The 72,089-nt window shown below is 41.7% G+C and overlaps 2 protein-coding genes across 2 annotated transcripts; both read right to left on the bottom strand.

The window, feature by feature from the left end:
• Positions 1–1,200: 1,200 nt before the first annotated feature.
• SKP1 (S-phase kinase associated protein 1) lies at positions 1,201–15,088 on the bottom strand. The gene is made up of 6 exons (XM_055429326.2): positions 14,930–15,088; positions 11,872–11,968; positions 7,714–7,787; positions 3,762–3,905; positions 2,681–2,821; positions 1,201–2,072 (listed from the first exon to the last, which is right to left on the bottom strand). The coding sequence occupies exons 2-6, from the start codon at positions 11,966–11,968 to the stop codon at positions 2,037–2,039; spliced, it is 492 nt and encodes a 163-aa protein (XP_055285301.1). The 5' UTR covers positions 14,930–15,088; the 3' UTR covers positions 1,201–2,036.
• A 30,192-nt stretch (positions 15,089–45,280) lies between these two features.
• Positions 45,281–69,556, bottom strand: PPP2CA (protein phosphatase 2 catalytic subunit alpha). The gene is made up of 7 exons (XM_055429556.2): positions 69,143–69,556; positions 54,796–55,005; positions 49,839–50,012; positions 49,234–49,323; positions 48,566–48,727; positions 46,988–47,106; positions 45,281–46,035 (listed from the first exon to the last, which is right to left on the bottom strand). Exons 1-7 carry the CDS (start codon positions 69,242–69,244, stop codon positions 45,963–45,965), a joined length of 930 nt encoding a protein of 309 aa, XP_055285531.1. The 5' UTR covers positions 69,245–69,556; the 3' UTR covers positions 45,281–45,962.
• Between the last annotated feature and the right edge of the window lie 2,533 nt (positions 69,557–72,089).

The following is a 72,089-nucleotide window of genomic DNA, read 5'->3' as shown; positions in this document are numbered from 1 at the left end:
GGCAGGGCTCCAGCCTCACAGCTTGACTTCATACTAGAGTATTAGCTCAGAATAACTCGGAAATGAGAAGGCAAACAGGTTGACAGGTTTGCTGTTATGCTGTGGGAAAGGGCCCCTCACTTTCTTTGGATAAAAATAACAGGCTAGAAATCTGTTAGACACATTCAAGAAATAATGAGTATATAGCAGAAAGGGAAAAGGTTAGGAAAAGTGCTGCCGCCAGTTTGAAGGGCCTCTTAATAAGAGTCCATAAATTGCCTGTTTTCTTAGATGAGCTGTCAGATCTCTATTAAACATGATTTAAAGACTATGGCCAAGGTCTACAGAAAGTCAGGAAGGGAACAATTATACTGTCTGTCCACTCAATCTTACATATTCAGAAAGACCCTTCTCTTCTGGGAAATAGAAATGAGACACTCTAGCTAGGGCTGAATGCTGCTACCTTCCCCACTAAAGCCAGCACAAATGGAAAAATAGCTTACTTCCTGAGTAAAGGGAATCAGGGATCCAGAAGTAGTCAAAGGGCTGTCATTCTTTTTCTGTGAAGGGCCACAGAGTAAATATTTTAGGCTTTTTGGTCAGGTATTGTCTTTGGTTTGTCAATTATTCCTCTGGAGAAGGAAATGGCACCCCATTGCAGTATTCTTGCCTGGAGAATCCCACGGACAAAGGAGTCTGGCAGGCTATAGAGTCACAAAGAGTCAGATATGACTGAGCACACACACACTACTGTAGAAGTAGAAATGAGACAAATAAGAGATGAAATAAAGGCAAACTACTGTCCAGTAATGATCTGAACCACAAGAGCTACACGAAGGGAACACATTAAAACTACATGTGAATACAGATAATTCTAAAGTAAAGAAAAACAGGGAGTACAAGGAGGAAAGAAAATTAAAAATTTGTGAGCTATCTCAAACTACCAAGAAAAACTTAATTCAACTGTAGGTGAGAGGCTGGAAACCAGAGCAGAGCAGTTTGGAGTACACCAGTAAAAAACTGAGCCAGTGGCTCCCCTGAATGGTATCAATGACAATTAGAAGAGGCAGAAGTCTATCAGAACCTTAGTTATGTAAGCAGCCTCCAGAGAACTAGGACAAGAACTGCCTCCAAGTCTTTTCCAACTAAACAACCACACACAAATTTAACCTTTTCAATATCAAGTAAAGAGCAACATTTAAGTAAACAAAAAGCAAACCATTTACTACCTACTAGGTGACTTTATTGAAAGTATCTTGCACTCATGACGGATGCTTTCTGGGTTATGCCACACATTTAACATTAAAGGTTTAATTATTTTCTACATGCAAGTAATGTGAATAGTTTTCCCCACATGGGATCACTGATTATAAAAAGATGACACACCATATAGGCTATCTTTTTTAACTGAAAGGCTAGCAAACTAATTATTATATCTCCTCCCAAACCACAAACTGAGTAGTAACTGAGCCTTCAAAGCTGAGAGGATTAAAAATGCAAAAATAAGCCCTCAGATCCAATTAAGGAAGCCCTGCTACATACAGGCTAATGAATACCAGGGGTACTTACTCCTCCAGGAAGATTTAAGACACTCTGATAACCCCACTCAAAGCATTTATCTCAAGTAGCCTTTATCCAGTTTCCAGTTGAATAAAGATAATACGTTGTTAAAATCTATTTCAGAAGATTTTTTTCAAGTTGCTTTATTTACAATGCCAACTTTAAAAATCACTGAACTAAAATTAACTGGACAATAAACTAGGCAGAAATTGCTTTACAAAAAGGGAAAGCCCAAAATGCCACTTTCTATAGGGAACCCACAGTTCAATTTTATTCAGAGCAAAGAAAAGAAACTTTCAATCATACTAGAAGAAACTGGGCCTTAAGTTTGGGAACTGTACTGAAACTACACATGCAATGAGGACAACATTCTGCTAATACAATTGACTTGCTGCTGCATTTGTTGACTGTTTTTCTAATATTAACAATTATAAACAAAGCAGTGCAACTAGTATTTGGAATAATCCTTACAGTGTTACAGCGTCAGACACGAAATTTCACTTCTCCTCACACCACTGGTTCTCTTTGCGTACCTGAAGAGACAGATACAAGGAAGCACCTTAACAGCCTTTACTAAAACCACTACCTAATGATTCATCAATAGCCCGCGAGGTAGGTTAGAAAAAAGACTTGAAAACTGGGGGAAAAAAACAGGTTAAGAGTATACTTTCAGGTTGCCATTCTTTCCTTCCTGACTTTTTTTATTGTGCCCTGCTGAAATTATCAAAAAAAGCAAAGACAATTGGCATTTACAGCTTTAGTCATGACCTGTATCAACAAAATCATTCTGATCTATTCATTCTTCTCAGTACACTAAGTAACCTGGCATACAATCCATAGGGCCTGCTCTTCTGAAGTAAAATACTGATAGTTTACATGTAAGGTCCCAAGTCCAAAACTAGTAACTGCTAAGGAACAAACCTCAAACTGCACTATAGGAACTAATTGTTCTTATGCTTATAAAAGATCAGTATCATCTGAGTGCTTAGACTAAGACCAGTATATTTTGAGCATACCAAAGGGACCTGTTTTCTCTCAAGGAAGGTAGACTCCTTGATAGAAACACCTCTATTCCTAGCATGCTATGGGTTTTCAGTTTCTTTAAAACCATTTGATCAAGAACAAGCTGTTAGCTACCTACCTGGGCTTCCTCTTCTTCAGTAAAATCATTTTTGATATTGAATGTCTTTCGAATCTCCTCAGGAGTTTTCCCCTTGATCATATTAGCAACAGTCTTGCAGGTAACATCAAGCAAACCTTTGATGTCTAAGTAGTTTGCTGCCTGTAAAGTAATTGTTGTTTTCATTATATACTTGATGCTTTAAATCAAATCCAAAGTTAGTGACTAACAATGAACATCTAATTTAGCTTAAAATGCTAGTCAATTTTAAGAAATTAAAGACTTTGTTAAATCTTAAAGCCCCAAACAGGTCTATCTTGGAAGTATACACTATTCTGCTGTCGTTAGTCTTCTATATCCTTATGGATTCTGTCTACTTGTTTCACCAAACAGAGACAGATGTTGACATCTCAGGTGAGATTACAATTATGATTGTGGATTTACATACTTATCCTTCTATTGCTTTTGTTTCACTTTCTGGAAATTCTGCTTTTAGGTAGAAAAACATTAAGGATTCCTATGTCCTCTTAATAATGAACAGATCCTTTATCATTATACAGTGAACCTCTTTAATCCTTTCATTCTTTGCCCTGAAATCTAATATAGTCACTCCAATTTTCTTTTGGTTATTACTGTTAGTATATTTTTTCCACCCTTTATAAACTTAATTGTATCTTTATATTCAAAGTGAGTTTTCCTGGTAAAAATAGCTAAGTCTTATTTTTCTATCCAGTTACTTGTGGTGACCATTTACATCTTTTTATTCTGGTAAAAAGTCACATAATATAAAACATACTCCTTTAACCGTATTTAACTGCACAGTTAAATGGCACTAACTACATTCACCCTGCTGTGCAACTCTCACCATCTTCTATTTCCTGAATTTTTCACTTTCCTAAACGGAAACTCCATCCTCATTAAACATTTAATTCTCCATTCTCCCTCCCCATAGATCACTTACATTTAATGTGGCTATTGATACACAGATTTAAATATAGCACTGCACAAGTTTAAAGTTAAAATTCATTATCAATGAATGTAACAAATGAAAAGTGCTAAAGATTATGCCAAAAATATCCTATACTATGCATTAAAAACATACCAATATAAGCTCAAAGAGTGTCCCCTGGTCAACTTTCAGGAATTCTTGATCCCAAACAGGTATATCATCTGTTCGTTTTTCTTTGTTCTCATCATCCTCAGGAGGAGGAGGATCATCCTTGTGGTGGGTGCACCACTGAATGACCTACAACATAAAAAGTTTATTCCTATGTGGCATATTATAACAAGGTACTTCCACTGCTGGGGCAAGTTCATTCCTACACAGGGACTAGCTATTAAGTCAGCTTGAATAAAGTTAGCAGCCAAGCTTGACAATCACAACCCTAGAGGATGGAAGATCTTATATAACAGCGAACCAGTAAAGACCTAACAGAAGCAGAAGAGATTAAGAAGAGGTGGTAAGAACACACAGAAGAACTGTACAAAAAAGGTCTTAATTACCCAGATAACCACAGTGGTGTGGTTATAGAGTTAGACATCCTGGAGTATGAAAGTCAAGTGGGCCTTAGAAACCATTACTATGAACAAAGCTAGTGGGGGTGATGGAATTCCAGCTGAGCTATTTCAAATCCTAAAAGATGTTGTTAAACTGCTGCACTCAACCAGCAAATAAATCTATAAAATTCAGCAATGCCCACAGGACCAGAAAAGGTCAATTTTCATTCCAATCTCAAAGAAAGTCAATGCCAAAGCAATGTTCAAACTACTGTACAACTGCATTCATTTCACAGGCTAGCAAGGCTCAAAATCCTTCAGGTTAGGCTTTGGCAGTACAACTTCCAGAAGTACAAGTTGAATTTAGAAAAGGCAGAAGAACCAGACCAAACTGCCAACATTCGCTGGCTCATGGAGAAAGCAAGAGAATTCCAGAAAAACATCTACTTCTGCTTCAATGACTACACTAAAGCCTTTGAGTATATGGACTGTAACAAACTGGAAAATTCTTAGAGCGATGGGAGTACCCGATCCCCTCACCTGTCTCCTGAGAAACCTGTATGCAGGTCAAGAAGCAACAGTTAGAACCAGATACGGAACAACTGGTTCAAAAATGGAAAAGGAGTAGAACAAGGCTGAATATTTGTCACCTTGCTTATTTAACTTATATGCAAAGTACATCATGTGAAATGCCGGGCTGGATGAATCACAATTTGGAGTAAAGATTGCTGGGAGAAATATCAACAACCTCAGATATGCAAATGATACCACTCCAATGACACTCTCTTGATGAGGGTGAAAGAGGAGAGTGAAGCTGGCTTGAAACTCAATATTCAAAAAACTAAGATCATGGCATCTGGTCCCATCAGTTCAGTTCAGTCACTCAGTCATGTCCGACTCTCCGCAACCCCATCAATCACAGCACGCCAGGCCTCCCTGTCCATCACCAACTCCCGGAGTTCACTCAAACTCATGTCCATCGAGTCAGTAATGCCATCCAGCCATCTCATTCTCTGTCGTCCCCTTCTCCTCCCGCCCCCAACCTTTCCCAGCATCAGAGTCTTTTCCAGTGAGTCAACTCATTACATGAGGTGGCCAAAGTACTGGAGTTTCAGCTTCAGCATCAGTCCTTCCAATGAACACCCAGGATTGATCTCCTTTAGAATGGATTGGTTGGATCTCCTTGCAGTCCAAGGGACTCTCAAGAGTCTTCTCCAACACCACAGTTCAAAAGCATCAATTCTTCGGCGATCAGCTTTCTTCACAGTCCAACACTCACATCCATACATGACCACTGGAAAAACCATAGCCTTGACCAGATGGACCTTTGTTGGCAAAGTAATGTCTCTGCTTTTTAATATACTATCAAGGTTGGTCATAACTTTCCTTCCAAGGAGTAAGCGTCTTTTAATTTCCTGGCTGCAATCAGCATCTGCAGTGATTTTGGAGCCCAAAAAAATAACGTCTGACACTGTTTCCACTGTTTTTCCATCTATTTCCCATGAAGTGATGGGACCAGATGCCATGATCTTTGTTTTCTGAATGTTGAGCTTCAAGCCAACCTTTTCACTCTCCTCTTTCACTTTCATCAAGAGGCTTTTGAGTTCCTTTTCACTTTCTGCCATAAGGGTAGTGTCATCTGCATATCTCAGGTTATTGATATTTCTCCCAGCAATCTTGATTCCAGCTTGTGCTTCTTCCAGCCCAGCGTTCCTCATGATGTAACTCTGCATATAAGTTAAATAAGCAAGGTGACAATATACAGCCTTGACGTACTCCTTTTCCTATTTGGAACCAGTCTGTTGTTCCATGTACAGTTCTGACTGTTGCTTCCTGACCTGCATACAGGTTTCTCAAGAGGCAGGTCACATGGTCTGGTATTCCCATCTCTTTCAGAATTTTCCACAGTTTATCGTGATCCACACAGTCAAAGTCCCATCACTTCATGGCAAATAGATGGGAAAACGTGGAAGCAGTCAGTGACAGATTTTATTTTCTCAGGCTCCAAAATCATTGCGCCCATGAAATTAAAAGATGCTTGCTCCTTGGAAGAAAAGCTTCGGCAAACCCAGACAGCGTATTAAAAAACAGAGACATCACTTTGCCAACAAAACTGCTGCTTTTGACTGTGGTGATGGAGAAGACTCTTGAGAGAAGATCAAACCAGTCAATCCTAAAGGAAATCCACCCTGAATATTCATTAGCTAAAGAAAATCAATCCTGAATACTCATTAGAAGGACTGATGCTGAAACTGAAGCTCCAATACTATGGCCACCTGATGCAGAAGAGCTGACTCACTGGAAAAGACCCTGATGCTGGGAAAGATTAAAAAGGCAAAAAAAGGAGGATGGGGCGGCAGAGGATGAGATGGTTAGATAGTATCACTGACTCATGAATTTGAGCAAACTCCAGGAGAGATAGTGGGCTTCCCTGATGTCTCAGTAAAGAATCTGCTTGCAGTGAAGGAGATTTGGGTTCAATTCCTGGGTCGGGAAGGTCTCTGGAGAAGGGAATGGCAACCCATTTCAGTATTCTTGCCTGGAAAATTCCATGGACAGAAGAGCCTGGCAGGCTACAGTTCAGAGTTGTAAAGAGTAAGACATGACTGAGCAACTAACTTTCTCTTTCTAAGAGACGGTGTAGGACAGAGCAGCCTGTAGGCTCCAAGAGGTTGCAATGAGTAGACACAACTTTGTGACTGAACAAAAAGCAACATGGTAAAAAAATTCATGAAGAACTCCTATAAAGTCTATTAGACTATAAAACGCATTAACCTGGAAAACATTATGCTAAGTGAAATAAGCCAGACACAAAGAATATTCTATGATCTCATTTTTAAAAGATACCCAGTACAGTCAAATTCATACACAGAACACAGAATAGTGATTATAAGACACTTTACCTACACTAGGGATATTAAAAAGACTGTTAACAGCCAATCACGGTGAGAATGTGGAAAAATATGCAGTACAGCTGCATTTCATGCCAAGCTCAAGAGAACACATAAAATCCAACTGTGTATGGTTAATGACTCTGAAAACTCCTTAAGAAGGGACCAACTGGAACCAACCATTCCCATCTCTAAGCCTAGCCAGTTTTCCCCCTAGTGTGGAAACTGGATGCCTTTTCTTCAGAAGAGCATTCAATTACACAGCAGGCTCTATTAAGAAGCCACATTCCCTGAAACACTAATATGTAGATGTCTGTTAATGCACAGGATAAGGTGATCAACTGAGAAAAAAACAAACCAAAAAAAGCAAGTATCATGTTCTCAAATTCCTTTTGAGGCACACCCACTCAGCAGGCAAGCAATCAAAAATATTTTCCTTTTTGCTAACCTTATACTACCATATGTCAGTAATTCAAATTTGCTAATGAAAAAGACAAGACATCTTAAATATTCACAGGGTTTGGTTAACAAACACCTTAGTCATAATCTTACTATAAATTTTTTTAAAGGAAGCTATATATATATATCTCTATAAAAAGATCACCAAGATACTGCTAAATAAAAAAAGGATACATATGTATTTATGCGTATAGTTTGCTCCCTTACCTTTTTTAATATTGCTGCATTAACATTTGGCAAGGGGACTGGATCATCATCTCCTTCATCATCCATTCCCAAATCTAAGAAAACAAGAGGGGAGTTGCCATTATTATCTAACTCCATTATATCAGGCTCTTTCAAACAAGTAATTTGCAAGACAAGTTTATCTGAAAGACTCAAAAAAGTATTTTACTTATAAAATAGGTTCACCCAAAACTATATAAAAACGGGTGAGTAACAAATACAGGAATATTATATAAATGGAGTTCTTAATTAGGAAAAGTGATTTAATAAGTGGGATAACTGGCAAACACTTGGGAAAAAATAAAAGCCAGACTCCTACCCTTACTCTTGATACCAAACTCTCTAGATGGACATCATTTAGGAAAATAAAACAATGTGAATTATTGTTTTATTTCCCAAAATGTCTGTTAAAACTTGAAGCCCAAATATGTATATACACACACAAAAGATTATGCAGCCACTGACAAAAACAATGAAGGCAGCTCCACACTTACTGGTATGATTCAATATTAAAAGTAATATACAAGTTTCTCTAACAAAAAGTCTATCATGAATGGTTTCTGTAAGGCAAAAATTTTAAAAAAGATATGGTTTTTCTGGAATGACTCAGGAAGTGAATGATTTTCCCAAATTATGTTATTCCTATTCCCAAGCTTTAAAGCATTCTTTTGTGGCATCTTATATCAGAATTATCTCAGTATGAAACTTTATTCCAGAGAATAGCAGTGTCTCAGTTTCTTGGCAGAATAGTTGTTTGGCATTTCTTTGGATGATAAGTTTCTCTGAACGTGTCAGCTGAACATAATATGGACTTTGTGGACACAGGCTTCCAGATGTCAACATAACTTTCAGATTACCAAAGTGGTTGCTGAGCTCCAAAGAAAAAACTTAAAATCTGTATGTTACTCAGATTCTAAGAAAGAATGTTTTTCAAACCAAATGGGTCTGTCTTCCAGAGTTGCCAAAGAAACGTGTTACAGTGCCAAGATTAGAAGTCAAAAGTTACTGCATTGCTATACTGGTTGTTTCACAGCATCAGTTATGCTGACATGACTCAAACTTCTGAGTCCCTAATTTACAGCTATCCTAGGCAGTGAAGAATTAGCTATGAATATCCAAAGAAATCAGAACTGTAGGTGGGAATTGATGCATAAATCATTCTTAACACTATGAGACTAGCTGAGGTAACCAAGGAATGAACGAGTATTAATGTGGCGAAGAGGTACAATGATTAAGCAAATCCTGGGGAACTGAAGGCTTTAAAAATGGGGAGACAGGATGTGAGCGAGCTAAGTTAGAAGTATGCTGAATGCCAAATCTAGAAGGGACTGATCAAATGTCAGAAGCTCTCAGCAAGTATAGATGAGAACTGAAATGATGCACTTGACAACAAGGAGATCAATGAGCTTTCTCCAATCAAGTGGTAAAGATGAGAGTAGATTCAAAAAGTATCCTATTTTCCTGTATGCATGCATTCACTCATCTCCCCTCTGCTCTCCACCAATGCCTTTCCCTGATCCCATCTCTGAGAGTAAAACTACAAAAAGACAATATTTCCATTTGGATCAAACCACTTACACTTTTCTTGAACTAGTATGAAATATTTTTAAATCAGAGGGGAGAGAAAGAAGTTCTACTATGTAATATACATGTGGTTTGGGGCATGAACATATTAGAGGAAATGCAGAAGACCAGCTTGTTTAGAAGATACAAACGTTATTTGGAAGCCTTCCGTTCCGTTCCGTCGCTCAGTCGTGTCCGACTCTTTGCGACCCCGTGGACTGTAGCCTACCAGGCTTCTCCGTCCATGGGATTCTCCAGGCAAGAATACTGGAGTGGGTTACCATCTCCTTCTCCAGGGGATCTTCCCGACCCAGGGATCGAACCCGGGTCTCCCGCATTGGAGGCAGACGCTTTAACCTCTGAGCCACCAGGGAAGCCCTTGGAAGCCTTAACTCATGTTAAAAATAAGGGCCGTATAGTTGTAAATGATCCATTTCTCTAGCATTTAAACCAAGAATTTGCAATGTTTTTTTGCTAACTCAAGGCTCTCAAATACCAATAGTCATTCCTTTAAGCTATTTAGTTTCAACAATGTCTGAAAAACACGTGTATCCTGATACCACAACCCGGACCTGAAGAAATCAGTCAATTCATGTGTACACATGCCACTTTCACTTCTGACTTTACAGTGATTAGATTTCATTTCAATACACTCCAGTCCTCAAGAGGCTAGATTTCTATATAAACCACTGGTACTTCAGATAAAGCCATTCACCTCCGAAGCCCAAAGGCTATGGGAAGAAATGAACTGTTGCTGTCTACTATTCACTCGCTTCAGTGATCAAAGTTGACATGGAAAACCCAAGAAGTCCTATGTTCGTTTATTGGCAAATGCTTCTTTGAAGCAGCAAAGGACCGATTAGGGTGCCAGGCACCAACTAAGATGAAGTAAAGAACACTTTCATTGCCAAAGTCAAGTATATAGGCAATAATTTTGGTATCAGTTTCTACATCTTCTAGATAAAGCCTTACTCACCTGCCTTTAGGGATACTTGATTAGCTTTCACACTCCTATGTGACCATACCACAGTTCTTCATTCAACACGTACTTGATGAACAGTGATTGTGGGATGTATCAAGGGGTTTACAACTTAATTGAAGTAATCCATGTAAGTTAACCAGTATACAGGACTGTAAGTGCCACATAATTGCTGTCAATTACCAAACTAAAAAACTGAAAAATCTGAAAGTATGTTCAGATTTTATTCTTTTAAAAAAAAACAGAAGACAACCTTCTGCCTCTCAGCTTCCATCTCTACCACACCTTGTATCTGACTTGTTAGGAGTCTAAATTATCCCTGAAATCCTAACTGATCAGTCTTCAATCTGATAATCCTCCCTTTCCCTTGGTTTTCACAAATCCTACTCCAGATTCTCCACTTCTGACTTTTCCCCTCCTAACACCCCACTCTGCCTCAATATGGCCACTTGACAATCTCATTTACTTACACACACCATACAAAGTCAGTCTATCTCCAGCGATCTATAATTCAGGGACCAAGAGTCAGTTGACCAGTAGGTTACTACAAAGATCTTTTGAGGGAATCTTACACAGTATGTTCAAGCTCAAAGTCATTTACTTTCCATTCCCCTCAAACCTGTTACTCAGCTCTATCAACTACAGCATCACAATCACAATCCCAACTAAAAACCTCAAATTTTAAACATATCCTGTCTCAGTTTACCTCAGACTGCTCTCCCAAACATCTTTTCTAGTTTGAAGTATCACCTCACTAGGACTACACACTACACTCTCTCCACAAGCCTAAAGAATAACAGCAGCCAAGATGTTTCCATAGCACCGCTTCGACTAATGTATTAATTATACCATGTGACCATTGAGTATCCATAAATTTTGGTATTCACAGAGGGTCCTGAAACCAATCCCTTGCAGCTATGGAGACAACTGTACTCAAGAACATTCTAACCACTCTAAGTATTTTTCTCCACCAGTTCTAGAAACTGATTTGTGTATCTTCATATATTATCGATGTCTACCAACCCTCTGATATTAGTAAGAAGAGATCCATGTTAATAGTAAAAGTTTTAAAATGCTTCAGGATTTGTTTTTCTTGCCTTCTTTATGTAGTGTTCATGCTCTGCAGTTTCAAAGGAATGACAAAATAAAAGGCAAAACTTGGTTTAAAAAAAACACCTCGGTTTTTTTTTACTTGGTTTACAATCTACTCGGCTTACTCCCTCTGTTGAACAAGGTGTTCTATTTAACTACCATATATAAGATATCTCTTTACAAAGGCTTTAGTTTTTGCCATTAGAAATGTGAATGCAAATTTACTTGTAAGAGAAATGGGCCATAATCTGAGTCTTAGAAATCATTTCCATATTATTAAAATCCTACGATATTATCTACTTAATAAGAGAAAAAACTAACTCAGAAAATGCTGAAAAAATGACCTCTATCAGACAGATGTAGGTAATACTTTAAAGAAAAAATTTTACCTCTTCATACCCTTGAGCAATTTTGACAGAATGTTACTTCCAGACTATGTTTACAGGTTATATCAAGCTACATATTTCTTCCCCTTTCCCCTGGCCCAGGTTTTCTAATAAACTTACCTTCCAACATAGTCTTGATGGTCACAGACTGTTTTGCAATTTCAACATCAACTTCGAATATCTCTCCATCAGAACTCTGCAACTTAATTGAAGGCATCTAAAAAAAGGTATTATACCGAATTTGAAATTTAAGAAATAGTACTTCTATATGGCATTTCATCAGCTGTAGCCTGTTAGAGCCCTTCCAACTCATTAAGCACAAAATCCTAAGGACCTATACTACAGAACACTATAAACACTGATTATTCATAGGCTGGCACACAAAGGTAGAAACCTTTTTCCTAAGTAGAACTCCTAGGTGCAGAAGCTTTTAACACCTGCTCTCACTGGTTTAAGGTTCAGAATAAATAGTTTATAATTCTGATGCAAAATGGACTTACTGACTCTGCCTTTCTGCTCTCATTGACTACCCCTATTTGAATAGTTAAGTGCCACTATTAACCACCTGCAAACCTGAGAAAGGTCAGTACAAAATAAACAAAGCTACCAAATAAGATAGTAATTTTCCCAGCAGTGAGACGTACCAGTGAAAAATGAGTTCAGATCCAAAGAGTAGATCTGGATATACTTATGTTTGGATCAATGCAAGACCATATACAAGTGAATATAATATTTAATAAGATGTTGTCCTAATGACTTAAACATAATAACTTTAATTTCCTTTTTATCTTTCATTACTGACTGTCCAGGTATCCCCAGTTTGAGATCTTCCAAAATTCTCAGAGTAATAACCTATTACTTGCTCCAAAAAAAATTTATTAACTCACATTAATTATGAGTCATTAGGAAAAGGACACCTCTTACATAAAATTAAACAATTCAAAACAGCTGAATTCTGACCAAAAAAATTTTTTTAAAAAAAACCTCTTTAAAATTGAAATGTTCTAAGCTTCTAGGCCAGCAATTTATTACCATCTTCAGATTTTTGGGAGAGTGGTTCAGGGAAGGGGGTAATGGCAGCAATATCTGACCCTAAAAATTCAAGACCTCTTTAAATTTCAAGTATAGGTTTTTCAATCCTGTGATGTCATTACAACTTAAAAACAGAATTTGACACTGAAAACACTGACCAAACCTTTGTTAAGGTCCCAAGACTTAAAACCCATTAAAACAGTTAAAATATTCATTCTGCTTTCTCCAGATAATTATCCCCATTTCCCAAACAGACAAATTAGCACAAGGAAGCAAAAAGGTAAAGCTGTTTTAAAACCAGTCATTGAAAATACCCAGCTCTCCCTCATCCATGGTTGGAGAGAATCAGATTTCATTTTTCATTTCACAAATATGTCTGTTTTCTCTGTGTTGCTCAGTACCTGCCAGTAATGCAGTTGTCAAAGCTCCATGGGTACCCAGAGTAGAGGACCTTCTCTGTAACAAGGCGATAACAAAAGGTATTCCCAAAAGGAGTATTTTAATGTGAGTTCAATTTCTAATTATGAAACATTATTTATTGTTGTTATTTTTTTTACTTTCCATGTACTGGAGTAAACATTATTAGAGAACCCCAAGTCTGGCAAAACAGCTGATAAAATTACGTTTAAGCATATTTCAAATAACTTTCGATAAACAGCAAGATCTGCTTACTCATAGTCAAATTCATGTATTAGGTTACTTTTAAAGGAGTTGAGATCTTAACAACAGCAAGGAAGCAATCGGTTAATCTGTAATTCCACGCCCTTTGTAACACTAAACTTGATACTCAAAGAATTTTAGTGTTAAACATCTGGAATTCAGAGCAAAATCTAATAATAATGGATGAAATTTTGTTTGAAATGCTCTCAAGACTATTCCTTCAATTCCTTATGCTCCGGTATTTGTAAATTAAATCACCCTCTATGAGGTGGGTTTTATCATCATAAAGGAAAAAGCCTGTTTTAAGTGACCAGAAACTCTAACACCTTTTAGAGGGTAGAGTGAAACCTGCATTGCTCTATAACACAGAAACCTTCTATTATAAGGCTCTGATGAAAAAAATTCATGACCCCAAATCTAAGCCTGAAGTCTCCATTAAAAAGTGAACCAAAGCAGGGAATGAATATCCCTTCAAAAAAAACAAAAAGCCAGACACCTCGAGTTAAAGCACCTAAAAACCACACCACTATGACGATGCTGCTGCTGCTGCTAAGTCACTTCAGTTGTGTCCGACTCTGTGTGACCCCATAGACGGAAGCCCACCAGGCTCCCCCGTCCCTGGGATTCTCCAGGCAAGAACACTGGAGTGGGTTGCCATTTCCTTCTCCAATGTGTGAAAGTAAAAAGTCAAATTGAAGTTGCTCAGTCGTGTCCGACTCTTAAGCGACCCCACGGACTGCAGCCCACCAGGCTCCTCCATCCATGGGATTTTCTAGGCAAGAGTACTGGAGTGGCTTGCCATTGATGGCATCTGCTATTACAAGAAGCGTTTCAGCAATCTCTAGCTGTGGGAAAACAGAAATATTCTGAAGGAGCAGGTAAGGCGGCTCTCTGCCAAGATTCGGTCCCAGCAGTTAGGTAGGACCGGTGACTAGTGACGCCAGATACACGGGCGAGAAAGGATGTGAACCAAGAATCCAGCGTTCCCGGACTACCACTGCCACGCTCGCTCCGGACACCAAAACAATAAACATGGACACACGCCCACACTCAGTACAGCCCCAGGAACTCCATTAAAAGCCCCGCCGCCACCCTCGCCCTTGGTCCTGGGGCCGGCAGGCTGACGGCCAAGGGAGACCCCCGGCCCCAGACTGGGCCTGCAGCCCAACACCGCGGCGGCTGATGGTCGCCCCGTGCAGAGGAGGCCCAATCCCGGGCTCGACTCGCACCTTCTCCCTCCCGCCCGGCGGACACTCACTGGGGCGCCGTGAAGACGCGAGACTAGAGGAGGCCTCCTCGAGTCGACCCAAGGGGTGGGAGAACGGGGCCCGCTGGCACCTCCCGGAGAATGCGGTCGACAACTGTTCCACCAGGCCTGAGGTGAGGCCAGGCCCAGGTGCCTCCCGCCTTCAGCTGGGCCAAAACCCCAGCGGTGTGACCACCAGCTCGCAACCCGCCCCTTCCAGCCTCGTCGGCGTCCACTTACGGTGTTAGGTCTCAAGGAGATGGCGGGCCGGACGCAGAAGTGAGCAGGGCGACGCCAACAAACAGCAAAACCGAAAAGGGGAGAACAAGGCCAATACAGCGCAGAGGCGCCGCGGTGTCTGCCTTTATAGGAGCGGGCGCAGGCGCCGAGGACCCTGGGGCCCGTGACGTCACAGAACCGGCGGGGCTGGCCCGCGAGATCGCCTGACGGCAGGCGGAGGCCAGCAGGGCGGGCAAGGTGGAGACGCGGCTGGACGAGGTCCGGCGGGCCTTGATTCTCACCCACGTCCTCGAAGGCTCGGCTCGCTCTCCTCAAAGCAGGAACGGCGGACTGGCTGCGGTAAATCACGGTCTGCAGGGGTCCTTCAGGCGGGGGTGTCCTAAACTGAATTAAAGACCCAGGTCTTGAAAAGCGTAAAAGCCACGGGCGTAGGGGAAGGAGGGGAAGGGTGGGGATAGAGGTGGGGAGGGGGCTTGAGGGAGGGAGAGGTTTCTTGGGTGGGTGATGTTTGGGAGGCGCTGTGGCTCCCTTTCAGGGTGGGGAAACTGAGACTCAGAACGGAGCTGGCGTTTCCAGTCAGCGTAGTGAGATTCTGCTTAGGGCCTCAGTGCCCTCCCCTGAACCTAACATGAGTTACCTCACTCTTCACAATAATCCATATGGTGAAATATCGTTATTCCCTTTTTTATTTGTGAGGGAATAGGTTCAGAACGAGGCAGTGCAAGGAGTTTTTGATACTCTTAACCCGTATTTCCTACCAAGGACTTCTGAAGAGGCCTCTAGTCCAAAATAACCAGCGAGAGCCCAAGTCTAGAGTGGAGGTCTCTACCGGTGAACGTCCGATCTGCATAAGTGTATTGAGCCTGGGGCGGGAGTTGGGGGGTGGGGGTGAGGACTGGAATGGGGAAGAGCTCTGCAGCAAACTGGGCAGCCAGAGTCCAACCCGCTCAGAACGCTTGTGTGGAATGCTCCCTGATAATTTTCCTTTGGACGAACCCAACCCTTAAGGGAAAGCGATTAGTCTGAAAATTCCCACCCCCACCCTCGCCAGTCAGGGACTTTGACCAGCTCTACCCTGCTCTACCTAGGGAACAACAGCCACCCCACCCCAGGGGACAAGGCGCCAGTTCACCTAACCAACAGGCATGTGACTGGTATTCCTGACGCCAAAGAGACAAAAGACACTTCCACCCAGGGGCCCCTAAAGAAAGCAGAGGCCTACAGCTCTTCTGGGATGGGCCTGGGCAGGGAGGCCAAGCACCTCCTTGGGTTACCAGGTCTTTGTCTGCAAGCTGTGGTATCCAGTGTCTGCCAGGTGCCACAGCTGATGACAGGAAGATGAAAGGATCATACTTTTTTTGTCACAGCACAACCCTGCCCTCAGTAGCTCCAGTTTCTGGTCTCCTAGTCAAGGCCCACTGGAGTCCCTTTGCTCCCCTGCTTACGCCATACCAGGTGGCACCATCTAGTCTTGTTGAGCATACTAATCAGTGCCAGTCACATATCTAGTCTGAAGATCTTGCCCAGGGCCTGGCATAAAGTAAGAGTATGCTTTTTCCAAGTATGTCTGTGGTCCCTCAGCATTAGAATCACCAAGAGAATCTTTTTTTTTTAATATAATTTTTTGTGATGTACACCATTGTTTAAGTCTTTATTGAATTTGTTACAGTATTGCTTCTATTTTGGTTTTTTGGCCAGAGACATGTGGGATCTTAGCTCCCAGACCAAGGATCCAACCTGTGCCCTTTGCATTGGAAGGTGAAGTCTTAACCAGGGAACTCCCTGAAAGTCTTGTTTTTAAAATGCAGATCTTATTTACTCTTACAGCTATCATATGCATAGATTATCTCAGGAAAGATAAACAAGTAGTTTTTTGCCTCGGGAGGGGAACTAGGTGACCAGAGAAGAGGGTTGGGGTCATTTTTCACTTTATACCCTTTCTACCTTTTGGATTTTGATCCATATAAATGTATTACATATTCAAAAATATCTTTACTTCAAAGAAATTGGCACCAGGTCAAGAAAAATGAGGATTCCTGTGTCCACTCTTGATCTAATGAATCAGACTCCCTGGGGGCAGGTTTTTCTGCCTTTGAACAAGTTCTCCCAGGTAATTCTTAAAGGGTAAGTTGAGAAACCACTATGGTGGAAACTCAGTGATAAAGCACTGCTAAGGGGCCAGCAGTGTCTGTCAAAGGTGACTCATTTAGCTTCACATTTTCTGAATCAACCTTACCCTCCACTCAGAAGAGAGAAGACAGTTGCAGGACTGTGAGTTGCAGGCTGGGGAACACAAGTTTCCACTCATTTATACATAATCACTGGAGAAGGAAACGGCAGTCCACTCCAGTATTCTTGCCTGGAGAATCCCTTGGACAGAGGAGCCTGATGAGCTACAGTCCATAGGGTCGCATACGGTCGGACACGACTAAAGCGGCTTAGCACATATACATAATCACTAGCCCGGATCAGAAAGGACTGGCCCCCACAGAGTCCCCTTGGAACATGGGGGTGTGAGGGGGGGTTCTGCTGATTCCAGAGTGGCACCGAGAAGGCTGAGGTCTCATGCTTACTTCAATTACTCCACACACCATGTGATCAAAACTCTTTGTGCTATATAGGAAGAAAATAAAACCAAAGAGAAAGGACTTTTCCAGTGTGACAAAGCCACAGCGGAGCAGGGCTGAGGTTCCAGCACCAGCCATGCTTCTGTAACCACAACCCAGATATTGAATATTAGCCCCATCCTCAAATGCCAGGAATATTATCTGATTAACCATTCCCAGCATATTACCTCCAGGGAAGCTAAAGCCCTGGGATTCAAGCAGTCCAGGTGGGAAAATGAATTTTTATGGTGAATTCATTTCTAGAGATGATGCTGCTGCTGCTAAATTGCGTCAGTCATGCGACCCCAGAGATGGCAGCCCACCAGGCTCCCCCGTCCCTGGGATTCTCCAGGCAAGAACACTGGAGTGGGTTGCCATTTCCTTCTCCAGTGCATGAAAGTGAGAAGTGAAAGTGAAGTCGCTCAGTCGTGTCCGACCCTTAGCGACCCCATGGACTACAGCCCATCAGGCTCCTCCATCCATGGGATTTTCCAGGCAAGAGTACTGGAGTGGGGTGCCATTGCCTTCATGATATCCCTTTGTAAATAGAGTTTCATTGCTGAAAAGGGTTGACAGGAGCATTCCTATGAAGACCTGCCCTCTCAGTGGATCTAAAATCAGATTTTCCTGCCCAGAATTCAATCATATACCCTTTCTCAGACACCTACCTGTAGCCCATAGGACAGCATGTAAGCCAGTCTTCATGGTCAGAGATCCACTGGCTGTACTGTCCTGCTGTGTCAACTTTCTCAGTCTTGCTCTCCTGATAGAGTGGTGAGCACAGCCACTGTTGACTGTTATATAACCTTGGGCAAGTTATTTCACCTTTCTGAGCCTCACATTCCTCTGCTTAGCCCCTCCTTCTTCTCTGTTGTCAGACTCTTAAGTCTTCCATCTAAAATCATCTAAAATAAGACTTCCTTATTACTCCTGTGGAGAGAATGCCGAATGCAAAGGAAAAAAGAGTGAAATTCTTGGATCTTGATTTGCAAAATGGACTCTTGAAACCCAAAGCTGTGTAGAGCAATAAAACTTTTTTGGAACAGTGAAAGCCCAAGAGGCTGAAGGACTCATATCTTATATTTTACATCAGCAACAGCAGAGTCAGGAAGAAGCTATGATAATACCAGAGTCAGTTTTCCAAAAGAATGGTGGTGGGGGAAAAATTATATCAAAGAGAGCATTACAGTTGGCTACTGGGGTGGGTCTCCATAAGTTGCTCAAAGAGGGCCTAGATAGGCAGACAATGGGTTGTGGGATGTAATAAACAGAACCAAATGAACCTAGAAGAATCTGGACAATCTAAGCCAGAGACCATGGACAAACATAGACATCTGTGGGCACAGCAGAAATCAAGGAAGACAGTTCACAACTAGCAGGGGTCAAGTCTACCTGCCTCGATGAGCAGTTGAGGAAGATGGATGTTGACCAAGGACCAGACGATCTCCAGCCCCCTCAACGCCCACTCTGTGGCATGATTACATAAGCTCAGGATATAGCTGTGGCCCCGGATAGAAAAGGGACAAAACCCTCCACTTGACTGAGCACACCCCTGAAACGACTGAGTGATCATACAACCATTTGAAATGAACAGGTTATATTTTTGCTGTCAAATGGAAGTAGTACTGTAGAAAGTAATGAGAGCCATCAGGCTTCCCTGGTGGCTCAGTGGCAAAGAATTCTCCTGCCAATGCAGGAGACATGGGTTCAATCCCTGGTGCAGGAAGATCCCACATGCTGCAGAACAAAAAAGCCCACGCATCACAACTATTAAGCCTGTGCTGTAGAGCCCGAGAGCCGCAACTACTGAGCTCATTAGCCACAATTACTGAAGCCAGAGTGGCCTAGAGCCATGCTCTGCAAAAAGTCACTTCAATGAGGAACCCGCACACTAAAACTAGAGAGTAGCTCCCACTCGCCACAGCTAGAGAAAATCCAGAGCAGCAACAAAGACCCAACGCAGTCAAAAATAAATAAAATTATGTATAAAAAAGAGACCTATCATTTTGGCACACCCAAATTTTCTGACAAAATTTCATACAGCCATGGTGCACAGGAATCATACAGATCTGCTGCTGCCCACTTGCTCTTCACATCCTGTGTGATCTGGTTGGGCTATGTGGCTTCCCCTCTCTAGCCTCAGTCTCGATGTCTGTAGAATGTGGCTTTTGGCAATACCTATCTCACAGCATTTTTATGAAACTTATTTCAATCACTAGAATGGCTAAGCATGAGTGATAATACCAAGTATTACCAAGGATGTGGAACAAATGGAACTCTCACACATTGCTGGTGGGAGTACCAATTGGTATATTTCAGAAAATTGACAACATCTACTAAAACTAAACATGCATATACCCAGTGGCTCAGTAATCCCAATTCTGGACTAATCTCCAACATGAGTAAGTCCTCATGTCCATCAAAAGATATGTTTAGGAATGTTCCCAGTAACTTTTAAGAGGAAAAAAAATAAAAATAATAAATCCAGCAACTGTGAAATGAAAATAAATTGTATCTTCATACAATGGAATACTAAACAGCAATGAAAAAGAAACCACTTATATAACCATGGATGTATCTCACAATGTTGACCAAAAGAAGGTAGACACAGGAGTACTTATTTTATGAGTCCATTGAAATTAAGACCAAAAACAGGCAAAAACTAATGTTGGTGATAGAAGATAGAATAATAGTTCCCTTTGCCAGGAAAAGCAGGTACTGATGAGGGAAGCTCTGGGATGCTGGCAGTTACCTATCTTGATTCAGGTGGTAATTTCACAGGTGTATGCACATATAAAAATTTATTGAGCTATAAAACCATATTTGTGTGTTGTACACAAGTCATAACAATTTAAAAGGGGGGGGGGTGTATGTAAATGGATGTTGCATGCTTAGCATGGGTCCAGAGTCAAGTACAGATGGAACTTCAAGCCGCTGTAGCCACCCCTTCGGGGCTTCCCAGATGGCTCAAGCAGTAAAAAAATCTGCATAAAGAATGCAGGAGACTCAGAAGATGTGGGTTCCACCCCTGGGTCAGGAAGATTGCCTGGAGGAGGAAGTGGCAACCCATTCCAGTATTCCTGCCTGAAAAATTCCATGGACAGAGGAGCCTAGTGGGCTACGGTCCATGAGTCAAAAAGAGTTGGACATGACTGAGTGACTGAGCTCACATGCACACAGCCTGTCCTTCACATGGTTACCCAACCTTCCACAACCCAGTCTGCAGAAGTACTGAAAGACATTGGGAGGGAAGGTGAGAGAGTTTTGCAAGGCCCCTGTGTCTCATCTGCCCAAGGTGGAAGTATCTAACTGAGGCCTTAGACAACACTACGGAAATGGCCACTAGTCAGCTTCCTTGATTCTATTACAGCCAGCCGGTGCCCTGGCTCTCCCCTGGAGGGCTATGGACCCACCAGCTGGAAGTTGCCATGGAAGCTCTCAGTAGAAGGGCATCCAACATAAACGGTACAGGAGAAAATATCCTGATCCATATTTGTATCAGGCACCATCACAGAGCTGTGGGCACAGGCTTGACTGGAGAACTGTCAAGCCAGAGTGGGCCTGCCCATGAGACAGAGATGGATTGTGAAAATTGTCCCAGCCACACAGTGACAAGTGGGGAGGTGAGATTTGAACGTAGGTCTGGCTGACTCACTGCAGAAAAATCAAGGTTTTCCAGAAAAACACAGATTCTTCTCTGTTCCACTCTCTCTCCTGGAAGGAAAGTTTATGGGAACATGTAGGTGCCCCTATGGGCTCAGAGTGGGCAGACTGTACCCCGTGAATGCAGGGACCAGGTATAGGGTTGCCCTACAGACTGGTCTTGCATTTCATGCAAAGATGGGTACAATAAAGGACAGAAAAGGTATGGACCTAACAGAAGCAGAAAATATTAAGAAGAGGTGGCAAGAATATACAGAAGAACTATATAAGAAAGATCTTAATGACCCAAATAACCATGGTGGTGTGATCACTCACCTAGAGCCAGACATCCTGGAGTGAGAAGTCAAGTGGTCCTTGGGAAGCATCACTACAAACAAAGCTAGGGGAGGTGATGGAATTCCAACTGATCTATTTCAAATCCTAAAAGATGATGCTGTGAAAGTGCTGCACTCAGTATACCAGCAAATTCGGAAAACTCAGCAGTGGCCATAGGACTAGAAAGGTCAGTTTTCATTCCAATCCCAAAGAAAGGCAATGCCAAAATATGTTCAGACTATCGCACAATTGCACTCATCTCACACTCTAGCAAAGTAATGCTCAAAATTCTCCAACCTAGGCTTCAACAGTACGTGAACAGAGAACTTCCAGATGTTCAAGCTGGATTCGGAAAAGGTCAAGGAATCAGAAATCAAATTGTCAACGTCCATTGGATCATAGAAAAAGCAAGAGAATTCCAGAAAAGTAGAAGTAGGTTGCTTCTATTTCATTGACTATGCTAAAGTCTTTGACTGTGTTCAGTTCAGTTCAGTTGCTCAGTCGTGTCCGACTCTTTGCAACACCATGAATCACAGCACGCCAGGCCTCCCTGTCCATCACCAACTCCCGGAGTTCACTCAAACTCACCTCCATTGAGTCGGTGATGCCATCCAGCCATCTCATTCTCTGTCGTCCCCTTCTCCTCCCGCCCCCAATCCCTCCCTGCATCAGAGTCTTTTCCAGTGAGTCAACTCGTAGCATGAGGTGGCCAAAGTATTGGAGTTTCAGCTTCAGCATCAGTCCTTTCAATGAACACCCAGGATTGATCTCCTTTAGAATGGACTGGTTGGATCTCCTTGCAGTCCAAGGGACTCTCAAGAGTCTTCTCCAGCACCACAGTTCAAAAGCATCAATTCTTCGGTGATCAGCTTTCTTCACAGTCCAACTCTCACATCCATACATGACTTTGACTGTGTGGATCACAACAAACTGGAAAATTCTTAAAGAGATGGGAATACCAGACCACCTACCTGCCTCTTGAGAAATCTGTATGCAGGTCAAGAAGCAACAGTTAGAACCAGACATGGAACTACAGGTTGGTTCCAAATTGGGAAAGGAGTACATCAAGGCTGTATATTGTCACCCTGCTTATTTAACTTATATGCAAAGTACATCATGCGAAATGCTGGGCTGAATGAAGCACAAGCTGGAATCAAGATTGCTGGGAGAAATATCAATAACCTCAGATATGCAGATGACACCACCCTTATGACAGAAATTGAAGAGGAAGTAAAGAGCCTCTTGATGAAAGTGAAAGAGGAGAGTGAAAAAGCTGGCTTAAAACCCAACATTCAGAAAACTAAGATCATGGCATCCGGTCCCATCCCTTCGTAGCAAATAGTGGGAAGACAATGGAAACAGTGCCTGACTTTATTTTCTTGGGCTCCAAAATCACTGAGATGGTGACTACAGCCTTGAAATTAAAAGACGCTTGCTCCTTGAAAAACTTTGATAGCATATTAAAAAGCAGAGACGTTATTTTGCCAACAAAGGCCCATATAGTCAAAGCTATGATTTTTCCAGTTTTTATGTGTGGATGTGAGAGTTGGACCATAAAGATGGCTGAGCACCGGAGAATTGATGTATTCGAACTGTGGTGCTGGAGAAGACTCTTGAGAGTTCCTTGGACAGCAAGGAGATCAAACCAGTCAGTCCTAAAGGAAATCAATCCTGAATATTCATTGGAAGGACAGATGCTGAAGCTGAAGCTCCAATACTTTGACCACCTGATGCAAAGAGCTGATATTTTAGAAAAGACCCTGATGCTGGGAAAGATTGAAGGCAGGAGAAGAAGTGGACACCAGAGGACAAAATGGATGGATGTCATTAGCGACTCAATGGACATGAGTTTGAGCAAGCTCTGGGAGATGGCAAAGGACAGGGAAGCCTGGCGTGCTGCAGTCCATGGGGTCGCAGAGAGCCGGACGCAACTGAGCAACGGAACAACAAAGCAGCAGGCTAGTCTTGGCCAGTCCCCAAGAACTACCAGCACTGACTAGTTTGAGGCAGCAGGTAGCGCCTGAGGGCCCAGATGGCTGTTCATGGGGCGCATCCTTACTGAGCCGTTTCCCTCCCAGTTTTGTCCCCTTTGCCCTGCATTCTCTGCCCTCTGGACCCAGAATCCTGTCCAGATCCCTGGTCTGACCACTAGAGCATGAATGCTGGGGCAGCTTTTTCACACACACTGTGGTCATTCCAGTCCTGTGAACCACAGTGTCATTCTGTGAAATCGAATTCACACACAGCAAGTCCTGGCAGCAGGAGTCAACTAGGCTCAGTCAGGAGCAGGGCAGTGGAGGGCATCAAAGTTTCTTCTGCAGATGACAAAACTATGACAGGCATGACCTACAATGTCCAGTTGTGTCTTCCCACTGTTTGCCTATGTGGGGGATCAGAAGACTCCAGTACCAATGTAGCATCTGGAGCCAGCTCTCTGGGACAGAGACTACCAGACAGAGCAATCTGTTTCAAAGGCTTGCAGCCTAGCCTGCTAGCTGTTGACCTGTGGAGCTCCAGCCCAGGCCCTGAGATGCTGAGCATTCTAGGAGCCAGACTCAGGAAGACATTAGTGAAGTGAAGGCAAGTGTGGTTTGATTAGGTCCAACAAGGCAGGTGTCAGTTTGTGACTACTGAATGCCCAGGCAGAAAGGCCACTCAGCCAAGAGGCCACTGAGTGTCAAGGATTTCCCCAGGAGAATCTGTGACTAGTGACCCACTAACTGGCCCAGAAAACTTCCAGTGTATGGACTGTGTCAGTTCTTCAATGAGTATTTATCTCACACTCTCTAGCTTCCGCTGCACCCCACCATGTTAGAGGCAGTGGTAAATAAGAAAAAGACTTCTGACACCAGGGAGTTTATCTTTTAATGTGACAAGCACAAATAAGGGACTGTTAATTAGAAAAGTATTGTGAAGAAAATAAGAGCTGAAGTAGGGGAGAGGGGGCAGAATTGATGCTTTAGAACTGTGGTGTGGGAGGACTTGAGAGTCCCTTGGACTGCAAGGAGATCAAACCAGTTCATCCTAAAGGAAATCAGTCCTGAATATTCATTGGAAGGACTGACGTTGAAGCTGAAACTCCAATACTTTGGCCACCTGATGCTAACTCATTTGAAAAGACCCGGATGCTGGGAAAGATTGAAGGTGGATGAGATGGTTGGATGGCATCACCGACTCAACGGACGTGAGTTTGAGTAAACTCTGGAAGTTGGTGATGAACAGGGAGGCCTGGTGTTCTGCAGTCCATGGGGTTGCAAAGAGTAGGACAGGACTGAGCGACTGAACTGAACTGAGTAAAGTGAAAGTGAAGTGAAGTTGCTCAGTCATGGCTGATTCTTTTCGACCCCATGGGCTGTAGCCCATTAGGCTCCTCCATCCATGGGATTTTCCAGGCAAGAGTACTAGAGTGGGTTGCCATGTCCTTCTCCAACTGAGTAAAGGTAGAATAATAAATTATTTCCAAGAAACTGTTTAAATCAATTGCTTCAACTGCAAGAAACTGGAACTTAATATTCAGAAAAATATCTGCTGTTCTTAGCAGTATGTAAATAATCTTAATAAAATTAATCATTTCAGCAAAGTGGTGTACTGAGAAGAGAATATAATATGAAAATAATAGATAACATTTCTTTCAAGGAGCTTTGCTAAGAAGAGGAGTATAGAAAAAGAGGAGACACTTATGGGGACTATGAGGTCAAAGGAGTTTGCTTTTAGGATTGAAGATAATGGGCCATGTTTGTTTATGCTGCAGAGAATAATCCAATTGAGATTAAAATTAGAGATAAGCTGATGGAGCTGGTGGCAGGAGGAAGAGATCTTGTCTCATCATACTGTGCTGGTGTTAATAGACAAGGTCATCAGAGTTCTGGAGGGAAGGTGCAGGCAATCTGTGTCAGTCCTTCTGATGACTGAGAAGAAATCTCAGGAAGTGAAGGGGATCCTCTGGCGGTAATTACAATCCCTTTGACATTTGTATGAGTCCCTACAGTATAGTTGTATCAGTTTCCCTAGCCATGTCCTGCTTGCTCAGATTCAGCCACAGGCTCTGGTCAGAAAATCCCAGGCTAGATTATAACAGGTTACCATTCAGCAGCTTCTGTCCTGCTGCCCCCAACCTCTCTGTCCCAGCAGGTGAAGACAAAAATCTCTGGGGATATCCAGTTCAGTTGTCTGAGTCTTTGCAACCCCATGGACTGCAGATGCCAGGCTTCTTTGCCCATTACCAACTCCTGGAGCTTGCTCAAACTCATGTCCATCGAGGCGATGATGCCATCCAGCCATCTCATCCTCTGTAGTCCCCCTTCTCCTCCTGCCTTCAATCTTTCCCAGCATCAGGGTCTTTTTCAATGAGTCAGTTCTTCACATCAGGTGGTCAAAGTATTGGAGCTTCAGCTTCAGCATCAGTCCTTCCAATGAATATTCAAGACTGATTTCCTTTAGGACTGACTGGTTTAATCTCCTTGCAGATGGGGATGTTACTGCTACCCAAATCTTGGCTCTTGGTACACAGAAATAGACAGAGTCTTGGAGGAGAAGGAAAGAGTGGATTTATTTATTTGCCAGGCAAAGGGGAAAACACTAGGCTAGAACCTCAAAAACTGTGCCATCCCAAACCCCCACCCCAGGAATAAGGAAAGGTTACATAGTTCTGGCAGGGTTATGGGATAAGGATCAAGGGAGTAACAGTCTGGCATTCTCTTCTACAAAATTTAAAAGGGTGGGTGGGGTTTCTGACAAGACTGGGGTGTTAGGGTGGAGGGTTTTAGCTGGTCAGGTCTCCTAATCAGGTGGTTTTGTGGCTGCTCCTCTCTTGATCTTTGCCTATATGGACAAAAGTCCCTATAGTCAAATCTATGTATTTTCCCTGGTGGCTCAGATGGTAAAGAAGCTGCCTGCAATGTGGGAGACCTGGATTCCATCCCTGCTTTGGGAAGATCCCCTGGAGGATGGCGTGGTCTGGAGAATCCCCATGGACATCGGAGCCTGGCAGGCTACAGACCATGGGTCACAAAGAGTCGGACGCCACTGAGTGACTTTTCATTTTCATAGGTTTTCCAGTAGTCATGTATGTAGATGTGAGAGTGGGACCATAAAGAAGGCTGAACGTCAAAGAATTGATGCTTTTGAACTGTGGTGTCGGAGAAGACTCTTGAGAGTCCCTTGGACTGCAAGGAGATCAAACCAGTCAATCCAAAGGAAATCTATCCTGAATATTCATTGGAAGGACTGGTGCTGAAGCTCCAATACTTTGGCCACCTGATCCTAAGAGCTGACTCATTAGAAAAGACCCTGATGATGAGAAACATTGAATGCAGGAGGAGAAGGGGACGACAGAGAATGAGATGGTTGGATGGCATCACCGACTCAATGGACATGAGTTTGAGCAACCTCTGGGAGATGGTGAAGGACAGGGAAGCCTGACGTGCTGCAGTCCATGGGGACGCAAAGAGTTGGTCACAACTGAATAGCAACCACTTCCCTTGATTAGCAACTGTTTGAATCTGCTCTTTGGAACTCAGGGAATATCATGGAGTCTGGAGTCTTGCCTATAAGAAACGAGGGCCAAAAAGGCTGGTGCACAGGGGTCCGTCTAGTCAAAGCTATGGTTTTTCCAGTAGTCATGTATGGATTTGAGAGTTTGGACTATAAAGAAAGCTGAGCACTGAAGAATTGATGCTTTTGAACTGTGGTGTTGGAGAAGACTCTTGAGAGTCTCTTGGACTGCAAGGAGATCAAACCAGTCAATCCTAAAGGAAATCAGTTCTGAATATTCATCAGAAGGACTGAAGCTAAAGCTGAAACTCCAATACTTTGGCCACCTGATGCGAAGAACCAACTGATTGGAAAAGACCCTGATGCTGGGAAAGATTGAGGGCAGGAGGAGAAGGGGATGACAGAGGATGAGATGGTTGGATGGCATCACCGACTCGATTGACATGAGTTTGAGTGAACTCCAGGAGTTGGTGATGGACAGGGAGGCCTGGCGTGCTGTGATTCATGGGGTTGCAAAGAGTCAGACATGACTGAGCGACTGAACTGAACTGAATAACACCTGGCACCTAACAGGTGGCTCAGTAAGTAGTTGCTGAATGAGTGTTTAAATCTCTTTGTTTGCCCTTTCAAAGTCTGTTGTAATTTAAGAAGCTCCTGGCTAACAAAAGAGAAGTATCTAATGAAGAAACTTAAAAGCTACAGTGACGCAGGACCACACACCAGCAATCAGGGGGCCTGCCTCAGTATACTCTTCCACTTTCTCCACCATCCAGTTGTCTTATAGGGAAAGGACACAGCCTTGTGCTGTCATTTTGATGACATCAAAATGGTTCCCAAGTCCCCCTTCTCCAGGCCATCCTGTCACTTGTCTGTGATACTCCTACTTCTCATCTCCCCTTTAGACAAATTTCTCTTTCCTTTGCTTCAAGACTTGGGGAGCCTTGAAATTCTCTTATAAACAAGAGCATTAATAAAGCACAAGGCTTGGAATGTTGGGAGTCAGTAAACCCTAGAGACACAGGCTTTTAAATATAGGTTGGTTCCTGCTCACCAGTCCAACAGTAGGACTTAGGATTCAGGTGTGAACGTATTCGTCCAGCTACCATCTCCCCTCCTGCACTCCTCCACCAGAAACCCAGATGACAGCCAAAGCAGAGCCTTGATTCTGCCAAGTTGCTAAGAGCAGGAGAGATTTTATGTATGCACAAGAGGTAGGTAAAGAACCCCATACTGGGGTGACCAACTGTCCCAGTTCTCAAACTGAAAGCTCTGCTTCCTGGGAAATTCTCAAGGCCTTCGCAAACACCATATGTTGGAACTGTGCCCAACTACTACCATATTCAAACATCTTAAACACCTTGTGAATTAACTTTGCCTCCCTGTTTAAAACTTAGCTACATCAGAGGCCCAGCATACTTTCACCAGCTCACTACTGTTACTTGTGAAATAACTGGAAAAACATACAGTTGGCACAATATCCAAGATGTCAAAACCTGGATAATGTGCTAAACCAAAGCAGTGTACCGAAGTGTCTGTGACCATTTGTTTGAAAAGGGCCAGGAGTAACACAGAGAGAATACTACGTGCAAACTCCAGGAGATAATGAAGGACAAATATAAAGTGAACCCAAGTTACTCCCAGAGAAGCAATTTACTTTTCATGATTATCATGAGGGATACAGCATGACCATCATACAAAAAGGCACGTGCTGGTATGTATGATTGTGAAGGTATCTAGAATCATTAAAAGAACCTCACAGGATGTAAGGTGGGGGAGACTTTTGTATACATCTTTATTGCTTGAATTTACTGCAAGTATTATTTTATAATAAAATATCTACTAAGTTAATGGTCTTCAGAAAGGAGAGGTTGTCAAGTGATGAAAAGCAAGCAGAAGCTTCCACTTACTCTCCTTGCTAAAGCCTAAACAAGTTTCCAACAATCCTATACAAAATACCAGCTGTTTAATTAAAAAGTCTAGAATACCAGGATCATTTCGGTATGGAATACTAAAAACTCAATTTGGGCTAACAGGGAGAAAAGTAAATTATCACACTTAGATAGAATGCAACAGAATTGGGTGGGGAGAGGGAGTTGTGAACAGGTGGAGCACAGAGCATATTTGGGGCAGTGAGAACACTCTGTATACTACAATAGTGGATCAAAGTCACTGCAGATGGTGACTGCAGCCATGAAAAGATGCTTGCTCCTTGGAAGGAAAGCTATGACAAATTTAGACAAAATATTAACAAAAAAGTAAAAAGGACACACATCACTTTGCTGACAAAGGTCCCGCTAGTCAAAGCTATCATTTTTCCAGTAGTTATGTATGGACATGAGAGTTGAACCATAAAAAAGGCTGAGCACCGAAGAATTGATGTATTCAAACTGTGGTGCTGGAGAAGACTCTTGAGAGTTCCTTGGACAGCAAGGAGATCAAACCAGTCCATCTGAAAGGAAATCAATCCTAAATACTCATTGGAAGGACTGATGCTGAAGCTGAAAGTCCAATACTTTGGCCACTGATGCAAAGAGACGACTCATGGAAAAGACCCTCATGCTGGGAAAGATTGAAGACAGGACGAGAAGGGGATGACAGAGGATGAGATGGTTAGATAACATCATTAACTCAATGGACATGAACTTCAGCAAACTCCAGGAGATAGTGAAGGACAGGGAAGACTGGAATGCTGCAGTCCGTGCATGCTAAGTCGCTTCAAGCATGTCTGACTCTTTGTGATCCCATGAAATGTATGAGGCCTCCAGGCTCCCCTGTCCATGGGATTCTCCAGACAAGAATATTGGAGTGGGTTGCCATGTCCTCCTCCAGGGGATCTTCCTGACGCAGGTATTGAACTGGTGTCTCTTCTGTCTCTTGCATTGGCAGGTGGGTTTACCACTAGCACCACCCTGGGATCACAAAAAGTCGGACATGACTCAGCGACTGAATAACAAAAATTAAGCCATTCAGTTCAGTTGCTCGGTCCTGTCCAGCTCTTTGTGACCCCCTGTAGCACACCAGGCTTCCCTGTTCATCAACTTCCAGAGCTCGCTCAAACTCATATCCATCGAGGTGATGATGCCATCCAGCCATCTCATCCTCTGTCATCACCTTCTTCTCCTGACTTCAATCTTTCCCAGCATCATGGTCTTTCCCAATGAGTCAGTTTTTCACATCAGGTTGCCAAAGTATTGGAGTTTTAGCTTCAGCATCAGTCCTTATGATGAATATTCAGGACTAATATTCCTGAATATTAGGATGGACTGGTTGGATCTCCTTGCTGTCCAAGGGACTCTTCAAGAGTCTTCTCCAGCACCACAGTTCAAAAGAATCAATTCTTCGGCGTTTCACTTCAGTTCAGTTCAGTCGCTCAGTCATGTCTGACTCTTTGTGACCCCATGACTCACAGCATGCCAGGCCTCCCTGTCCATCACCAGCTCCCGGAGTTCACTCAAACTCATGTCCATCGAGTTGGTGATGCCATCCATACATCTCATTCTCTGTCGTCCCTGTCTCCTCCCGCCCCCAATCCCTCCCAGCATCAGAGTCTTTTCCAGTGAGTCAACTCGTCGCATGAGGTGGCCAAAGTATTGGAGTTTCAGCTTTAGCATCAGTCCTTCCAATGAACACCCAGGATTGATCTCCTTTAGAATGGACTGGCTGGATCTCCTTGCAGTCCAAGGGACTCTCAAGAGTCTTCTCCAACACCACAGTTCAAAAGCATCAATTCTTCGGCGATCAGCTTTCTTTATAGTCCAACTCTCACATCCATACATGACTACAGGAAAAACCTTAGCTTTGCCTAGATGGACCTTTGCTGGCAAAGTAATGTCTATGCTTTTTAATATGCTGTCTAGATTGGTCATATATTTTCTTCCAAGGAGCAAGTGTCTTTTAATTTCACGGCTGCAGTCACCATCTGCAGTGATTTTGGAGTCCAGGAAAATAAGTCTCTCACTGTTCCCATTGTTTCACCATCTATTTGCCATGCAGTGATGGGACCAGGTGCCATGATCTTTGTTTTCTGAATGTTGAACTTCAAGCCAACCTTTTCACTCTCCTCTTTCACTTTCATCAAGAGGCCTTTGAGTTCCTCTTCACTTTCTGCCATAAGGTGGTGTCATCTGCATATCTGAGGTTATTGATATTTCTCCTGGCAATCTTGATTCCATTTTGTGCTCCTTTCAGCCCAGCATTTCACATGATGTACTCTGCATATAAGTAAGCAAGGTGACAATCTATAGTACTCCTTTCCCAATTTGGAACCAGTCTGTTGTTCCATGTCCAGTTCTAACTGTTGCTTCTTGACCTGCATACAGGTTTCTCAGAGGACAGGTAAGGTGGTCTGGTATTCCCATCTCTAAGAATTTTCCAGTTTGTTGTGATCCACACAGTCAAAGGCTTTAGCGTAGTCAATGAAGCAGATGTTTTTTGGGAATTCTCTTTTCTATGATCCAATGGATGTTGACAATTTGATCTCTGGTTCCTCTGCCTTTTCTAAATCCAGCTTGAACATCTGGAAGTTCCTGGTTCACAAACTGTTGAAGCTTAGCTTGGAGAATTTTGAGCATTATTTTGCTAGTGTGTGAAATGAGTGCAATTGTGTGGTAGTTTGAACATTCTTTGGCATTGCCTTTCTTTGGGACTGGAATGAAAAGTGACCTTTTCCAGTCCTGTGGCCACTGCTGAGGTTTCCAAATTTGCTGGCATATTCAGTGCAGCATTTTCATAGCATCATCTTTTAGGATTTGAAATAGCTAAGCTGGAATTCCATGACCTCCACTATCTTCGTTCGTAGTGATGCTTCCTAAGGCCCACTCGATTTCACATTCCAGGATATCTGGCTCTAGGTGAGTGATCACAGCATCATGGCTATCTGAATCATGAAGATCTTTTTTGTATAGTTCTTCTGTGTATTCTTGCCACCTATTCTTAATATCTTCTGCTTCTGTTAAGTCCATACCATTTCTGTCCTTTATTGGACAGAATCTTTCATTGCAGGTGGATTCTTTTTTTTTTTTTTCTAAAAAAGAATTTTATTAAAAAAGCACAAATGCAAAGAAATGAACAGAGGAAAATTTATGCGTCGAACCTGGACTGGTCACTTATGATAATATACATGCTACAATTCCATTCTCTCCAATCGTTCCACCTTCACCCTCTCCCACAGAGTCCCAAAGACTGTTCTAAATGCCTATGTCTCTTTTGCAGTCTCTTATACAGGGTTTAGGTTACCATTTTTCTAAATTCCATATATATGCGTTAATATACGGTATTGATGTTCTTCTTTCTGGCTTACTTCACTCTGTATAATTGGCTCCAATTTCATCCACCTCATTAAAACTGATTCAAATGCATTCTTTTTGATGGCTGAGAAATATTCCATTGTGTATATGTACCAAAGCTTTCTTATCCATTCATCTGCAGATGGACATCTAGGTTGCTTCCATGTCCTGGCTATTATAAACAGTGCTGCAATGAACATTGGAGTACATGTGTCTCTTTCAATTCTGGTTTCCTCGGTGTGTATGCCCAGGAGTGTGATCGCTGGATCATATGGCAGTTCTATTTCCAGTTTTCTGAGGAATCTCCACACTGTTCTCCATAGTGGCTGTACTAGTTTGCATTCCCACCAACAGTGTAAGAGGGTTCCCTTCTCTCCACACCCTCTCCAGCACTTATTGCATGTAGACTTTTGGATAGCAGCCATTCTGACTGGTGTGAAATGGTATCTCATTGTGGTTTTGATTTGCATTTCTCTGATGATGAGGGATGTTGAGCATTTTTTCATGTGTTTATTAGCCATCTTTATGTCTTCTTTGGAGAAATGTCTGTTTAGTTCTTTGGCCCATTTTTTGATTGGGTCACTTAGTTTTCTGGAATTAAGCTGCCGGAGCTGCTTGTATAATTTGGAGATTAATCCTTTATCAGTTGCTTCATTTGCTATTATTGTCTCCCATTCTGAAGGTTGTCTTCTCACCTTGCTTAGAGTTTCCTTTGCTGTGCAGAAGCTTTTGATTTTAATTAGGTCCCATTTGTTTATTTTTGCTTTTATTTCCAATATTCTGGGAGGTGGGTCTTGGAGGATCCTGCTGTGATTTATGTCGGAGAGTGTTTTGCCTACGTTCTCCTCTAGGAGTTTTATAGTTTCTGGTCTTACATTTAGATCTTTAATCCATTTTGAGTTTATTTTGGTGTATGGTGTTAGGAAGTGTTCTAGTTTCATTCTTTTACAAGTGGCTGACCAGTTTTCCCAGCACCACTTGTTAAAGAGACTGTCTTTTCTCCATTTTATATTCTTGCCTCCTTTGTCGAAGATAAGGTGTCCATAGGAGCGTGGGTTTATCTCTGGGCTTTCTATTTTGTTCCATTGATCTATATTTCTGTCTTTATGCCAGTACCATACTGTCTTGATGACTGTGGCTTTGTAATAGAGCCTGAAGTCCGGCAGGTTAATTCCCCCAGTTCCATTCTTCTTCCTCAAGATTGCTTTGGCTATTCGAGGTTTTTTGTATTTCCATACAAATTGTGAGATTATTTGTTCTAGTTCTGTGAAAAATATTGTTGGTAGCTTGATAGGGATTGCATTGAATGTATAAATTACTTTGGGTAGTATACTCATTTTTACAATATTTATTCTTCCAATCCACGAACACGGTATATTTCTCCATCTATTCATGTCCTCTTTGATTACTTTCACTAGTGTTTTATAGTTTTCTATGTACAAGTCTTTTGTTTCCTTAGGTAGATATATTCCTAAGTATTTAATTGTTTTCATTGCAACAGTGAATGGAATAGTTTCCTTAATTTCTCTTTCTATTTTCTCATTATTAGTGTATAGGAATGCAAGGGATTTCTGTGTGTTGATTTTATATCCTGCAACTTTGCTGTAATCATTGATTAGCTCTAGTAGTTTTCTGGTAGAGTCTTTAGGGTTTTCTGTGTAGAGGATCATGTCATCAGCGAACAGTGAAAGCTTTACTTCTTCTTTTCCAATTTGTATTCCTTTTATGTCTTTTTCTGCTCTGATTGCTGTGGCCAAAACTTCCAGAACTATGTTGAATAGTAGTGGTGAGAGTGGGCACCCTTGTCTTTTTCCTGACTTTAGGGGAAATGCTTTCAGTTTTTCACCATTGAGGATAATGTTTGCTGTGGGTTTGTCATATATAGCTTTTATTATGTTGAAGTATGTCCCTTCAATTCCCACTTTCTGGAGAGTTTTTATCAAAAATGGATGTTGAATTTTGTCGAAGGCTTTCTCTGCATCTATTGAGATAATCATATGATTTTTATTTTTCAGTTTGTTAATGTGGTGTATTACGTTGATTGATTTGCGGATATTGAAGAATCCTTGCATTCCTGGGATAAAGCCCACTTGGTCATAATGTATGATCTTCTTAATGTGTTGTTGGATTCTGATTGCTAGAATTTTGTTAAGGATTTTTGCATCTATGTTCATCAATGATATTGGCCTATAGTTTTCTTTTTTTGTGGGGTCTTTACCAGGTTTTGGGATTAGGGTAATGGTGGCCTCATAGAATGAGTTTGGAAGTTTCCCTTCCTCAGCTATTTTCTGGAAGAGTTTGAGTAGAATAGGTGTTAGCTCTTCTCTAAATTTTTGGTAGAATTCAGCTGTGAAGCCGTCTGGACCTGGGCTTTTGTTTGCTGGGAGATTTTTGATTACAGTTTCAATTTCCGTGCTTGTGATGGGTTTGTTCAGATTTTCTATTTCTTCCTGGTTCAGTTTTGGAAAGTTGTACTTTTCTAGGAATTTGTCCATTTCTTCCAGGTTATTCATTTTATTGCCATATAATTGCTGATAGTATTCTCTAATAATCCTTTGTATTTCTGTGTTGACAGTTGTGATCTCTCCATTTTCATTTCTAATTTTATTGATTTGGTTCTTCTCCCTTTGTTTCTTGATGAGTCTGGCTAGTGGTTTGTCAATTTTATTCACCTTCTCAAAGAACCAGCTTTTGGCTTTGTTGATTTTTGCTATGGTCTCTTTTGTTTCTTTTGCATTTATCCCTGCCCTAATTTTTATGATTTCTTTCCTTCTACTGACCCTGGGGTTCTTCATTTTTTCCTTTTCTAGTTGCTTTAGATGTAGAGTTAGGTTATTTAGTTGACTTTTTTCTTGTTTCTTGAGGTATGCCTGTATTGTTATGAACTTCCCCCTTAGCACTGCTTTTACAGTGTCCCAGAGGTTTTGCGTTGTTGTGTTTTCATTTTCATTCATTTCTATGCATATTTTGATGTCTCTTTTGATTTCTTCTATGATTAGTTCATTATTCAGCAGCGTGTTGTTCAGTCTCCATATGTTGGCACTTTTAACAATTATTCTCCTGTAATTGAGATCTAATCTTACTGCATTGTGGTCAGAAAAGATGCTTGGAATGATTTCAATTTTTTTGAATTTACCAAGGCTAGATTTATGTCCCAGGATGTGATCTATCCTGGAAAAGGTTCCGTGTGCGCTTGAGAAAAAGGTGAAATTCATTGTTTTGGGATGAAATGTCCTATAGATATCTATTAGGTCTAACTCTTCTATTATATCATTTAAAGATTGTGTTTCCTTGTTAATTTTCTGTTTAGTTGATCTATCCATAGATGTAAGTGGGGTGTTAAAATCTCCCACTATTATTGTGTTATTGTTAATTTCCCCTTTCATACTTGTTAGTAATTGTCTTACATATTGCGGTGCTCCTATGTTAGGTCCATAAATATTTATAATTGTTATATCTTCTTCTTGGATTGATCCTTTGATCATTATGTAGTTTCCTTCTTTGTCTCGTTTCACAGCCTTTGTTTTAAAGTCTATTTTATCTGATATGAGTATTGCTACTCCTGCTTTCTTTTGGTCTCTATTTGCATGGACTATCTTTTTCCAGCCCTTCACTTTCAGTCTGTATGCGTCCCTCGTTTTGAGGTGGGTCTCTTGTAGACAACATATATGGGGGTTTTGTTTTTGTATCCATTCAGCCAGCCTTTGTCTTTTGGTTGGGGCATTCAACCCATTTACATTTAAGGTAATTATTGAAAAGTAGGATCCCGTAGCCATTTTCTTTATTGCTTTGGGTTCAAGTTTATACACTCTTTCTGTGATTCCTGTCTATAGAAGATCCTTTAGCATTTGTTGGAGAGCTGGTTTGGTGATGCTGAATTCCCTCAGCTTTTGCTTGTCTGTAAAGCTTTTGATTTCTCCTTCATATTTGAATGAGATCCTTGCTGGGTATAGTAATCTGGGCTGTAGGTTATTTTCTTTCATCACTTTAAGTATATCTTGCCACTCCCTTCTGGCCTGAAGAGTCTCTGTTGAAAGATCAGCTGTTATCCTTATGGGAATCCCCTTGAGTGTTATTTGCTGCTTTTCCCTTGCTGCTTTTAATATTTGTTCTTTGTGTTTGATCTTTGTTAATTTGATTAATATGTGTCTTGGAGTATTTCGCCTTGGGTTTATCCTGTTGGGGACTCTCTGGATTTCTTGGACTTGGGTGATTATTTCTTTCCCTATTTTAGGGAAGTTTTCAACTATTATCTCCTCAAGTATTCTCTCATGGTCTTTCTTTTTGTCTTCTTCTTCTGGGACTCCTATGATTCGAATGTTGGAGCGTTTAACATTGTCCCAGAGGTCTCTAATATTGTCCTCATTTCTTTTAATTCGTTTTTCTTTTTTCCTCTCTGTTTCATTTATTTCTACAATTCTATCTTCTAGTTCGCTTATCCTGTCTTCTGCCTCTGTTATTCTACTGTTTGTTCCCTCCAGAGTGTTTCTGATCTCATCTATTGCATTATTCATTGTATATTGACTCTTTTTTATTTCCTCTAAGTCCTTATTAAATCTTTCTTCCATCTTCTCAATCCTTTTCTCCAGGTTATTTATCTGTAACTCCATTTTACTTTCAAGATTTTGAATCATTTTCACCATCAAAATTCGAAATTCTTTATCAGGTAGATTCCCTATATCTTCTTCTTTTGTTTGTGTTGGTGGGCAATTATCTTGTTCCTTTACTTGCTGGGTATTTCTCTGCCTCTTCTTCTTGCTTATATTGCTTTGCTTGGGGTGTCCTTTCCCTCTTCTTGCAGTTTGTGGAGTTCTCTTTATTATGTAGTTTCTTCGCTGTGTGTGGGGTTGGACAGGTGACTTGTCTGGGTTCCCTGGTTAGGGAAGCATGTGTCAGTGTTCTGGTGGGTGGAGCTGGATTTCTTCTCTTTCCTTTAGAAGACAATGGGCTACTTTTCTGGGAGCCTGATGTCCTCTGCCAGTATTCAGAAGTTGTTTTGTGGACTTTACTCCACGTTCAAATGTTCTTCTGATGAATTTGTGGGGAAGAAAGTGGTCTCGCCGTCTTGTTCCTTCCTCCCCAGAACACTGGATTCTTATATTCCACTTGGTCGTGGAGTATCTCTTCCCAGCTGCTCCAGCAAGGCGCAGCCGCTGCAGCTTACCTTGGACGAGGGGTATCTCCTCAAGGCCGCCCCTCCTGCTTTGAATGTGGATCAGCTCCTCCCGGCCCTCCGGTGCCCAAGCAGCCACCGCCTCCTGGACGTGGTACAGCTCCTCTCGGCCACCGCCCTAACTCTGGGCGCGGGGCAGCTCCTCTCAGCCACGATTCTGCACGTGGTCGGTTGCGCCGGGAGCCGGGCGTCTCTCGCGTCTGCGCCGCCGGGAGCCGGGCGTCTCTCGCGTCTGCGCCGCCGGGAGCCGGGCGTCTCTCGCGTCTGCGCCGCCGGGAGCCGGGCGTCTCTCGCGTCTGCGCCGCCGGGAGCCGGGCGTCTCTCGCGTCTGCGCCGCCGGGAGCCGGGCGTCTCTCGCGTCTGCGCCGCCGGGAGCCGGGCGTCTCTCGCGTCTGCGCCGCCGGGAGCCGGGCGTCTCTCGCGTCTGCGCCGCCGGGAGCCGGGCGTCTCTCGCGTCTGCGCCGCCGGGAGCCGGGCGTCTCTCGCGTCTGCGCCGCCGGGAGCCGGGCGTCTCTCGCGTCTGCGCCGCCGGGAGCCGGGCGTCTCTCGCGTCTGCGCCGCCGGGAGCCGGGCGTCTCTCGCGTCTGCGCCGCCGGGAGCCGGGCGTCTCTCGCGTCTGCGCCGCCGGGAGCCGGGCGTCTCTCGCAGGTGGATTCTTTACAAGCTGAGATACCAAGGAAGCCATGTTAAGTCATACATGTGCAAAACCAAAATAGGAGGGAAAGGGTATGAGGGCACAACCTTTCAATGAATGCCATAGCCCAAGGACACAATATAAACTGATCAGAACAAGGCCAACCATCAACCAAAAAGTAGGCAGTGGCCCAATTCCTGGAAGTCTGTCCCTTCTCCAAAATAGTTGAAATAATTCTCCAACTCATTAGCCTGTGAAATTCAGTTCAGTTCAGTCGTTCATTGTGTCTGACTCTTTGTGACTCCATGAACTGCAGCAGGCCAGGATTCTCTGTCCATCACCAACTCCCGGAGTTTACTCAAACTCATGTCCATCAATGCCATCCAACCATCTCATCATGTCCTCTCCTTCTCCTCCCACCTTCAATCTTTCCCAGCATCAGGGTCTTTTCCAATGAGTCACTTCTTGGAATCAGGTGGCCAAAGTATTGGAGCTTCAGGTTCAGCATCAGTCCTTACAATGAATATTCAGGACTAATTTCCTTTAAGATGGACCGTTTGGATCTCCTTGCTGTCCAAGGGACTCTCATGAGTCTTCTCCAGCACCACAGTTCAAAAGCATCAATTCTTTGGCACTCAGCCTTCTTTATAGTTCAACTCTCACATCCATACATGACTACTGGAAAAACCTTAGCTTTGAGTAGATGGTCCTTTGGTGGCAAAGTAATGTCTCTACTTTTTAATATGCTGTCTAGGTTGGTAACTACCACACAACTGCACTCATCTCACACGCTAGTAAAGTCATGCTCAAAATTCTCCAAGCCAGGCTTCAGCAGTATGTGAACCGTGAACTCCCAGATGTTCAAGCAGATTTTAGAAAAGGCAGAGGCACCAGAGATCAAATTGCCAACATCCGCTGGATCATGGAGAAAGCAAGAGAGTTCCAGAAAAACATCTATTTCTGCTTCATTGACTATGCCAAAGCCTTTGACTGTGTGGATCACAACAAACTGTGGAAAACTCTAAAATTAGAGATGGGAATACCAGACCACCTGACCTGCCTCTTGAGAAACCTGTATGCAGGTCAGGAAGCAACAGTCAGAACTGTACATGGAACAACAGACTGGTTCCAAATAGGAAAAGGAGTACGTCAAGGTTGTATATTGTCACCCTGCTTATTTAACTTCTATGCAGAGTACATCATGAGGAACGCTGGGCTGGAAGAAGCACAGGCTGGAATCAAGATTGCTGGGAGAAGTATCAATAACCTCAGATATGGAGATGACACCACCCTTATGGCAGCAAGTGAAGAGAACTCAAAAGCCTCTTGATGAAAGTGAAAGAGGAGAGTGAAAAGGTTGGCTTGAAGCTGAACAGATCTTTGTTCAGAAAACAAAGATCATGGCATCTGGTCCCATCACTTCATGGGAAATAGATGGAAAAACACTAGGAAAAGTGTCAGACTTAATTTTTTGGGGCTCCAAAATCACTGCAGATGCTGATTGCAGCCAGGAAATTAAAAGACGCTTACTCCTTGGAAGGAAAGTTATGACCAACCGAGATAGTATATTAAAAAGCAGAGACATTACTTTACCAACGAAGGTCCATCTAGTCAAGGCTATGGTTTTTCCAGTGGTCATGTATGGATGTGAGAGTTGGACTGTGAAGAAAGCTGATCGCCAAAGAATTGATGCTTTTGAACTGTGGTGCTGGAGAAGACTCTTGAGAGTCCCTTGGACTGCAAGGAGATCCAACCGGTCCATCCTAAAGGAGGCCACTCCTGGGTGTTCATTGGAAGAACTGATGCTAAAGCTGAAACTCCAATACTTTGGCCACCTCATGCGACGAGTTGACTCACTGGAAAAGTACTCTGATGCTGGGAAGGATTGGGGCGGGAGGAGAAGGGGACGACAGAGAATGAGATGGCTGGATGGCATCACCAACTCGATGGACATGAGTTTGAGTGAACTCCGGGAGTTGGTGATGGACAGGGAGGCCTGGTGTGCTGTGATTCACGGGGTCGCAAAGAGTCGGACAAGACTGAGAGACTGAACTGAACTGAGGTTGGTGATAACTTTTCTTCCAAGGAGCAAGCGTCTTTTAATTTCATGGCTGCAGTCACCATCTGCAGTGATTTTTGAGACCCCAAAAACAGTCTCTGTTTCCATTGTTTCCCTATCTATTTGCCATGAGGTGATGGGACTGGATGTCATGATAAGTTTTCTGAATGCTGAGTTTTAAGCCAAATTTTCATTCTCCTCTTTCATCAAGATGCTCTTTAGTTCTTCTTTGCTTTCTGCCATAAGGGTGGTGTCATCTATATATCTGAGGTTATTGATATTTCTCCCGGCAAGTTGATTCCAGCTTGTGCTTCCTCCAGCCCAGTGTTACACATGATGGACTCTGCATGTAAGTTAAATAAACAGGGTGACAATATACAGCCTTGACTTACTCCTTTCCTGATTTGGAACCATTGTGTTGTTCCATGTCCAATTCTCACTGTTGCTTCTTGACCTGCATACAGATTTCTGTCTGAAATTTCCCAGCCCATAAAAGCTAACCTCATCATATTTCGAGGCCACTTTCATCTTCTGACATGACCCACGCTCTGTGGAGTGTTTCTCTATATAAATCCACTTCCAATCTATCACTTTCTCACTGAATTCTTTCTGGTATGAGACATCAAGAACCTGAGCATAATTCAGTCCTGAGACTAGATGTGTGATCTTGGTTGTGGGTTTTGGCTGGGCTTGAGTCCCAGCACATGGGTTCAGCTTCCAATCTGAGGTGAATGGTTTCAAATCCAGAGAATGTACACTAAGACTGGATGGACCCTAATGTAAACTGTAAATTCCAGATCATGTCAATGTAGGTTCATCAACTTAAACAAGTTTACCACTCTGATAGGGGATGTTCACAGTAGCGGAGGTTATGCATATGTGGGGGTAGAGGATATATGGGAAACCTCTGTCCCATCTCAATTTTGCTGTGAACCCACATTTTCTCAAAAAAAAAAAAAAAGAAAAACAAAAAACCAAAACACAAAACAAACTGGAGGATGGGATATCCCATTGCACACGTACCTCATTAAACCATAGGTTTTCCTTTTTGTCTATAATACATTTGTCAATCTAAGTCCCCTGTGAAAGTTCCTTTATCCTCAGGAATAACAAGGCTGTGTTGTCAGGTAGCAAAAGTGAAAAATAATTTTTCTTAATCAAACTCAATTCTCAGAATCTAACTCATATAAATGTCCTTTAGACACACAGTGAAGTTATTACACAAGCTTCAAAAGTGCAGAGACCAGGATACTTGACTCACGCCAACACTCGAGGGCCAGTGTAAAAACCTCCTCGACCATACTTCCCAAAAGGCCTGCCGGGTTTGTGGCTTATCTGAAGCAGGATCAGGCACATACCTTCTCTAGAGCCAAAAGCTGTGTAGGCTCTTACCTAAAGGTCACCGAACACAAATCTCAGCAAAGGAAAGCGAACTCTAATGCCTTCTGAAAGTCAAGGAATTGGGTAACACTGCCAAAACAGCTTCAGCTTTGCACCCCTTTTAAACTGTTAAGACAATTCAATAAAATAATCCATGTAAAATATCTGGCACAGGGGAAACGCTCAGTGTTTGACATTATTCACTTAGTTATTTCTGCTATTTCAAGTCCTGAAGATCCAATGCCTAATGCTCTCCTGACTATTCTGAATTCAATTAACCCCTTCACAGTAATGGTCATTTCAGCACTCTCTCCTCCTCATTCACAAATGACACCACCAGAACTAACCTAGTTTAGATCAGCAGCAACTGCTTTTAGGATTGCAGTATCAGATTCATGTACTTCAGAAGCCACAAATCACTTCTTCCACACTCTTCAAACATACCTAATGATGTAGGCTATCTACCACTCAGGATGAAAGCATAAATGTCAATGTGCTTCTAAAAGGTGGCTTAAACAAATACCCTCACCCGTCATCTAGCCATCCTGGATTCTAATTTGTGGAGTTGGGTATTTTCCCTAGGATCTGAGGAAAAGCTGGAAAAACACTACAAATGGCCTACACTGCAAGCATTAAGATCCTGCTTTAGGGACCTTCCTGACCCCCAATGGTTAAGACTCCACATTTCCAATGCAAGGGGCATGGGTTTGATCCCTGGTTGGGAACTAAGTTCCCACATGTCTCACAGCACAGTAAAAAAAAAAAAAACACTTCTGCTTTAAGAAACTCCAACACTTAAAACTAATGCAATATTGTAAATCAACCATACTTCAATGTAAAGAAATAAAATTCAAAGCCAAGGACAAAATATGCTGCTGTGGTACCAAAGAGGCCGTAACCAGATTTCCTATTACCTTGAGCTTTACAGAGGACATGAAAGCTATTCTACCACTATTAAAAATATCTTTATATATCCTAGATTGTCCTCTCTCTCTAGCCCTTTTCTGGACAATCAGCTCTGGTGTGGTTATGGGGAGGGAGTAGTGAGCTAAGGCTTATTGTCTTTGTGATCTACTTTCAGTCACAGATCATTAAAAGAATTAAAATTAAAGAGGTAGTTTTACTTGGACCAAGGAACCCTGAATATTCATTGGAAGGACTGATACTGAAGCTCTAATACTTTGACCACCTGATACGAAGAGCCAACTCATTGGAAAAGACCATGATGCTGGGAAGGATTGAGGGCAGGAGGAAAAGGGGCTAACAGACAAGATGGTTGGATGGCACCATCAACTCCGGGAGATAGTGAAGAACAGGGAAGCCAGGCATGCCACAGTCCATGGGGTTGCAGAGTCAGGCACAACTTTGTAACTGAACAACAACGGAGATCATTCTTTTCCATATAATTACGGGAAACAAAGATTGCTCAAGGCCAAATACACCATATAGCTTCTCCTCCCATTCCTCTTGCTGCTTCCAATGCAGGGCGCATAGTTCCATCTCTGGTCTGGGAATTAAGATCTCACATGTGTAGTAGTGTGGTGTGGCCAAAAAAAAGTTCATGAAAGCTAGTAACACATCAAAGAACATGTGAGAAGAGATTAAGGCTTCAATGAAAAAACATTTTAGCTTATGGGAACAGAATCTACTTCATAACAAACAAGCCTATTACTCAATCTTAAGGTCCATTCCTAGTGACACATTACAGTTGAAAATGAAGGACTACTTATCACACAGGACAGGTTAAGTCACTGCTCAAAGAATAGTCACATGGTATATTTTAATTATTTACTAAAACCCATGATCACCGTCAATCACCACCAAATGCAGTATTCTTCAATATGTAGCTGGAAAACTGAGCAGTGGCTCTTAAATCCAGATTTAAAATCTCTGCGGGCATCAATGTTAAGAACCATAGGAAAAAACATCCTTCCCCTATTAAGCCACAGGAAGATCTTTCTGAAAAATTATCCGATACTGACACGCTACACTTCCATTCAAAACACACCTACTGCAATCAAGAAAAAGTCATCTGTGTTTGCTTAGGATATTCAACCTAAGAAATGAGTACATCGTTTTATAGATTCATTTCATCCCTACAAAGTAAGTTCCAAAGCAAATTTCTCCAAGTCTTCAGTCTAGAATACTGAAGATACTCACTCACTTTTTTGAACAAGCAGCTTTGTAAAACTGTAAATTGTATTTTAATCTGTTACTGAGAAATCACCAAAAGCAATTATATTTCTTTAAAGGAAATTTACTATACGTAACAATGCATTTTATTTTTTAAAAACATTTTTTTTAAACTGAAGTATGACTGATTTACAACGTTTTAACAACGCATTTTCATTATCCATTTCATAATCAGGTAGGGTTTTTTTGGGTCACACAGAAAGGATGGGGGGATCTTAATTGCTCCAGCAGGGATCGATCCCCTAAATCCCTGTAGTCGAAGCTTGGAGTCTTAATCACTTTACCTCCAGAAGTCCCCACAAGCCCTTTTCTGTTAACCACAAGTTTTACTTTGGAGAATTTATACCTGGCTGATAATAACTCAATTACAAGATGTGAGTTCCTTTGGAGTAAATTTTAACCACAGGACTTGAAAAACCACTGCTTGTATCTAGATCACTTGGACACTGGATCATCAGTACTGCACATTAATAAACTGTTTTTCCAGTCAGAAATAAAAGGCATAGAATGATAAAAAAAAAAAAAAAAGAGAAGGATGTATTTCTCATGAAAGCATTTAAGAACAAAATGAAATAGAGACATGGAAAAACTAAGGTCTTTTGGACAATTAACTCCACGAGCTACCAAAAATTGTCACTCAGAACAGAGAAGAGAGTGGACCACTTAAAAAAATATACAGTGTATGTGTATATTTTCTTCAAGTATCTTAAGAGAAATGCAAAGAATTTCCTCATCAGTTCCAAATTCACCACAGTACAAAGCAAAACTTTTATTACTATACCCACACAAGTAAGTGTCCTGAAGTTTATTTTATCCTGGTAGCTTAAAACAATCAATTATTAGTATCTGTTTCAACTTCCTAATACTATTCAAAGGAGAAAAGACAGTTGGCGGGGTGGGGACTCATTATGTGCTTATCACTGCCACTTCATTGCAAATGCCATTTTTATTGTTGGGTGAATGTGCGTAACACTAAACCATGATCCAGTAATAGTTTTTCACTTGGTTTAGTATCATTTAAAGAACTTAAAAGAGGAAAATATTTTAAGAGCTATATCTTATCTGAGACAATTTAAGGTCATGTGACAAAACTTACCAATCTGTCAATCATCTTAAAATGTCCATGTTACACAGCAATAGTTATTACCAGAAACTGCAGTGACTGATAAGTAGACACATTAGTCTGTTAAGCTCTACCTGAAAACATGCTTTCAACAAAATCTGAACATCTTGTATCTTGATTCATATGGTTTTACAATCAGGTCTTACTGAAGGAGCACACAGATTTCACTTCCTTTCTTGCAGACAATATGCAGGAAGAAGAATCCACAAAGAGCATGCTGGCAATCTGACAAATTGTACTATCTGGACTACAAGTCCTGAAATTCATTTAAAGAATGTCAAGGAGTTACGAGAGAGATTATGTTGTGGCCTTGATTTTTATTTTTTCCTAGAATTCTACAGATTCTAAAATTTATCAGTTGATGTTTCTTTTAAATAAACAGCACCAGTCTTGCCCATTGATACAATTAAAATTTGACTTTTTCAGCTCTTAGTTCACAAGTTTATTATGAAAAACACTGCAGTGCTCTTGTGCAGTAACATCTTACAGCAGGGAGGAAAAAAAAAGTTCCATTCAAAACAACTCACCAGGTTCTGACAGTAACAAAGAACAACATGAGGCTGAGATTTGAGAAGGGAAAATAAACTGAGTGCAGACAAATCATACAATTAAATTAAACGGTATCCCTGAAAATAAACAAAACGATTTTAAAACTCACAAGTAGAGGGGAGGCCTTGGTACTTATTTTTAAAAATGTTCATTAAGCTCCAATGATTGTTTGCTGCTATTCTTATCTACAGTCATGCTGAGTAAAGCTATAGCTAAATGGAAGTTAAATTGTATTCACGAGGTGTTAAATGTTTACATCTTATTATCTGCAGTCTCTCAGAGAAAGCAAAGTAACTACAAATAGCGCTATGCCAGAAACTGGTTTCTTGACCAACAATGTCGCTTCAGCATGCAATGAACTGGTTCATTCTAAAAGTGGTCACGGCTGTTGATGACAGGAGGCTTTGTATTTTTATATGGCACATCTTTTTGGTCCGTGTGAAAACAAGTTTTTTTGAATGTTAACTATTCTCTGACACTTGTGGAGTTACTGTTGCTCTTCCCATATCCATTAGGTCAATATATGGTTCATGGCAATACTGTACAAGTTTAAAATCTCATTACAGAAAGTAGTCTGGGGTACGACGAGTAACATGTGGCTCGCCTCTGCGAGGTGCTGGGTCAAACTGCAAGCTGAAAAACAAAGACATATTTGTTCTAAGATATCAATGTACTGATAATTAAAATCAGTATTAGTTTCAGTTTTAGTTCCAGATGTACAACATAGTGGAGAAGGCAATGGCACCCCACTCCAGTACTCCTGCCTGGAAAATCCCATGGATGGAGGAGCCTGGTAGGCTGCAGTCCATGGGGTTGCTAAGAGTCGGGACATGACTGAGTGACTTCACTTTCACTTTTCACTTTCATGCATTGGAGAAGGAAATGGCAACCCACTCCAGTGTTCTTGCTGGAGAATCCCAGGGACGGGGGAGCCTGGTGGGCCGCCGTCTATGGGGTTGCACAGAGTCGGAAGCGACTGAAGCGACTTAGCAGCAGCAATATAACATATTGTTTTGAAATTTCTATACATTATTTACAGCAAGAGTCATCTATGTAAGTCTAACCACCATCTGTCACCAAAGTTATTACTGTATTCTTTGACTGTATTCCCCACGCTGTACATTTCATTCTTGTGCACATTTTTACACTTTTTTCTATCCAATGACTTATGTAATAGGACCCTAATTGTAGCCTTATCATGTATTTTAAATGCGTTTTCTAGCTGTATGCCTCGTCAAAGAGCCAAGGCAACATCAAACATCAGCCAGAGGATATTCTTCTATACATTGTGGTTCCTTCTGAGACCATTTGAAAAGATTCTACTAAACAAGTTTTAAAGAGCCTAAGTTACTGTATCTATAATCGTTTTATCCTCAGGATTTATTTACTCTATAATAAAAATATAGGTTTACAAGTTAAGGTACTAATAATTATATTAAGGTCTAGGTTTCTGTTGATGTATTTCAAAGGAAACCTAAAAATCTGTTTGGAATCTAGATTTAGCATAAACTCTTGAACTACTAAACCGCCCATTAAAACTAATATTCAAGTAATGGTAACCAACTACTCAGATGTGAATACTTACAAAGAGTATTTTAGAGTATCATCAAGTTCCATGATTGCAGCTTGGTTACCACAACGATAACAATAGTTTGGAGCACTGAAAATCGTTACTACATTTCGGTCATGGCACCAGTTATATCCCTACAAGGAAAAGAACAGGAAAAAAAAAATAACACAAAAACAACAACTCAATTTTACTCCTTTATTTACACAACTAAAGGTGACACCCTTCAAGAAGGCAAATAGATCTGCCCTTTTCCCCCAAAGCTTTTTAAAAAAGTACTGCTTTGTTTCTGGATGATTTAATCATTTCCTATACTCTGCACAACGACCCCTCCCCACCTTCTGGCAATGCTGCACAGCTTGTGGGATCTTAGTTCCCTAATCAGGGAATGAATCCAGGCCACAGCAGCAAAAGCACTGAATCCTAACCACTAGACCACCAGGAACTCCCTATGCAGAACTCAAGAAAAGTCCTAAAAACAACAACAACAAAAAACAAAACCACCAATCTCAAAAGGATAAACTACTTCTCTCTCATTTCTTATTGCAACAGCCCTAAACACGATACAAGAATGAGTATATGGCCATTCCTTGTACAGGCAGATACACTCTCCTGGAGACCAGAACCTTATTGATTCTGTCCTCATTACAGGCATTACCTGAACTGCCCAGACACGAAGGAAAGATGACTCTAGGAACTCCAACCTCATCCCCCCAAAGTTCACCTGAATGTATGAGTAACTTTTAAAGTACTGTTCACAAATTTCTTTCCCTATCTCGAGCAAAGTCAGACTTTATGGATAATCAGAGTTGTGTCAGTATTAATCGAAACTGAATTCTAATTTTATAAGTATGCTTAATCAATGTTTTATGCTAAGAATTTAGCCCCATTCCCTTTAGTTTCTTCTTTCAAATCACCTGTAATCCTACCATCCAAAGGATCACTTAAACATTCTGGGTGTATTTCTTGCCGAACTCTCCTCCATATATACGCATGTTAAATATATGTAATAAAACTGAGATTAAAAAATGTTATGTTTCCATCTTCTCCATCTTACTTTCACAGCCTTAAATCCCAAGCACTGCTCAGTCATTATGAATTATCTCAGAACATTTGGATCAAAAGCCTGAGATTTTATTTTTATTTTTTGGCTGTGGGGGCTCTTCGATGCTGCATGGGGGCTTTCTCTAACTGCAGCGAGTTGGGACTACTCTCTGCTGTGGTACTCAAGACTTCTCACTGCAGTGGCCTCCCTTGTTCTGGAGCACGGGCTCTAGGCGCTCCAGCTTTAGTAGTTGCAGCTGACATGCTGTTTTAGCTCTGCCGGATGTGGGGTCTCCCTAGTCCAGGGATCAAATTGGTGTTCCTTGCACTGCAAAGCAGATTCTTAACCACTGGATCTCCAGGGAAGCCCCAAAAGCTTGGGATTTTAATTCTAGTGTGCATCCATCGAAAAGGCTCAGGCTATAATGGTACACTCACTCATCAGAAAAATACATGCATATTCTCACTAATACCATATACTTTAAAATTTCCTAAGATCTTCCTTAAGTTTATTCAAAAAGCAAGTCAATGTCAAAGAACAAACAAACGTACCTCCATCACCAGCTGATGAGCTCTAGACACCAACGTGAGGCCATTGGCATGATTAAATGTCTCAGAAATATCCTGCCCAAAGGTGTAACCAGCTCCTCGAGGAGATATACCCCAACCTCCACGGTCATCTGGATCTGACCACAGCAAGTCACACATTGGACCCTAAAAAGCAAGTTAAGTTTTAGACTACCTCTTGGGAAACTGGTTAATACGTGATCTCAGTAATTTAATCAGAAGCACCCTACTAAGTCACTTTTTGAACGGTGTTTGCCAAAACTGGTAAAAGGTTTTGCAGATAGTCAGATATCTGTGTCAAATAAGTAAGAAACTATTTCCAGATGTCTTTAAGACGCACGGTCTACACCAATGAGTTCCAACAGCAACAAGCCCTAACTAATTAACAGTACAGTTTAGTAATCAAAGTAGATGCTCTGAAAACAGTCACCACCTTGGTCCTAAACCCAGTCCCAGAGCTGTCGTGATCTTCTCAGGTTTCTTAATGTTAGCTTCCAAAGAATAGGGTCAATGAGAGTGCTCACACCACATGGGATGATTTTTGAGAATTAATAAAAAAAATACATAAAATGACTAAGTTACAGTTAAGAACAGTTCCTCTTTCTAAAGTTTTCTGAAAAGAAAAAACTTTATTATCAAAAAAAGAATAATACCTCATGGGGAACTTCTTGTAGGCGATCAAGTGCTCTGATGTGATCCAGTGTATCTATGGATGGTGAGAGGCCACCATGCAGACAGAAGATCTGAAAAGTACGGTTTCCAACATTACCTTCATTTAAAATAAACATTACAGACTAAGCTGCAAACAGCATCCCACATCACTCAGTCCCCTTGGTGTTTCTGTGTTTTGCCAGAACTGGGCTTGTTTCTGCAGGATCTTTCTTTCATCCCAAACTATGGAATATACTTTTTCTTCCCGATAAACCAACCATCCCTATTGCACCCAAACTCCAATCAGATCTTGAGTTTACCCTCATCATAGACCATTTTCCTTCTCATAGAGTTTTCTTGAAATTTCTCTGTGCACTTGTCTACTGGGACCAGAAAACACTTAATTACATCTCCCCAACATGTCCAGAAACAGCCTAAGAGGATGGATGGGCTGTATCTACCACCCTACTCCGTGGTTCAGTGCCCCTCACAAAATAAGAGCCCAGAAGGACGTGAGGATGGAAAAATAAGTTACTGGCACCTAAACGTTAAGAAAGCAGATGCCTGAAAATAATTAGCAACATAAGCTTTAAGAAGACTTACATACCTGCCCATCCACCAAGGCAGTGAGAGGAAGATAGTCAAAAAGGTCTGTAAAATACTTCCAAACATTCGCATTTCCATATTTCCTTAAACACTCATCATAGAAACCATATACTTGTGTGATCTGTCTGCTCTCATGATTTCCTCGAAGAATGGTGATACGTTCACGGTAACGAACCTGAAACAAAAAAATGGAAAACATGAACAGCTGGCTCCTTCAAAAACCAAGTAACAACCCAGCAAACATTCTACAGGAAAATACAGAGTTCCAATTTTGTTGGAAAAAATATCTCACACTCCCACATCACACAAAAGTGAAATCACACCTACAAATATTTATCCCATGGGGTATCTGCCAGTCCCATCTCACTACCACCAACTTTATGTCAAGTATAATCATCAGCTTTCTTCACAGTCCAACTCTCACATCCATACATGACCACGGGAAAAACCATAGCCTTGACTAGATGGACCTTGGTTGGCAAAGTAATGTCTCTGCTTTTTAGTATGCTATCTAGGTTGGTCATAATAATCATCAGCTGCAAAACTCCATCCATGAGTTTTTTTAATTAGTTATACAACCATTACAATTCAGCACTAGAATCTATTAACCCAAAGATCCCTCATGCCTGTTTGCGATCATTTCTGACTCCCACTCTCAGCAACTATTAATACTCTCTTGAGATTTGCTTTCTCTAGAAATGTCACAGAAATGAAACCATGCAAAATGTAGTTTTTTTGTGTTTGGCTTCTTTAACTTAGCAGAGTTCATCTGTATATTGATTAGTGGTTTGTCTCTTACTGCTGCACAGCATTCCACTGTATGACTACACTGTTTTGGCTTTTTATTCATCAGTTGACTGAACATCTGGACTGTGCAGTTTAAGGCTATTGTAAATAATGTTTCTATGATCCTACTGCCATGTAAGAAATTTCTGTATGCATATATGCTTTCAATTCTCTTGGGTAGGATTTCTATGGTTCTAATATATCTTCAACAAATTAACACTTGGTATGACTAGCCTTACCCATGAAAACCATTCTAATGGGTCTGATTTATTTCTGGCTGTGCCACACACAGCCTGAGGGATCTTAGTTTCCCAACTAGGGTTTGAACCTGCAACCTCTTTACTGGGAGCACAGTCTTACCCACTGGACCACCAGGGAAATCCCTGGCCCTGATTTTGACTTTAATTTGCATTTCCCCGATAACTAAGGTTTGAGCATCTTTTCATGTGCTTAATGACCAGTCATACACGTTCATGGGTGAAACATCTACTCAAATATTTTGTCCACTTAAAAACTATTTGTTTTCTTATTGAGCTAGTATAGGTTTTAAAAACATATATGAATACAAATATTTTTTTAGTGGTATCTCTTGAAGAACAAAAAATCAATCTGATGAAAGTCCAATTTATCAGCATTTTAATGGATTGTGCTTTTGGTAGCATACCTAAATCATCTTTGTCAAACCCAAAGATACAAAAATAATTTTCTCCTATGTTTTATTTAGAAGTTTCACAGCTTTAGTAATTCAGATTGAGACCTCTGATTAATTTTGACCCATTTGTTGAGTATGAGGTAGCTTAAGTTCCCTTTTTGCATAAGGATACCCAACTATTCCAGCATTATTAGCTGAAGTTTCCTTTCCCCTGTATTAAGTCTGCTAGGACTACCATATAAGATAACAGAAATTAAAAAGCTTAGTTCAATTCAGTTCAGTCACTCAGTCGTGTCCAACTCTTTGCGACCCCATGAATCGCAGCACGCCAGGCCTCCCTGTCCATCACCAACTCCCGGAGTTTACCCAAACTCATGTCTATCGAGTTGGTGATGCCATCCAGCCATCTCATTCTCTGTCGTCCCCGTCTCCTCCCCCGCCCCCAATCCCTCCCAGCATCAGTCTTTTCCAGTGAGTCAACTCTTGGCCAAAGTATTGGAGTTTCAGCTTCAGCAGCAGTCCTTCCAATAAACACCCAGGACTGATCTCCTTTAGGATGGACTGGCTGGATCTCCTTGCAGTCCAAAGGACTCTCAACAGTCTTCTCCAGCACCACAGTTCAAAAGCATCAATTCTTCGGCGATCCGCTTTCTTCACAGTTCAACTCTCACATCCATACATGACCACTGGAAAAACCCTAGCCTTGACTAGACAAACTATGTTGGCAAAGTAATGTCTCTGCTTTTTAATATGCTATCTAGGTTGGTCGTAACTTTCCTTCCAAAGAGTAAGTGTCATTTCATGGCTGCAATCACCATCTGCAGTGATTCTGGAGCCCCCCAAAATAAGTCTGACACTGTTTCCCCATCTACTTGCCATGAAGTGATGGGACCAGATGCTATGATCTTAGTTTTCTAAATGTTGAGCTTTAAGCCAACTTTTTCACTCTCCTCTTTCACTTTCATCAAGAGGCTTTTGAGTTCCTCTTTCTGCCACAAGGGTGGTGTCATCTGCATATCTGAGGTTAGTGATATTTCTCCCGGCAATTTTGATCCCAGCTTGTGCTTCTTCCAGCCCAGCATTTTTCATGATGTACTGTGCATATAAGTTAAATAAGCAGGGTGACAATATACAGCCTTGACGTACTCCTTTTCCTATTTGGAACCAGTCTGTTGTTCCATGTCCAGTTCTAACTGTAGCTTCCTGACCTGCATATAGGTTTCTCAAGAGGCAGGTCAGGTGGTCTGGTATTCCCATCTCTTCCAGAATTTTCCACAGTTTATTGTGATCCACACAGTCAAAGGCTTTGGCATAGTCAATAAAGCAGAAATAGATGTTTTTCTGGAACTCTCTTGCTTTCTCCATGATCCAGCAGATGTTGGCAATTTGATCTCTAGTGCCTCTGCCTTTTCTAAAACCAGCTTGAACATCTGGAAGTTTACGGTTCACGTATTGCTGAAGCCTGGCTTGAAGAATTTTGAGCATGACTTTACAAGCGTGTGAGATGACTGCAATTGTGCGATAGTTTGGGCATTCTTTGGCATTGCCTTTCTTTGGGACTGGAATGAAGACTGACCTTTTCCAGTCCTGTGGCCACTGCTGAGTTTTCCAAATATGCTGACATATTGAGTGCAGCCCTTTCACAGCATCATGTTTCAGGATTTGAAATAGCTCAACTGGAATTCCATCACCTCCCCTAGCTTTGTTCGGAGTGATGCTTCCTAAGGACCACTTGACCTCACATTTCAGGATGTCTGGCTCTAGGTGAGTGATTACACCATCGTGATTATCTGGGTCGTGATGATCTTTTTTGTACAGTTCTTCTGTGTATTCTTGCCACCTCTTCTTAATATCTTCTGCTTCTGCTAGGTCCATACCATTTCTGTCCTTTATCGAGCCCATCTTTGCATAAAATGTTCCCTATCTCTAATTTTCTTGAAGAGATCTCTAGTCTTTCCCATTCTGTTGTTTTCCTCTATTTCTTTGCATTGATTGCTGAGGAAGGCTTTCTTATCTCTCCTTGCTATACTGGGAGTTAGGATGCAGCATGAATTTGGGGAAGAGGTGGTAGTGGCAAATTCAGTTCATAACACAAACACCATTAAAAATTTTTTTATTTATGGCTGCACTGGGTCTTTGCTGCTGCACACAAAGGCCTTCTCCAGTTGCAGCGAGCAGGAACCACTCTCTAGGCGCATGGGTTTCTCATTACAGTAGCTTGTCTTGTTACGGAGAATGGGCTCTAGGGTGCGCGGACTTTAGGAGTTATGGCACACAGGCTCTAGAGCACTGACTCAGTACTTGTGGCACACCAGGAAAGCTGTCCCGCAGCACACAGGATCTTCATGGACCAGGGATCAAATCTGTGTCCCCTGCACCACTGGCAACAGATCCTTTACCACTGAGCCACCAGGGAAGCCCCAAATGTGAATTCTTAAAAGGTAGTATATTTATTCTTCCTCTGAGCATTGGGACTCATTCTGGGCTTCAAGTATAGGTTAGCTTGCAAGATTGCTTTCATAGCATCTACAGTCACTGCAGAAACTTTTCATCATTTAATTCCACTCCTTCAATTTACAGATGCAGAACATAATGACCTCCGAAAATGTTTTGCAGCACTTTACATGATTCAGACTAGATGCTTCATCAACACTTACATTTCTGTCAGTTGCTCAAAATTGTTTTTGCCAAAACCACATCTCAGTGCTTCTCCAATACTAGAAAATGCTGTCAGTCATCTTACCATTTTTTACATATTCTTTAATAAAATTATCTACCCAGAAGAAAAGTCTAATAATTTAAGCAAAAGTTTACCCTAAAATATTTTCTAACATTTCGTGTTTCACCTTCAAATTTGTGTATATTTCCCAAAGCTACAACTGGTATAAAACAGCTGGCTTTCTTTATCATTTTTATTGTACTGGATTACCATGTCATGTCCAACGGCTGCACACTATTCCACTGAGATAAGCATAACTTAGATATTCACTTACTGTTATTTATATCAATTCCTTCTCTGAATTAAAGATAATGCTACAATTTACGTTTTCATATATGCAAAGCTTCTTTCCTCTTAAAACTTCTTCCTCAGTGCAATTTAGTTACAGGGTTGTTGTATCAAAGGATATAAACATGCCAATATTGGAAATGCGCTGCTCCGTTAGTGAATATGCTTCAAAAACATCAAGAAAGGTAATTATATTACCCGTTGTAACTCCAATTTATTAAATAAAACTTCTATTTAACCAGCCCTCTAGCATTTTAAAATCGTCTGACTGAGGTATTCTTTTCCTCAGAAAATAACTCGTTTTTATATTCTGTACCATTCCCTCACATTCAGAATGAAGATAGACGTGATTTATTAAGTCCCAAACCTGAATACGTAGATTCCTAAATGTAGAGATTTATTCTAAAATCTAATGTGCAGATGGAGAAGACCACAAATCATTGGAGGGGAAAAGGACATTTAAGAGGGCTGTCATATCCAGTTCAAAACGCTCAAATATAAAATTAAAATTACCTTAAGAGCTACAAGCAGAGTAACTGTTTCCACTGAATAATATCCTCTGTCAACATAATCGCCCATAAACAAGTAATTTGTATCTGGTGATTTGCCACCAATTCTAAACAGTTCCATGAGATCGTGAAATTGCCCATGCACATCTCCACAGACCGTGACTGGACATCGAACTTCTTGCACATTGGATTCTTTTGTCAGGATTTCTTTAGCCTACAGGTAGAGAAAAATAAACCAAGACACTTAGCGTTAAACAACATAAACAAAGGTATGTTTAGCTACACTTAAGATACAAGCTGCACTTAATACAGCTTTAAAGGGCAGACTCAGCATAAAATGAAAAAGCAGATAATTATGACCCCGTTAAAATAAGAGGGCAAGACATGCCCAAAATCTATCCAACAGCTATCTCATCCCTGATCCTAGGAAAAACATGTATCAAGGTGCACAGTCCCATTCTTCCCATCAGTACCACAAGTTTTAGGCCTATCAGCTGCCATCTAACTAAATGCTAAAGAGAGCATTATCAGCAGTCACATGGAGCAAGACACTCAGGTACCTAGCTTCTCAGCTTTAGAGTTCTAACTACAATATAATCTAGGATTTCAGGCTACGTGGAGAGGTTTCTTAGCTCTAGTTTATTTAAAAAAGATTCTGGGGAAAATATTAAAACTTTGTATTTTGTTTTTACCCTCTTAATATCAAAGTACAAACTTTTTGTTTTACAACTGTGACTATTCAATATACATGTTTTTTATGCTGCTTTTAGAAAACTAGCATCCTATGCATTTCCCCATGTAACCACAAGTTCAAACACTACTTTAAAAAAAGACAGGAAACTCAATTTTTATCTTTATTTCTTGCTGATTAATTATTATCTTTTTGGCTGTGCTGGGTCTTCCTTGCCACGCATGGGCTTTCTCTTCATTCCAGTGTGTGGGCTTCTCACTGTGTTGGCTTCTCTAGTTGCAGAGCACAGGCTTGGCAGTTGGGGCGTGAGGGACCTAAAACGTGTGGGCTCAGAAGTTGTGGCACAGGGGCTTAATTGCTCCTTGGCATGTGAGATCTTCCAGGACCAGGGTCAAACCCATGTCCCCTCCTCTGCCAGACAGAATTTTAACCACTGGACAACCAGGGAAGTTCCAAACATTAGTTTTAAGAGTAACATAATATTCCAGTCAGTAGAAACTTTTATTTATTTCCAACACACGTTTATTAATCACTTGTGTTAGTTTCTCAGTCATGTCTGACTCTTTGCACCCATGGTCTGTCCATGGAATTTTATAGGAAAGAATACTGGAGTGGGTTGCCATTCCCTTCCTCAGGGGATCTTCCCATTACTGTACGCTAAAAACTGTGGAGTGACTGGGAGATAACCACTCATTTGCTCGACTATGAGTGACACTTTGTGCCAGATCCCATGCTAGTCCCTGGAGGTATAGTAAGACAGATCATTTCCAAGCTAGGGTTGGTGAGGGGGATTTGGGGAATGATTACAATTAGCAGATGCAAAAAGAGATTTATGAAAGTCCAAGGAATTAACCAGGAAAGGTTAACATAGTTATAGCACAGTATGGAAAAACAGAGACAAGGGCAGACTAAGGTGGGGGCAACAAACCACCTGATTTTAGCACTGATAGTCCTGAATCCCAGGAAACACCTCAGTTGCATCCAGGCAAACCATGATGACAGCTGGTCATCCAGGTAGGAAATATAGGGGGAGAACAGAGCATGGATATGGACTGAAAACAAGTCTAATTAAAGTAGCAGCAAAACAAAGATCCAACAGACAGAAGATTTGATGAGTGGATTTAGGATTTCAGAGGTAGGGATATGACTGTGGATAGCTGAGGTGGAGTAGAGCTTAAAGGTCACCCACGAGTTCTGAGGGGCCAAACGACTGACAAGTCTTGCCTGTCTCCCTCCAAAACATATCTCAATCCATATGCTTCTACATTTTTTCAACACCCTGATCCAAATGACCATAACTTCACCTGGATTACTGTTAGCCTCCACAACGATCTCCCTGTTTCTAGTCTTCCTCCTTCAATTTATTTTCCATTTAACAATCAAAGTGACAGCTTAAAAATTATCACCAGATTCACTTTATCCACCACTGTCTACACCAGGGGTCCCCAACCTCTGGGATCTAACGCCTAATGATCTGAGGTGGAGCCGATGTAATGATAATAAAAACGAAGTGCACAATAAACATAGTGTGCTTGGATCATCCCAAACTAGGCTCCTCTATGGAAAAATAGTCCTCCATGAAACCGGTCCCCGGTGTTAAACTGCTTGTCCACACAGCATCTCGCTACAACAATGCCCCAGATGTAGAAGGCACTTCTTATTTTGAGGGAATCAAAAACTTAAACTGAGACACTGGATAGGTACTGCGTCTTCAGGGAGAGCCCTGAATGTCTCCCAGGACAACAGCATTAAGTACAGGCTTAGAAAATGGTACCCAAGTTCTCTGGATGATGAAGAAACGACAGGTAACAGCTGTAAAGAAAAAAGCCCAAGTATCTAGGTTGAGAACAGAAGCCTGACAAACAACGGGGGATTTTATTCTCAAGTAAAAGAAGGCAGAACACATACACCTGGGAGAGCTACCACAGAAAGTGCAAGCCTTTCTCAGGGAGAGAACTGTGGCTAATGAATCACTGCTCACTACACTGTGAGCAACAACCATGGATGTCAAGGACCGATTCACTTACTGCTGCACTGGGTGCTGTGCACAGGCTTTCTCCAGTTGTGGTGAGTGGGGGGTTACTCTCCTGATGCAGTGTGAGGGCATCTCATTGCAGTAGCTTCTCTTGTTGGAGCATGGGCTTAGCTGCCCTGCAGCATGTACAACTTTCCCAGACCAGGGAACCCACATCCCCTGCAGTGGCAGGGATATTTTAAACTGCTAGACCACCAGGGAAGTCTCCTACAGACTGGTTTTAAGGCAGTGGTATACAACCTTAGCAGCACACTAAAAAATCACTTAGAAAACCTTTAAAAATATTCAGATGCCCAACTACTACTTCTTCCAATTAAGTCAGAATCTTCATGGGTGGGAGCCAAGCGTAAGTAAGTCTTCCTTCCCTACCCTATGCTTTCTTGGGTGCAGTCAAGCTTAAGAAGAACTATTTTGAAGTCTCCAAACATTTTGGGGACTATTTCAGGACACTTATCAACCACTGACATAGAAATGTTCATTAGTTTGATCAAACATTTTTAAATTTAGAAAAAAACTCCCATTTCAAAAAGAGGCATTTCTTAAGAAATACATATACTCTCTCAGTAATTCAAACTTCCCAATTCATTATTACTGAAAAGCAGAATATTCTATTATTAAATATTCCATTCAGTTCAGCTCAGTCGTGTCCAACTCTCCGAGACCCCATGAATCACAGCACGCCAGGCCTCCCTGTCCATCACCAACTCCCGGAGTTCACTCAAACTCATGTCCAGAGTCGGTGATGCCATCCAGCCATCTCATTCTCTGTCGTCCCCTTCTCCTCCCGCCCCCAACCTTTCCTAGCATCAGAGTCTTTTCCAGGCCTAATGTTATCAGCACCTAGTATACACATGCGTGCTCAGTCACCAAGTTGCGTCTGACTCCTGGCAACCCCATGGTCTCAAGTCCACCAGGCTCCTCTGTCTATAGGATTTTCAAGACAAGAATCCTGGACTGGGTTGCCCTGCTCTCCTCCAGGGGATCTTTCCCACCCAGGGACTGAACCTGGGTCTCCTGCACTGCAGGTGGATTCTTTACCACTGAGCCACCTGGGAGGTCCTCAGTACATACTATGAATGAAATGATAGGTTCTACTTAAACCCATGTAAATCGTTTTTTTTTTTTAAACCCATGTAAATCTTGCCTTGATGTTACCACACTTATTTCCACCAGAAGTTAAATTTTAAAATACAACTTGACACTTGGGTACCTGGCAAGATTATAGTCTATATGAATGATAAAAAGTTGTCATTAATGACTCCCTTTTAAAAAATATTATTTCCTGTTATTACTGTTTCTAAATTGGAGTATAATTGCTTTACAGTGTTGTATAGTTTCTGCCGTACAGTGAAGTGAATCAGCTATGTGTTCTATGCTTAGTCGCTCAGTCATGTTCAACTCTTTGTAACCCCTTGGACTGACTGTAGCTTGCCAGGTTTCTCTGTCCATGAGGATTCTCCAGACAAGAATACTGGAGTGGGTTGCCATGCCCTCCCTCCAGGGGATCTTCCCAACCCAGGGATCTACCCACATCTCCAGCACTGCAGGCTGATTCTTTACTGTCTGAGCCACCAGGGAATCAACTGTATGTATACATAAATCCCCTTCCTCTCACCCCACTCCCCATCTTACCTATCTAGGTCATCAGAGAGAATGGAGCCGAGCTTGTAACTGCCTTAAATCCCTTATAATCTACTCAAAATTTCTATTCACATCATAAAAGAAAAGCCTAAATGCTCTTTGTTCCTTTTAGGTATTTCAATTTAGACAAATCACAATGATAAACACTGCATCTACCTTCAATTTTTTTAGTCTTTATTTAACTTGTTACAATATTGCTTCTATTCTATGTTTCAGTTTTGTTTTTTTAATACCTATAGGCATGTGGGAACCTAGCTTTCTGACTAGCATCCAACCCACACCCCACTGCATTGGAAAGCGAAGTCTTTAACCACTGGACCACCAGGGAAGTCCCAACAGTAATACAGTCTTGTAAAAAAAATTTAGCAGCAGATAAAACTAAATGTCCCTTCTGACCACTCTCCAGAATTTTACTTGGGAAAAATAACCAACCATAGCATTCTGAGGTATATCCTTCTGAAGCCTTATTTACAAAATTTATATACCTATTATATTCCCACAGAAACATAATAGTTTTCTTTGCATTTTTAAACTAGAAACAATATTAAGGGAAAAGTAGCCTCCTCAGAGTTCATAATGCATACACATACAGACCAGGTCAATTTCTCACACTGGAAGTAAAAGTACTTCCTAAAGGATTAGGATACAAGGAGTGTGTACTGAAATGTATCTCCCAGTACCTGCTCCCTTGTATCTGTATGCAGGCATGTTTCCTGAAAGAAGATTTCATGAAGTGTACCTATGAGCATATGTAGCAGTTTGTACTATTTTTATGTTGACACTACCACACCGTCCTCCGAAAAGGAAAGACTATTATATAGATAAAGTGAACACTCTTACCCTGGGAAAGTCAAAGCCTGCTCCTCCCTTCCCAGCAAATTTTAGACCAGAAAAATAATTAAATCCTGAAGAAATCAGTAGTATATATATTATATATAATAAATATTCAAGCATATAAAGGACCAGTTTAAAACATGCTTAAAATTCACCAGCTCTCAGATGATCACTACATAGAAAGATGAAATTTCCAGAAGAGCGTAACAAAAGACTGCAGACGTCTCGTTAAAGATTATTATTCTACAGTCAGGAAAAGTAATCATAGAAATGTCTGAGAGAAGCTGTGCTATGACAAGGAGTCAGGCCTTATAAATCCCAGACGCATCCAACAGAAGCCCCCTCTACGGGTCACCCAAAGGGACCTCTAATGAATCACCACCTTTAGCGTCCAAGCCTTTACCAACCACCAGTTTCAAAGACAGCTAGCTATACAACTTCAACTCTCTGGTTAATGGCAGAACCAGACTTTCAAGGTAACTTAATTAACATTAAACATTTTAAAAAAATTTAATAACTACCTTTTCATTCACTCTCATGGTATTCTAACTCCCAAAACTTAGTGTTTCAGGTCATCTGAATTATTCACAGAAGCAAAAGCAACACCCCTCCCAAACTTCTATTTCCCCTAAAACATTTCTCAAGGACTTCAAAGTCTCAGCTAATATAATTAATATTTGAAAAAAGAATGAAGATCAAGTACTAAAAAAGTGTAACTAGCTCCATGTTGATTTATTGGACCCCTAATGAAATTCAGTCAAATGATACAGATTGATATGAATTAATTCAAGGTAAGTACCTTCCCAGAACAAAGTCAAAACTGAAACAAGTTATTCCATTTAATAAGAGCTTATCACAAGTAACTGTGGAAAGTTAAAATTTTTTACATGTCCTAACATTTTAAAACTTCAAGATTCACAGAAAGGACAGTAACCTTAAGGAAAATTAACATTATAAACATCCTCTCAGCATTCTGAGTTCAGATTCAGAAATCTCATTTTATTTTCAACCTACTATAAAACCATCAGGTAATAAGGTCAATGACCTATAGACTTGTTTTATATTCTTAGATATGGACTATCCCTAATCACCATAACAATGTGAAATTGCAAACAAATCAGACTGAAAATAGATCAATAGATCAAAAAAGCCAAGATTTTTCAAGGAAAGCAAATAAAAGAAAACATGAACCAACAACAGATTCACCAACCATTTATATATATTAATTTCCTTAAGGATATACAATAGTGATATCATTTCTATGTAATTGACACAGCAGAAAAAGCTATGCAACACATTTATGCATTTTTACATTTTAAATAAAAAAACAGGCAGTGTACTTATGCATTTTATTATTAAATCAAGGAAAACATTTAAAAATACCAAATGATTACAGTATAAAAATTCTTTACATAAAATGACTGGAAAACAATAAAAATCCTAAGACATTGTTTTATTTCAGTGGTTAACCTGTAAGAATATGGCCTTCTCAATCTTACCATACCAACAAAAGCTATTTTCATTTCTTTGAATTCCCTTTCAGTTTACAAGTGGCCACCATTCAATTTGTGTCCTAAAGTTCCGAATACTGATCCAGTTTCCTGTAGCACGGTAATGGTCAATGTAAACTGCTGCATAGTATACTTCTGAACAGATCTATACATGTATTATTATTATTTGAATCATTTTCTTTCAGGAAATTTTCAATTGTGGCATCACACTATTAACATTTTTTGTTTTCTATGTACTACTGGACCAACTACTGCCCAACTTGTTATGCAGTAATAAACGGAAGACCATACCCATTCTCAGCTCTTTCAGACATGAAGTGTTATCTTCTAACTGACACTTTTCATTTAAGACTTCAGACTTTTTATTCCATGTTTATATAGCATCAGGTATTTCTTCTCCTACACAATGTGTCCACACAAACTAGATATCTTTCTATTAAAAATCTGGTAATTCTAGTGGTCATTAGAACTATAGTTCAAGTAAATTTAACATTTCATATTTTAATCAGTTGAATACATCTTCTACCAGTATAGCCATAAAGACATGAGAAGCAAACAAAACAGTAATTTTTGAATTTTACTTCTCAGTTTAAGTGAAAAATTGAAGACATCTGAAAACTTTTCTAAGACTCCATGCTTCTACTGCAGGGAAGATCTTGCTCAGCGTGACCAAATATAGAATTTTTTTTAAGTTCGTGATAAATATGTGACCAGGTTTTTATTTTGGTGTCATACATAAGGTAGGACATATTACTAAGCTCTAGAAGCACATGAATCTTGAGTTAATTATCTCCAACTACCAAATCTTTCTTCATAAACTTAGTCTTTCATTAATTATACTGATCAGATGCCACGAATATTTTATGAAATATTTTAGTCGTTTTTGATTAAAATTCTGTATTTAAAAGTCCCTGGGAGAAGGGAAAGGCTACCCACTCCAGTACTCTGACCTGGAGAATTCCGTGGACTGTACAGCCCATGGGGTCACAAAGATTTGGACACGACTGAGCAACTTTCACTTTCATACTTTGCTTTCTGATTTAGGGTCTAATGGAAAGAAAAAGATCAGGGAAGAGGGGAATCCTAAAATTCTATCAAGAGAATATGTGATGTTTTCCCATCTGTTTCTGTCAAATAACCATCTTACTTCCAACCAAAATGAACATTAAAAATATATATATTTTAAATTATTTATGACTGCTCACGGGCTTTCTCTAGTTGCACCAAGCAACTAACTAGAGAAATAACTACTCTGTCGGTATGTGAGAGCTTCTAATTGCAGTGGCTTCTCTTGTTGGGTAGCACAGGCACTAGGGCACCCAGACTTCAGTGGTTGTGGCACGCGGGCTCAGTAGTTGCCTCACGCATGTGGGATCTTCCCAGACCAGGGACTGAACCTGTGTCCCCTGCACTGGCAAGCAGATTCTCAATCTCTGGACCACCAGGGAAGTCCTGACCTTTTCTTTAAAGCAGTATGTCTCACTTGCAACAGGCTGGCCTCCATCTCTACCAACAAACATACCCATGTGCATGAATTAAACAGTCCCAATCGTTCTTGCATAGGAAAAAAAATGTTAATCTACTAAACTGAGAAATGTTGCTATATACAGTTAAAAAATTTTCACAACAACCCATCTTGAATGAGATTCATCCTCACTGAGTCTGGTCTCTTCTCTCATCTGTGAAAGGTGACTAAGCCTTGAGGACCTTTAAAGTTCTTTTCATCACTAAAAAGGGATTCCCTCATAGCTCAGTTGGTAAGAATCCGCCTGCAATGCAGGAGACCCCTATTCGATTCCTGGGTAGGGAAGATTTGCTGGAGAAGGGATAGGCTCCCCACTCCAGTATTCTTGGGCTTCCCTTGTGGCTCAGCTGGTAAAGAATCTGCCTGCAATGCAGGAGACCTGGGTCCAATCCCTAGGTTGGGAAGATCCCCTGGAGAAGGGAAAGGCTACCCACTCCAGTATTCCCGCCTGGAGAATTCCATGGACTTGTACAGGCCATGGGATTACAGAGTCAGACACGACGAGTGACTTTCACTTTCATCACTAAAAAGCTTTGTTATTGGAAGTCAAAGCCCCCCAACAGATAGCAGGCAACATTGCTAGTTTACAGATGATGGGCATCAGAGAAAGACAATTAACGTGATAGCCACTAGCACAAAAATTCTAAAATCTTCCATATCTGGAGCTCACAAGTTCAACCTCCTGACTAATCCAAAACCCTGCTACAGAGCAATAACAAATCCCTACAACAACACTATTTAAACAAACTTAAATAGTGAAAACAGTACATATAAGGAGAGCATAAAAAGTTTTGGTTGAATGTATTCCATAAACAAATGTACACTGTCACAGTTACCAGTATCACTGACACTCCATAACTGGTGTGAACTGTACTTTGCATGACTACGTTATCTAATGTTTATCTTTCAGGGGCACTCTAGAAAAAAGGTTCTGTCTTCTTTCAGGCCTCTTGACAACAGAAAGGTAAAAATTCCCATTGGTGGTAGTAACTAAATGACTAAGGCAGAGGTGGGGACAGGGTGTGCCAGAGTGACTGGTCAGCTGGTCATGTATAGTTTAGAAAATACCCAGATGCAGATATATCTGTCACTGCTTTGTTCATCAATTCCAAATCACAACACCAATAAATCAATGGGCAACAGCAACTTTGTACTGTGAAAAAAATCAAGCAGTCAGTCCTAGATTGCTTTTTACAGTCCTTTCAGACCTCACTCACTCCAGCCATTTAATGGCTACCAGAAGGAAATGGCAAACCACTCCAGTGTTCTTGCCTGGAGAACCCCAGGGACGGGGGAGCCTGGTGGGCTTCCATCTATGGGGTCGCAAAGAGTCGGACACGACTGAAGCAACTTAGCAGCAGCAGACCTGTCTCCACTTCAGTCTCTTCTACAACTTCTGCTCCAGAAGTTGAAATCCCCTTCATAGTTATACTCTATTTCAGATCTCAGGTTGAGGTTTTTTCATAGAAGGATGATAATGAGAAATGAGTAAGGAAAAAAGGTGCAAATAAGAGAAACAGCTCTAAATATAAAGAAAATAGTAAAAGGACGGGGGTTGATTCTATGCCACACATAACTTTTCCTACTTCTTCTCAACACCCTCAAGACAGACTCCTTTACACCATACATTAATCCAAACCCAATGTCTCCTGGTTTTCCTTAAAGCTTATCTCCTCAAAACTAAATACTCTACAGGTAACTGACAAACCAGACTTACAATGAAACCAGGAAAAAGAACACCAAGCAAGAGTTATCTCAAATGCTCTTCCAGTGCCCATCATTCTTTTTATAGCATGAGTTCCACCTTAGTTCTACTGCCCATATTTGCAGACACAGAAATCTTGATTCTGACAGGGAAACAAAGGCAGAGTTGGGAAAGGGGGGGAATTTGTGTGTCCAGAAAGAACTGTTCCCATTTTTAGTGTTTCCTCATTCAGTCAACTCAAAGACAACTGCACTACTGATTCATGTCTGGAAGATCACAAAATACACCCAGGCAAACAGCCTTGATCAAGGTAGCTATGAGGATAAAAAGAAAGGCATTTTAACAAGCTGGAATGAACAATATAAATGTCAGTTACCCTTTATTAGAATATTTTAGAGCTCGTTCTCTGTACCATGATTTACACTATCTTAGAATACACAGAAAATGAACCGGGGTTTTCACCTCACTAATCTTATTTGAGAGGCAAATGCAGTTAGCCACATCCAATATTGAAGAATAATTACTGTTTCCTTCTCCAGGACAGAGTGAGACAACAGTATGTGACATGAATAGGAAGCTTTCAAGCAATCAGAACAAAAATTATACTTTCTTTTACACAGCTGAGGATTCTGCAATTCAGTTTGGCCTCAATTCATCTGCATCTTTCATTATTAACACTACCTCACAAGAAAGGGAGGCTGTGAAGTAAGACTAGAACATTGGGCTTAAAGTCTATAAAACTGCTGCTGCTGCTGCTAAGTTACTTCAGTCGTGTCTGACTCTTTGTGACCCCACAGACGGCAGCCCACCAGGCTCCCCCAGGCAAGAACACTGTAAAACTAGGCAATCTCAATTTAGTCGCTGTAGCCACGTCTCTTTACCTTTCTGAGGTGTGGTTTTTACCTATGAGGATAACTGTTTCATAAGCTTGTTAAGAGAATCATGTATGTGATAGTGTGATGAAAATAGTATGCTGTATCACACTGCCCCCACAACTGCTTGTTCTTGACATTCAAATTACCTTTATGGAAATAAGTCAAACAACCTTTTAAATTAAACACACACACACAGACTCACAAAAATATATTACCCATTTCATATAGGAATTTAACCTTGGTCAAGTATTTTGCAGGTCATCCAACCAGAAGGAAGACTCATACTGCATTTTATTTATAGTGCTTGTACAGCAATAGAAAACAGCATGCCTAGGTAAAGAACTCCTCTGGATACAAATAACATTCTCCACAAGTTTGGTAAGACATGAAAGCACAAAGTCAAAAATCATACCTAAATGAAACCACTGCTGAACGAAACAAGACTGTTTACTAGAGCTAGGCACAAAACAACATCCTTGGCTCTGATATAGATCACATCCTGGGGAGAGAAAATCTTAACTAGTTAAAAGCATAAATACCATATTCACTCTTGTTTATAAATACACACTTTCCTTCTTATAACCAAAGAAAGTATGAATTAGCTATCTCCACCAAGTATCTCTTCTTTAAAAAAAGGGAAAAAAGAAAAAACTGTAATACTAATCAAAGTTTTTCCTTCAAGGTTTTCAAAATATGTAGCCTTCACTAGATGTGCTACTGGTCATACAAATACTAATGGTGAAAAGAGAACTTTTTTCTTTCACTGGAAAGAGTTGTACAAAAGATCTTTTTAAGTCACGTACTTTAACTTGTCTCGTCAACCTAAAAAGCTGCCTTCTAACTTAGCTTGGAAGATTAATAGAGCTCTAAGACTTGGAATACTTAACAAGTTAAAAACATTTTGAAAGCTGTGTGATATCTCCCTGAAAGACTTAGAAATCTAGCTTCAAATATATTTTCCTTTTTTCGGGCTCTAAGAATTAAAATCTTGATGCAGTAAATGAGCAGTGGAGAATTAAGCATAAATTGATCAATCTCACCATATCTAAATTTTACAAAGAGGTGGGAAACAATGACCATTTACCAAATAGATCAAGCTTCAGCACCCCACTGTAACGCCAGGATCATCTTCTGTTGTCTCCAACAAGAACACTCTACCTCTGTGGTCCATCTACGACTGATTTCCAACTAGATTCAGTCTCCTTGAGGATAAGCATGATTATTTTTCATTCTTCTCAATCATGGATATCTAGTTTCAATATTTAAACACAGTACTAATTTAAAATAGAACTGTACTATCTCAGATTAGAAAGAACCTTGGGACATCTGTTTTAATTCTAGCTTATAGACAGGAGGACCAAGTGAAGTGGCTGCCTCAAGGTCAGACACAATTACTTGGTGGCACAAAGAGGACTGGTGTCCAGGTGCATCACACAGTTTGGTGGGCTTCTAATTACATCATTGCTCTCTTGCAATGTTTTCTACGCAAATGACTAGTCACCTAGCCAACTGCTGACTCAAAGTCATTATACAGAGTAAGAACTCAACCTTAGAAGTCATTAAAATCATCACGTACAGTAGTACCTAAACACTGAGACCTAACATTATACATTAAGTGATCATTAAAAGTCTCTTTCTAAGCCTTTAAAACAAATGTCATCCTCATAAATTAAGGATCAAGAAGCAACACAAGACTACACTGTTACAATTAAAACTCAGCTCGGCGAGATGATGTGCCACCTCATCAACTAACAGTTTCTGTTGAAGTTTGGGGATAAACAAATCTGAATTCAGTTCAGTCGCTCAGTCGTGTTCGACTCTTTGCGACCCCATGAATCACAGCACGCCAGGCCTCCCTGTCCATTACCAACTCCCGGAGTTCACTCAAACTCACGTCCATAGAGTCGGTGATGCCATCCAGCCATCTCATTCTCTGTCGTCCCCTTCTCCTCCCGCCCCCAACCTTTCCCAGCATCAGAGTCTTTTCCAGTGAGTCAACTCGTAGCATGAGGTGGCCAAAGTATTGGAGTTTCAGCTTTAGCATCAGTCCTTCCAATGAACACCCAGGATTGATCTCCTTTAGAATGGACTGGTTGGATCTCCTTGCAGTCCAAGGGACTCTCAAGAGTCTTCTCCAGCACCAGTTCAAAAGCATCAATTCTTCGGCGATCAGCTTTCTTCACAGTCCAACTCTCACAATTAGACTCACTTAAATTGCAATTACTCACAGAATAGTATCTGAAACAGTCTGTTTTAGGAACACACACATCAAACTCACATTAAACCACAAGTCAGCATAATTGCTGTCTAATAATTACCTTCACTATTCCAGAAAGGCTGACATTCCACAATTCTGTGGAACTAAAATGAGATGCTGCAAAGGTAATTTTGAAAAAGTTAAGCTGAAGCATTCATAGTGGAGCTCATCATTTTCTCTACTTTAGAAAACTGAATTATAAGACTTAAATCCAACAGGCTACCTGTTTCCCCAACTCCGTGGGAAAAAGAAATCGGAATTAGGTAACTTAAAATGCACTTGCTGAAACAGACTACAACATTCCAATTTCAACATCTGTGAGATAAATTATTTTAACACTAAGCACAATGTCTGGGATAAAGTAAAAGCTCAATCGACATATATTATTATTACCATCACTATTTAAAGCCACAAATACACAACTTTTCCAACAAGGAGCTAGGACACAATATTTGCTGCTCTTACAGTTCATGGTGATCATTTAAAAAATAAATGGCAAAATGCCAAGTACCTTAGGCTTAGAGAAGGGTTTCACACTACCCAATTTGAGTCAGCATATAAATCATAAACTGACACTTGATTTCCAATCCAAAGTTCCTTATGGAGTATGACTCACCAAATTCTCCATTTCTTCCAACTATGAAAAAGAAGTTACACACCTCCCTGTAACTACCACTTCTGACATTCGTAGTTTAGAGATCCATCTTAAAATTCTTTAAAAACACACCTTAAGTCTCTAGAAGAGACTGCTCCGTGCGTTTAACACAAACCTCCCAAGACAGTACTTAAAGCTGTGGGGCCTTTAGGTAGGACCTGAGATCTGGTCTACAAGTTTGCCTTTCGGGGAGCCTCTGGGCAGCTCTGGACCTGAGAATTAGGCCAGAGAACCAGTAAAAAGCCTCTTACTCACCTCAGAGAAGAGTTCCAGGCCCCATTCCCAAGCCATAGAACCCAAGTTCTGTCACCTAAACCTTCCCCAACTCCGACCCACAGGGTCTAGCTCCCCCCAGCCATCTCGCCCCGCGCCAAGGCCGGGAAGCTCTAAAGCCCCGGAGTTGAGTGAACGGCGCCATTTTAGGCGGCCGTGGCAGCGACAACCAATCCCTGCGCGGGAGGCAGGGGGCGCCGGGTCGCCCGGGAGCCGCCTCCGGGCCGCGCCGGGCGCGGGTCCGGGAGGCTCGGGGGGCCGGGGCCTCCGCCATGTTGCACCCTCCCCACAGCGGCCTCCTCGGGAGGGCTCTGCCCGCCGCGGGGCCCCCAAGTGAGATGTAGCTCACCTTCTCGCAGAGGCTCTTAACCTGGGACTCGGACAGCTGCTTGCACTCGTTCAGCTGCTCGATCCACTGGTCCAGCTCCTTGGTGAACACCTTCTCGTCCATGATGCCACCCGCCCGAACCGGCTGCCCCTCCGCGCTCCTCCCGCGCCGCCGCCCGCACACGGGCCACACGCACACGCCGCCGCCGGTTCCCGGGGTATTTGTGCGGGTACTGGAGGCTGCTCGGCGCTAGCGCTGGCCCTCTGGCTCGCCCCTCTGCGCTCGGCCCCCGGCCGCTGCCCCCCTCCACTCGCTCTAGCCCTGAAGCTCTGCTCTCTGTAATGGCGGCCGCCGGCGTGGTGACGTCACGCCCGCCGTCAGGAGGCGGCAGGGTGCGGAGCTGCGCAACTGCAGCGCCAGCCACGATCCGCCGCCAGACTCGCGAGGCAGGGCTCGACGCGCAGGCGCAAAGCAGCCCGCGGGTTACTGAGGCACCTTGGCCTTTAGGGCGTGGTCCTCTAGAAGGGAGGGGCCGAGGGAAGGGAAGACCGAGACCGAGCAGGGGCCCGGCTTGCTGCTGGGAAGTAGGCTAATCCCGGAGCACTAAGTGCTGCGCTGCGCGGGCGTGAACGTGGCGCAGGCGCGGTTGGGGTGGGAGGGTGGCTCCTTGCAGCTGGAGACTTTTTCCCTAAGGTGATACCCTTCGGCTTTTCACCTGGCGACTAAAGTCAAATTAAGGAAACTAGAAACCGCATGGCTCCTGCATGATACAACAGTACTGAAATTACGTGGAATTCTTGCATCTTGGGGGCAAGAATGGGCGCCGAGTGGTAGCGTGGTTGGAGTAGCCACTTCCTCCTCCAGGCGCGGTCGGCACCTTGTAATTAGGTCACTCGTAGGCGGAGGAGGGTGTACCTGTCGGGGGAAGGCCGCGCGGTGCACCTGATTCCCCCCCGCACACACCTGTCCCCAGGCCTAGATGTCTCTTCCGGCCCGATAACTGCAGCCTCGTAGCACTCCTGGCTCCTGCACGCGCCGCGAAGCCTCTCCCCTTGTAGCGTCTCTCCCCAGGTGTGCGTCTCCCTCCAACTCCAATATTCCAGGGAAGGAGAAACGCTCCCCCCAAACTCTCCCCCAGGGTGGGCAAACGTTCCGTCCACTCTGGCCTTCATTCTCAACGGAAAACCGCGAGGAGATGAACGCACCCGTCCTGCCCGCGACCCGGTTAGAAGCAGCTAAGATCCGCGCTTTAAAGAAAGCTCAGATACCTTAAGATCGGACCTCCGTCTGGCTATGAATCTCTTTGAGATTTATTAAATGTTTTCACATTTCGTTGTCCCTGCGTTCACAGAAATATTTGGCTCCGTAGAGTGCCAAGTATGTGCTAGATCCACGCCTGGGAGACAGAAGGATCACCCAGACAGACAAAATATCTTACCCTGGTGGAACATGTATTCTCCCAACAGTACTTCCTATGGTCTGGGGACAGATAGGCCGAAGAGCGGTTATGGTGTCCACAGCACCTTAGAGACAGCTTTCTAAAGGACATTAAACCTTAAAAGGCAAGGCCAGAGCTGAACCTAGTCCCTGGCGTCTTCTAGACTCCTTACCTCCATAGCAGCTGATCCAAGCACTCTAGCAAACTGCTGGAGGAGAGCTCTCGCTCAGCAGCCCTGAGGACATCAGGCAGACCTCCGATCGACAAGGCTGTAGAAGACCGTGGAGGGTAGATCAGTCACTATGGGACTAAAAATTCTTCATCCAAAGACAACCTGCTTGGCGAGGCTGACTGACTTGGTCTACCCCGGGGCTGGAAATTGCAATTTCGGTTTCCCAATTTCTGACTAGGTTTTGCTATTAACATCCTCAAACACAGAGGAGTAAGAGTTAATACCATGTGGAATGAACGGAGGAAAAAAGAGCATCACTTGGTGTCCATAATTACAAAGCCATGCCCAGTACGCTCTCTTATTCACCACTGCCCTGTATTTGTGTGAAAAGTGGTCCTGTCTCATAGGGCAAGAAGCAGACTGGCACTCAGAAAAGAGAAGGGACTTGCCCAAGGTACTCCTTAGGATTTAAAACTTCATACTTCCAAGTGCAAGGTGTCAGCCACAGTCACACAACTGACCTCTAAAGATTGAAATATGGAGCAAGGTCAGTATAATTACCCTTTGCCTGAGTTTTCTTGTCTAAAAATGTGGGGGTGATGTTAGTTTGGCAGATTTAAAAGTATTGCGTGCCCAATATGTGCTAAAATTATAATGAGTGGGTTTTTCCCAAATGCTGTGAGCTCCTTGTTGGTAGCATTAATGTAGGTATTATTTTCTCTTGATGCATACGACCTGGCTCACCACCACCACAAAAAGGGAAGATATAATTATATATACTTAAAACATCCTGCCAAATAATTAGATGCCATGACTTAACTTCTTAAGGAATGAATTCTAGGAAGCTCTTATTAGTATTCAAGCAGTGAAGTAAAGCATATATGATTATAAACAGTATAGAACTAAATCAGAATATCATTTCCTTAGAAGAACTTTTTTTTTGCTCTGCAGAATTGAAAATAGCCAATGGTTCTGAAAATTCAGCTTGATTTATCTGATCTTGGCTAATTAGACCTGACTGTCTCAATTCTAGAGCTGAGGAATACCTGAAACAAAAAATTAAAAGCAAGCTGAAAATAATTGTCCTTTTTATTTCTTGGGAAAAGCCAGAGGATGAATAAAGCAAATATGCTTTAAAAAAGAATCTTTGCTCAGATGGCAAATTCAGTATATGATGAGTCTGAGTGTTACCTAAACATAGCTACAAATAAAAATCATCTGATGATGGGGGCAGGGTATGAGGAAGATAACCTTGAGCAAATAGCTTTATAAAAGGCACTTTTAGTCAAGGTATAAAAATTGACATTAAACTTCCCTCTCAGACGGTAAGGAGTTCACCTGCAATGCAGGAGACCTGG

This window comes from Moschus berezovskii, chromosome 8 (assembly GCF_049115385.1).
Source record: "Moschus berezovskii isolate FMDL1 chromosome 8, NW_MosBer_1.0, whole genome shotgun sequence".
Taxonomy (NCBI): Eukaryota; Metazoa; Chordata; class Mammalia; order Artiodactyla; family Moschidae; genus Moschus; species Moschus berezovskii.
Note: the sequence above shows the minus strand (reverse complement) of the source record. Positions and strands in the feature narration are given on the sequence as shown.

Coding starts and splice junctions, on each gene's coding strand:
- PPP2CA (XM_055429556.2), bottom strand. CDS start 69,244: ATGGACGAGAAGGTGTTCACCAAGGAGCTGGACCAGTGGATCGAGCAG. Junction 49,324..49,838: donor CTGCCTTGGTGGATGGGCAG/GTATGTAAGTCT, acceptor CGTACTTTTCAG/ATCTTCTGTCTGCATGGTGG. Junction 47,107..48,565: donor CTCATCAGCTGGTGATGGAG/GTACGTTTGTTT, acceptor TTTTCCTTGTAG/GGATATAACTGGTGCCATGA.
- SKP1 (XM_055429326.2), bottom strand. CDS start 11,968: ATGCCTTCAATTAAGTTGCAGAGTTCTGATGGAGAGATATTCGAAGTT. Junction 7,788..11,871: donor CATCAAGACTATGTTGGAAG/GTAAGTTTATTA, acceptor TTGTTTTCTTAG/ATTTGGGAATGGATGATGAA. Junction 2,822..3,761: donor CACTCTTTGAGCTTATATTG/GTATGTTTTTAA, acceptor ATTACTTTACAG/GCAGCAAACTACTTAGACAT.